At 49.4% G+C, this 71,447-nt stretch overlaps 1 protein-coding gene and 1 long non-coding RNA gene across 3 annotated transcripts in view; one reads left to right on the forward strand and one right to left on the reverse strand.

Moving 5' to 3' along the window:
* The window catches only part of ESRRB (estrogen related receptor beta), a 173,658-nt gene extending 173,145 nt beyond the window's left edge, over positions 1 to 513 (forward strand). For both annotated transcript variants that reach the window (XM_046647062.1, XM_046647061.1), the window contains one exon: positions 1 to 513. This exon is cut by the window's left edge and continues 411 nt beyond it. The gene's annotated coding sequence lies outside the window, so the exon portion shown is untranslated.
* An 11,413-nt stretch (positions 514 to 11,926) lies between these two features.
* LOC124231009 (uncharacterized) lies at positions 11,927 to 28,819 on the reverse strand. The gene is made up of 3 exons (XR_006886347.1): positions 28,703 to 28,819; positions 25,272 to 25,321; positions 11,927 to 13,280 (listed from the first exon to the last, which is right to left on the reverse strand). It is a non-coding gene; the product is annotated as an uncharacterized LOC124231009 (long non-coding RNA).
* Between the last annotated feature and the right edge of the window lie 42,628 nt (positions 28,820 to 71,447).

Below are 71,447 nucleotides of genomic sequence, written 5' to 3' on the forward strand. Positions count from 1 at the left end.
GTGCCATGGGGCGGGGGACCGGGAGGGGAGGGCAGGGCGTGGGCTCACCTGTAACTGGCTTTTTCTTTGGTATGTTTTTCCTTCTCATGGGCAGTGCGGAGGCCCAGCCAGGGCTGACTCCCCGAGACGGGAGACCACTGAGGAAGTGCCCCTTTCCCACCAAACCACCAACAGGCAGCGTGTCTGTTTCCTGACCCCACCCCACCCTGCCCTCCCCCACCGAGGGCCTGGGTGGGCAGTGCTCAGTGCCCAGGATTCTGGCACACTCACGTTGGGTGCCACCTGGAGGTTTTCCTGTCCCAGGGGGCAGGCGCTTTCTTCCCTACCTCCTCTGAGGTTCTTTGGGGCCCCTCAAGAGGCCCTACACGTTCCACAGTCCAGACGGGCTCCCTTCCTCCATCTTTCCGCTCAGCTCAGCACACACTCAGCTCCCAGCCAGGACTCACCATCGGAAGAGTAGCCGCCAGCACTCACACGTTTTCCTGGGCGCCCCGCCCCTCAGCACACCTCCACCTGCTCATCACCACTGCACAGGGCCTGCCGAGTCCCCCAGGAGTCCCCCTTGCTACTTCCTGCCCCTACCTCAGAGCTCACTCAGACAGTGGGTTCAGCCAGCCAAGATGACTTCAGGGCCTGTAGCCCGGAACAGTGCTGGCTCGGAGAAGAGCAAGGTCCTGACAACACTCCCCGGAGCTCCTCCTTCTGCTCGCGTCTCCGTGGATGTGCGGGGGGGGGGGGGGGGGAGGTGGGGCCGGCCCCATCCGAGGGCCCCTGGGCGCTCTGATTCTCCACTGACAGTCCCGGGGGGTCGGGGCAGGATGGGGAGAGGCCCACACCAACCTTTGCTGAGCACAGAAAGGCCCAGAAGCAGAGGTCAGCAGGCAGGGGAACCCTGAGGCCAGCCTGCCTGATCCTGGGTGGCCTCCAGGCGCAGTGGACAGCATGACAGCCTCGCCCCTGCCTTCCCAAGGGCTGGGCGAATGGGGGCCACAGGAGGGGTTGTTCCCGCCACCCTTGGACTAAGGAGTGTGGAGGCACACTGCGAGGGCCCAGCTCTGACCGGACCCCCTCAGGCCTCCTGGCTGCTCTGTAGGGTGACCGACCACCCTGGTTTGCCCAGGACTTTCCTGGTTTTAGTGCTGAAAGTCCCATGTCCCAGGAAACCCCTCTGTCCCGGGCAAATAGGGACAGTTGGCCACCTGACTTGTGTGAGTGGCCACGAAGTCCATGATAACCCACTCGGCGGGCAGCCTCAATACCCCCAATGGTGCACACAGGTTGGCTGAGGGCTGCTTAGGGATCTCGAGAGTGAAGGGGCATTAAATGTGATGGAAAATGCCACCCCCCCCCCCCAGCAGCTACCTTCTAAAGCAGGGATCAGGGCAGCCCCACCTGGGACACTTTTCTGGGGACTCCACACCCATTCTAACCCAGCCTCCTGTGGCCTGGACCAGCACACCAGGAGGCCGGGTGCCCTGTTCCACAGGCTCGAGGCTTTTCCGAGGGAAGCAGCTGCTGCTGGTGCTGCCTCGCTGACTCTCCGCCTCCCCCCCTCCCCCCACCGCTCCTCCTGAACTTCCCCTCCTGGACGGGCGAGGTCCCCCAGGCAGGAGGGTTGGCCACAACCCAGCAGCTCTGTAGGGGTTTTCCGATGTCCTCACACGGAAGATGTCCAGGGTTCCCAGGGCCCTCAAGACGAGTGGGGGGTGCTCCTCTCCCCTCCCTTTTGCCTGTGGGAAATCGGAGGCCACAGTCACTTGACGCTTGACGTCAGCATTGGAATTACGACCTTATCCGGGATGCTTCCTCCCCAGCTCCCCTTGCAGGATCTGAGCGCAGGCACAAGCACCTCCTCAGCATCAGGCACCGAGGCCAAAACCCAAGTCTAACCTAACCTAACATTAGGGCCTGTGCCCCAAGGTCTGAGTTGGAGAGACTTCCCTGGGAGAGAACGTGGGGTCTGCGCTGAGAGCGTCCCCAAGAGTCTCGCTGTGCCCTGTGCTTGAGGGGGTGGGGCAGAGGGCGGCATCGAATCGCCCCGCACCCCATTCTCTGCAGCATCACTTCCTGCTCAGGCAGGAGGGCTCGAGCCGCCAGCCAGGGCAGGGCTTGTGTGCACCTGCATGTGCAGTCCGTCTTCTCTGGGAGGAGCATCTCCGGCCAGCCGTGCGCCTAGGTTGGGCGGGTGTTGTTCTGCACACAGGGTAGCTTTCCCTCGCCGGATCCAGGGCTTCTGCTGCCGTCCTGGCGTCAGAGCCTGTTTCGAGCAGGAGAGGGGGCGGTAGTCGTGATGGCTGGGTGCCAGTGAGGTGGACGCTGGGGCTGCTTTTATGCTTAAACAATTCCAGCGGCACCAGGAAATGTCCCAGGGACAAGGGGAGGTCCGTGCGATGGGAAGGCCAGGCCCCGGTTTGTACTTGATGGGTCCGTCAACGTTCAGAGAAAGAGTTGACCTTCTCAGTTCCTGCTTCTTAGTTGGGGGCCTAGCCAGCTCGGGACTCCCTGGGAAGAGGGCGGCCCTGACTTAGGTGGGCTGGTGGAGTGAGGAGAGTTTAGGGCACCCTGCCCCCCAACAGAGCGGAACTCACGTTTACCCCAAGTCTGCTGTTCCCGGAAAATCTGTAAAGAGGAAATAGCCCTTCTTGCTTGTACTCTCATGATACAGGTCATTGAAATGAACCAAGAAATAAAATGTACAAATCCAACCATGGAGAAGGTGGTATTGGCTGGGTTTTGTCTGGTCCCTGTGTCCCCACTCTTTCCAAAGCTTATGGAGTGGTTCTGTCGCACGTGAACCTGAACGGTGGCTCCTAGTCTTTGCACACAGGAGACTTCGTTTCTGAGGTCACAAATTTAAGAACCAAGCAGGAAGCTCCCAAGAGCAGATCAGGGTGTTGGCTGGGAGGCCATGGCAGGGCCTTAGAGGAGGCAGAATCCGCAGCCTGGCCTGGGTCCCTTCCTCCAGACTCTCCCCTCCCCCTGAGCAGATGGAGAAGATGGCGGGGAGGTGATGGGGAAGAGGTGACAAACTTGTGACAGGAAGACGGGCCCATGCCCACGGAACAGCACCAAAGAAAAGCACTGTGTGGAAAGATTGTTTTATTTTCTAATAATGATAATATGGCTGGAATGGCTTCTTAAGATGTATATATTTTTTAAAGCGGCAGTCCCTCATTGCCTCATCCACCTGTACGTATTTCTGCCTCTGTATGTGTTCCCCCAAATACCTCGGTGTAAATCACCCTAGGATTCTTCCGTCCTGGTCCCGTGTATCTGGAATCTAATAAATAAGGAACAGCCTCCTGGAGAGTCTCTTCACACATTATCTTTCCGGCTGGCTGGCCCCTGGACGGCCCTGCCCTCTGGTCTCAGGCTGAAGCTAGGAGAGGCCATCAGGAGACCTGGCTCAGCCTCAGAGCTCTCAGGGGATTCAAGTGGGCATTAGAAGGTGTGTTCAGCAGCAGAACTCAGGAATAAACCTTGAGCAGTAGGGTACAGGTCCGAGAAGCCCCTCTACTGCTTTTTATACTTTTAAAATTAATGGCGAGGTACTCTAATGTCAGAGAAATGGAACATCAGATGTATGTGAACCAAAACCAATTCATTGCCTTAGGATTTTAAAATGTATCTGTGTACGCGTGCATGCAACACTGACAGCAGAGAGAGCTCACATGTACCAGGACACACTCAGGAACAGTGAGAAGCAGAGGGGAGGCCCGGAAAGAAATCAAAGGGCACTGTATCAGGATGCCTTTTGTTGCAAGTAAAAGAATCCCAGCTTATATTGGCTTGCTGGATTTATTGCCTTGGATATATGTGAAGTCCAGAGGCGGGGCAGGCATCAGGTGGGGTCTGATCCAGAGGTTCACAAAGTCAGTAAGGCTATGTATGGCTCTGCTTCTCTGATTCTCTCAGTTGTGCTCTCTTATGTCTGTTTGCTTTGTCCTCGAACCAGCCTCTTTCTTGGTAGCAAGAAGACTGCTACTTTTTTATCTCACATCATGAGAGGGGAGAGAAAATCTCTTCCTACAACCACGGAAAATGTCTGAGCTTCATTCTGAACCCCAGTGGCTTTTCTAAGTGAAACACTGACCAGCTTGGGGTGGGACCAGTCTCCCTCAACAGCCTGGTTGCTACACAAGAAAGGTTGAGTTGGAAGTCTAGGCGACAACCAGCCAACCACGATGCCCATGGGACCCACATGTTGGGACAGCTCAGGGTCTGGTCAACTTTCAATGAGCTGTTTGTAAGTTTCCTGAACTCTTGGATGATAGGATCCGCATGGCAGTTTTGAACTCAGTATCTAGCAAGTCTCCTGCGTGGAATGTATTAAGTATTTGAGGGAGTGAAAGTACTGTTTGTGGATTATTTTTAGGTAATTTTCCAGTTCCCTTCACTGCATCTGGTTCGTGTGTTCCTGTGTGTACCCACACACACACCCACACACTCACACTGACACACCCACACACTCACACCCACGCACTCACACCCACACCCACACACAGCTGGTATTCATGCTGCTACCTTAAGAAAAAAATTAGGAAAGAGTCCACCATAACATGATAGGACACAATCAAAATAGAAATATTTATTGGACTATCTGTATTTTAGGATTTTTTGTAATACTTCTTCCTTTGGTATAGATAATTATGATCAGACAAGCTAATAGCTCATTTATTCAGTGGCTTAACCTTCATCTATATGTCCGTCTCTCTTTAATTGTTCTCCAAATATTCTCCCCTTTGTGTTAGCAAGAGAACTGAAGCTGCAAAGAAAGGGGAAAATACAACTAAGGGTCATTCATTCATTCAACAAATATTTATTGAGGGTCTGCCCTGTGCCAGCACTGCTTTGGGCACGGCGACTACATCAGCAAACAGAACTAGCACCGTCTCCACCTCCGTGGAGCACACAGTCTGGTGGGAGGAAGAGAGACAATAAGCGCAATCAAAACCAAGTTATATAGTTTGTTAGAATATGATAAATTCTGTGAGGGGAAGAAAAGCAAGGTATGGGGGATCAGAAATGTGGGGTGGGATATAATTTTAAAAGGAGCCATCAGAGCAGCTTCAATGGGAATGTTACATTGAACAGTAAGCCAAAGAAAGTGAAGGTCACGTGGGGTGTCTGGTGGAAAAGCTCTCCAGAGGGACCAACCTATGCAAAGGCCCTGAGGTAGGAGAATGGCTAGTATGTTCAGAGAACATTAAGCAGGCAAGTGTGGCTGAAGTGGAATGGGTGAGACAAGGGGGAGTGGGGCACATCATGTAGGGGACACGTGGCCATACTAAGTGTGACTTTCACTCTAGGTGGGAGATTTTGAATAAAGGAGTGACATGATCATATGTTTCAACAGGAGCCTTTGGCTGCTGTGTTGATAACAGGCTGTAGGAGGTCGAGGGTGGAAGCAGGAAGACCAGCTAGGAGACCACAGGTGAGGTGATCGTGGCTTGGACCAGAGTCGAAGGAGAGCATGTGTTAAGGAGCACTTGGGTCCTGGGTCTAGTTTCGAGCTGCCAGGGTTTGCTGATGTGGAATGTGAGAGAAAGAGAGGAGACACATGATTTCGAAGATTTTGGCCCCAGCAAAAGAAGAGCAGAGCTGTCATCACTGAAGTGGAAAGACTCAGAGAAGGCAAGTCTGGGGGCCAGGTGGGAGAAACAACCACGGCAAGTTCGAGATGCCGTTGAACGTCCAGGGGAGCCGCCGAGAAGACAGCAGACCACAGGGTCCGCTGGCTGGGGAACGGAATGAGCGACCCTCCACAACAGGTGTTAGCACCGACCATCTTTACCAGCTGCGAATTCCTCCTCCCACCCAGCCACCCCCCTCCAGTGCCCGCTCCCTAGCCTCAAAGGCAGTAAAGTAAAATTCATCGTAGAAACACAGATTTTGGGAGCAGAAAGGGCTTAGAGATCACCTTTGATATCATTAGTGGACAGTCGAGAGAAATGAGCGTAAACTATAACCTCACCCTTGACTCTCGAAAAACCTGGGGTGCTGGAGCGTGTGCTGGGCCGGGATGTGCACAGCTTTTCTTGACCTGATTTGGACTAACAGTTCTCTCAGGAGGGTGACTTTGCCCCCAAGGGTACACCTGGCCATGTCTGGAGACATCTTTTGTTGTCACACTGGGGGATGCTACTGGCGTCTAGTGGGTGGAGGCCAGGGAGGCTGCTAAACGTCCAGCAGTGCACAGGACAGTCCACACAACAAGGGACTATTTGACCCAAAATGTCAGCAGTCGTGAGGCTGAGAAATCCTGATTTACACACGTTCCGGGCATTATCAAGGAAAAAACACCCAGGATTCCAGGGAACAGAATTCGGGGGTGTCAACTCATATTACCAAGCTCTTCCCACTCCTTGATGCCACCCCCGCCTTGCCTGGTCTCACTCTGTCCCCGACCCATCTGTCTGGGGCCAGCATTCCATGCTCTCCATGAACGGTTCCTGTGCAGACCCCCTAGCCAGGGGAGAGTGCTCCGCCCCCAGCCTCCCTGCCATGGGGCCATCAGGGCAGGACCCAGTTTCCTTTCATATGGAAACTTTCGGTTTGGGGAAGCAAGGCAGCTCCTGTGGCTTCATGTCTGCAGGAAGTGGGGAACCCTCTGGCGGACCTCTGGGCTCCCCGTGTAAGGGTGCTGAGAACAAAGGTGACTCCTCCTCCTCCTCCCTTGCCCCAAGTGGCCCTCGCCCATGATTGTCCCCACCTTTCTGCTCCATCTGGGGGTTTCCTCTTATTCCTTCCTTCCCTAGCCTGGGACGGCTTAGCCCTTCAAACTCCAGTGGCTGATGGTCAGAAGCCAGCCTTCTCCTGCACAGGAGTCTTTAGAGACTCTTTTTACTACTTTTTTTTTTTTTTTTTTTTCCGGGAAATTGGTCTCACTTCTTCAGACATCCCTCCACTGTCAGCTGAAAAGCCCAGCCCATCTGTGCGAAGATCCCTCTGGATCATAGCTGTTACAAGGCGAAGCCGAGGCTCTGGGGCCCTCGCCTGTGTACTGGAGTCTCTCGCCACCACCCCAGGGGAGAATACGGACAGGCAGAGCCTCCTCCCCCCAGACTGACATGACAAGGCCCCACGATCAAGCTAGGAGCAAGGCTAAGACAGGGCTGCCATGAATGAGGGGTGCCAGCCAGACTCCTCAGCTGGCCCAGGAGGACTCGAGAATGACCCACCAGCCACAGGGACCGCACTTCCACCCTGGGCCCGTTTTCAAGGCCCCTCATTAAATACGTGTCCCAAATAAAACCTCAGTGCCATGTTCAATAGCCAGCCAGTCACTTCCAAACAACAGTCCCGTAACATTCCCTCCTCTGCCACCCGCTAGATGCCAGCTCTCTGCCATCCAGAGCAGCTCAGCCTCGAGCTTCTCACCACTTTTCTGCACAAGCTAAAAAGAGCTAGAAGCTGATTCAGTAGGTGACATCTCTTCTTACGAGGGGTGGAGGCGGAGGCGGAAGGCTGGAAACCTCACCACCTCACACAGTTCATTTTCCTGCCTTGCAAATTCCCTTCGCCCCCAGAGAACAGACACCCCCTGGAACCCCAGAACGCCACCCTTACCTGCCCCGAGGCTTTGACGCATGCGCTGTAGCGCCCCAGGACCAGGACGTGCCCTTCTGGGGACCCAGCTTCAGGCTCAAAGGCGGGCAGTCATTTTCAGTCTTATTTCAGCAAACACCCCGAAAGGCGGGTCTTTTCTGATCCAGGGTGTGCTCCCTTTTCCTCAGTTAGCCCTTCTTTTTCTGACTGACTGTGTCACTTTGCCCAGCTTTGGACTCATTCATTCATCGCCTGGCCCGGGGCTAGATTTGGGGATGCGGTGGGGGCTCCTGGATCAGCAGAGGAGAGAGACCTGGAGCTAGCAGCTTATGAGGGCATCTTATACGGGAGACTTTAGCAACCTGTGTCACAGGGACGCGAACCTGGCCTTTAGACGGGGCAGGGTTGTCCGAGGAAACCATCGCTGGGGAGCAAGGGGAGGCTGAGACCTGGAGGGGTGGAGGTCGCCAGGTGAGGCTGGGGGAGAGCGTTTCGGGAGGAGAGAGAGCTGTTGAAGGAGAGAGAGGAGAGACAGAGGGAGAGAGAGGCTGATGTGCTCCAGGCTTCGCAAGAAACTAGAAGAAGACCATCTGATGGGCTGGTTGGTGGCAGAGGGAAGGAAGAGAAGAGGGGGCTGGAAACCAGGGGCAGATGGCACAGGGCTTGGTCAGCCATGTTAAGGACATTGCTCTCTATCCCAGGACAGAGAGGAAACCCTGGTAGGATTTTAAGCAGGGGAGGGACATAGTCAGCTCTCTCTCTCCCGCCTGGAGACAGTGGGTCAAGCTTTCTGCCTTCCATGGACTGGCTCCTGGGGTGAAGCACGAGCTTTGGATTCAGAATGACCTAGGCTCAGAAGTCCCTGCTCTGCCATTACTGGCAGTGTGGCCACAGCCAGGCCCCTCCCTTTCCATCTGCACAATGGAGATGATCCACTCTGTAAGGATGCTATGAATGAGGCTATGAATGCTGTGATGCTATCAGGTTACATTAGTGGGATGCCAGCTCTACAGGAGTCCCCCCATATCCGCGGAGGATATGTTCCAAGACCCCCAGTGGATGCCTGAGGCCATGGATAATACCAACCCTGTATGTACTGTGTTTTTTCCTATATCTACACACCTATGGTAAAGTTTAATTTGTGAATTAGGCACAGTAAGAGACTAAAACAATAACTACTAATAAAATAGAACAATTGTACACTCTACTAAAAGTTACCATAGATCTTGACAACCTCAGCATATGATTTCTTTTCTTATTCAGTCGAGAACTTTCACCTTTGCACTTAAAAGAAGCGCTTTATGGCTTCTCTTGGGCATATGCGAATGGCCAGCACCACCACTCTGGTGCTTTGGGGTCATTATTAAGTAAAATAAGGGTGACTTGGACACAAGCACTGTGATACCACTACAGCCGATCTGATAACCGGCTACTAAGTGACTGATGGGCAGGTAGTGTGTCCAGCCTGGAGCTGGACAAAGGGATGACTCACGTCCTGGGCGGGATGGAGCAGGACAGTGCAAGATTTCATCATGCTACTCAGAACGGCACAAAATTTAAAACTTATGAACTGTTTATTTCTGGAATTTTCCGTTTAATATTTTCAGACCACAGCTGACCCCAGGTAACTGAAATCGCAGACAGCGAAACCACAGATAAGGGGGGACTACGGTATCCCAGACACTTTACACATGTTATCCCATTCATTCTCCACAATGAGTGTTTGACGTAAATGCTGCTGCCTTCATTCTAGGGGAGACTAAAGCTCAGAAAGGTTAACCAACTTACTTAAGTTCACAGAGCCCAGATCTGAATCCAGATCTGTACGAGTTCAATTACAGTCTCTTCTCGTAACCGCCTTGCTGTATTTCAGACGAGTCACTTAAGGGCCGGGTGCATCGTAGTCACTCAAGTGTCCGTTCTCCTCCCCACCTCCTCCCACCACAAGGAACCACGTGGTCTCACAGGAGCCACCCTGAGCCGCAAATGTCCCCTGCCAGGGACGGCTTGCAGCCCATGCAGGTCAGCTCACTCTTATTTCCAGCTGGACAGGAAGGAAGGGAGAGAGGGGACACGACAAGCGTTGTCAGAGCCTTCCTACGTGCCGTGCCACTGATGTCCACTGTGGCAATGGGGCCTCTGGAGGGGGGTGCTCTGCCAGGTTGGGGGTTAAGTGGCTTTACCCAAAGTCATGTTCCTTATAAGCAACTGAGCTGGGGTGACCGAGCTGCTGGCCTTCAGACCACATTACTGGGGGGAAAATTCCAGGGACTTCATACCTTATTCCTTCCCACTTGTCTTTGGAGAAAAAGAAATTCAGCCTAACCTTATGTGCCAGTAATATGGTGACATTTCTGTCATCATCCTGAAGGTCCCTGGGGGAAGGCTTAGACTGATTAAGCGAAAGCCTCTCGGCTGTATGCCATCAGAGGTCAGAGCTTAGACAGAAGGAATCCTATGTCCCCTGACAAAACATGGGGGACCTTAGGGGACAGCCCCTGGCCTGCACTGTGGGAGATGGAGGTGGACAGGGAGTCTGGGTAGGTATGTGTGTCCCTCAAACCATGTCTCACAGGTGGCTGGCTCTGGCTAAGGCCACTCTCCAAGTCAAAGGTCCTGCGGGTGGGCATGGGGAGGAGGGACCAGTGTCAGGCGCAGAGGAGGGGGCTGGGTGATCCCTGCCTGGTCCTGGCCAGGGACCCACATCTTCTTCATCTTATGGTGAGTGCAACCCCCTGCTCCACACTGGGATCAGGACCATGGGGGTGGGGTTAGCAAGAGGCCTGTAGAGGAGAGGGATTTGGGACAGACGTGGAAAGTGCTGGCCAAAAGGAAAGAGAATTTGACTCCGAGGAAATGTTCCTGGAAGGAGACAAAGCTTCCCCAGCTTCTTCTGGAAATTGCTTTGTTTAAAATGCAAAGTGTGGATGTGTTTAGATGACATCCCAGCATCCATCACTCTATGCAAATGCCGGCCCTGGGGATGAGGAGCCCCTGTAAGTCACTCAGATCCCCTAGCCGAGGGCGTGTGGCGATGGCAGGCCAAGGGAGCAGCACAGGGGCAGGTGACACTCGCCACCCGGGAGAGGGGCTTGCACAGGGCTGTAGGGGAGGGAGCTCAGCCCGGAGCAGGGGCTAGGTTGGTGGGTCCACATCTGAGCCCAGCGGTAGGGGCGAGCTCGGCCACCTGCACCCCAGCCCCAGGGTGGCTGCTGTGGGATGCGGGATGCGGGATGTGGGATGCTGCTTCAGCTGATGGAAGGAGGGAGCTCTAAACAGGAGCTGCCTGGCTCAGGGACAGTGAATTAGACCCTTTCAGGGAAGCGGGGAGGATGCCTTTGCCTAACCCTCTGCCCCGGAGAAACTGGGGAAATGGAATGCCTGGTTTGGGGTGGCTGGGGCTCTTAAAGCCAAGCCTGCCGTGTGACATCTCACTCAGTCACCTACCTTAGCCTTCTGCCTGGTGTGGTACATCTTCAGGGACAAAAATGTATCATCCCGGTAGGATTTCCAGATAAAATCCAAGATGCCCAGTTAAATTTGAATCTCAGATAAACAAGGGATAATGTTTTAGTATAAGCATGTCCCAGATATTGCATGGGAGTATTTGTCGTTTATCTGAAATTCAAATTTAACTGGTGTGCTGTATTTTTATTTGCTAAATCTGGCAACCGTACACCCTGGACAATCCATCCCACTCTTTGCACACGAGGTCATACGTTGGGCCCACCTCTGCCTTCCTTTCATTTCTGCCCCCATCCTGCTCCTCCCTTCTGGACCACATGCAACAATTTTGCTTCCTCCACTTTATGTTTCACAGGTTACCTCCTACTGCCCACCGCCAATAAACTTCTTGCACACCCAAGTGCATCTTAGCCTCTGTCTGCAGTCCTCGACCCAGGGGAAAACTGCTCAGCCTGGCTCTTAGCTCCACTGCAAACACACGTTCTTCAGTGTTCATACCTGTACTCATCAAGTATTTCTTGAGCTCCTGCTATGTGTCTGACACATGGTTAGACACTGAGGATACAGTAGAAAGCAAGATGGGTATTGTCTCTGCTCCCCTGAGGCTTACCCTCTAGTTGAGTTAGGCAGATTTTTTAAAAAAGCAGCAGTAGCTTCTAATAAAGTCATTACAAGTGTGAGTGCTAGAAAGGAAGCAAGGAGCTGAGATGGAGAAGCATGGCCTGGGAAGGGAACCTCCTTTAGATGGGAGTACTGGTGAGGGCCACTCTTGAAGAGATGACATTTAAGCCAAGATCTGAGAGATGAGAAAATGCTAACCATGCAAAGAGTGGGTGGCAGTATGTTCTAAAAAGAAGAAACAGTATATGCAAAGGCCCTGGGGTGAGATTGAATCTCAGCAGGGTCTTAATGTTAGACAGCTCTTTTATTTCTCGGCATTTTTATTTTATATTTTAATTTACATTTTTATTTTATCCTCAGTGGATATTCCAACTTCCAGTATTCGTAAGGTCTCATACCAATTCCATCCTTTAGCAGCTGATCTCATCTCTTGATACACTAAGAAGATGGAGTGAACACAGCTTCCTTCTATCACCAAGTTTCCCCATGGTCACACACCAATTTCTTCCTGTTCTTTGTTCTTGAAACAGGATGTGTCCTGACTTCCCTCCACAGCCGGTCCTTCCCCCTGTCTTACCCTGCCTCGACAGCCCCTTTTGGGCCTTTGCTACATCAATTGTTTCCTCTCCCTTGTACCTTCAACCTTGCCCATTCCACTGGCTCCTCCTCCTCCATCTTCAAACCAGCTCCGATACGATCGCTCCTCTTCCAGCTATCACTTCGCTTCTTTCTTTGCGTTCTCAGCCACTTTTTTTCTGAAGATATTTGGCGTTCTCCTGTCTCCTTCCCCACACTCTTTATCCATGCCTGCTGTCCTCCACCGTTCTCCATCCAGCTGCCTCTGCTCTTTGAAAGGCCATCAGTGTTGCCTTTCCCAGACTTTCTAAACGTGTGCTTCTTCTCCCTCACTCTGCACATGCGTGTGTTTTGCTACCCGGGACTTCACAGTTATTTTCTTGCTGGAACACAAGGTGTTTGAAGTCAGGGACTTGTCTTACTTACATTTAACCAGCCAGAGCCCCAAGCACATTGCTTCCCCCAGAGGAATTGCTCAGCAAATGTTTAGGAGTTGAATCCAGTTGGGGTATCTCTCGAGCTTCTGAGGACCAATGCTGGAAAGTTTCCTCCAGGGTAAGTACGAGAGGACTGCCCTCAGTGGCAGGAGGAGCAGTGGAATGGGGCGGTGGGACTGGAGGTAGGGGTGGGAGAGGGCGAGAAGGAAGGGGGAACAGGCGGAGGGTGCCAGCTTTTACAAGAGGATGATAAATGATAACAGCACTGGGAACAAAACCAAACATCTTTCATGCTGTCAGAGCGATGAAGCCAGCACGTTCCAAGACGCGGGCACCAGGCAGTGCCTTGCTTTCAGAAGAGGCATCGACTCTCAGTCCCCTTCTGCTCGGAATCAACAGCCCAATTCATCTTCCTTGGGGTGATGTCTTCTGAAACTGGGGGGAGATGGGTATCCTGGGGTTGGGGAGAGGGAGGGAGGTCAACTGAGCCAGCTGTCCTCCTCGTTGTCCCCTTCCTGGGGCAGTCGTGGTCTCATGGGACCCTACTGGTCCCTTCCATGCATGGGGTCAACCAGATGGTGTTGGCTTCCATTTGCGTGGCAGAGTTTTTGTCCCAGACTCTTTTGCGGAGCCCTGAAATACCAAAGTAAAGATGCTCTAAGAACAGGCAAACTGAAGTGCAGCTGGGAGGGGTGAGAAGATCCCAGAGACTTAGCTGTAGCAGATTTTTTCCTTTGTCCACAGATGGAATGTGAACTGGAGGAAGCCCTGCCCTGAGAGTCTGGGAACTGGCCTGGAGTTGGGGCTCAGTTTTGCCATAGAAGAGCCAGGGACCCTAAACAAGTTACTTAACCTCTCTGGGTCTTGATTTCCTAATCCCTAACTTGCTGGGTTGAGTAGATGAACTCTAAGTTGCCTTCCGATTTTCTCATTCTGCTATTCGTTGTGCCACTCAGCAGTGGACATCTGTGGTTTCTCTCAAGCGCAGCATCCCTTTTCTGTCTTTATGACAATAGCACCCACTTCTCCGCTCCCTTTCCACATGGTCCTGGTGGGGCTGTCAATCATACTGCCTCCCCAACAAGGGCCAGGAGCTGAGCTTGGCCAATCAGACTCTGGGACGGGGCCACAGGACGGCAGCCCCCTGAGGGACCTGCTGTGGCTCCAGCTACCCAGCTGCTGGCTTCCTGTCCTTCCTGAGTTCAGATTGTTCATCTCCTTCTTAGTTCTGCAAGCTCTCCAGGGTTGCTCTCATAGATTCCTGTTTTCTCCAGGGTCAATGTCTGATGCTTGCAATCAATGACTGATGATATTTTGTTAGAATCCTGGATCCGGTATAAGAAAGCGAGTGTAGATGACAAGGGTCAGCTTGTCAATGCAGCTGCCTCCCTGCTGGGGAGACTTTGAATAGAGAAACAGGGGGTGGCCTTGCTGAGCTTTGCTGCCTGCTTCCTGAGAGAAAAAGGCACGTGTCCAGCAGTCAGGGATCCCTTGGAGAATTTCGAGAAAACTCCAAGGCCCCCTGAAAGCATGGCATATATGTCAATGATTCTTAGCATTTCACACCAAGTGAATTCCTCCATGCCTGTGCCCAGACACGGGTACACCTGTGAGCTGAAGGATGCCCCCCAACCCAGCAGGCAGGGCCAGGTAAGTCAGCCGTTCACACAACCTTAGCAACTGCCCTTGACGCAACACTGTCCCATGGCATTAACAGGTCAGCAAGGAAGTAGACCCCGGGTGCCCTCCATGGCCTTATAGAGGGGGCCTTGCCCACAAGAAGCCCTGAACAAGTGTACTGTTGGGTGTCTGCAACTTTGGGGAGCTGGAAAGAAAAGAACTTGAGCAAGACCTGAGGTCAGGGGCTTCATCTTTGCTAAAAGGGTTTGAGTATAAAAATGGTGAAGGAGACCATCTGGCCATCTAGGGAGCAGACCTGAAAAAGCACACAATTTTGGGCTTGTCTAGTCTCCTCTTTATAGGACAGTATTTCTCAAGGTGAAGTTGTAAAGATTTTTTCTGGTGGCACTTGAACATTTTTTAAATTTTGTTTTGTTTTATTTTGATGTGTGGTAGAGAAAATATCACTAACATATCCAATTATATGATCTACAGACATTTTGCTTAGGAAGAGGCTAAAGTAGGTAGCTAAGGCCAAAAAAGTGAGTTGATTTATATAAAGATATTCAGTAAATAACAATAAGTGGGACACAGATTTGGCGAACTTTGTGAAGGTGGAGCTGCAGTAAGCGAAGCTGGGCCGCGCTTGGGTAAGAGAGCCTGGAGCGCTCCCTTTCTCTTCTCCTCCACAGAGGAGTGGTCGGAGGAGGAACCCATCTGGAGACTGCGAGCTCCTCCGGGCCTGGGCTGGGCTTCGTTCACGTTGAGTCCTGGGTCTAGTGCAGACCCAGCAAATAGGAAGTACTGACAGATTGAAGGATAGTTTTATGTCCTGCCTTGTTCTAGAAAATAATGAAAGCAGACAACACAGAGCAGACTTGCCCAGAAGCAAAGCATGACACAAATTCTAGCCCTTCTTTCACAACAAGCTCACCCCGTCCAACTGGTCAACCAGTTCCATCCACTTGCTAGGTAGGTTCACTGCCCCCTTCTGTCTACTGTCATCCATCCCCATTGCTCGTGCCTGGGTCAGGCCACCAGTGTCTCTCATCTGAATTGCTATGTGCCACCCTCTCCTAACTGTTCTCCTTGTCTCTGGTCTTGCCCCATCTAAGCAACGCTACCATATGGTCTCCAGCTCACTTGAGCAGTGGAGCTGTGCAAATATAAGATGGGGCACAGGCAGGGAGGGAATTGCGGGCTGCTTCCAAAATGCAGTGCCAGCTCCTGATGGCTTCCTGCTGCTCACAGGATGAAGTCAACAGTCTATACAGTGGCAGACAAGGCCTTTTATGACCTGGCCTCTGCCTACCTCACCACCATCATCTTTTACCAGTTGCACTCCATACTCTACATGCCAGCCATATTTTATTCTTCCCTGAAAGCATCTTGCCTCTGGGCCTTTGCACATACCATTCCCTCTGCTTGAAATGCCCTTCCCTTTCTTCTTCTGTCTCACTCCTCAGTCCTCAGAATCCACTCAAGCCATCATCAGCTTAAGAAGCCAGCCCAGGCTTCTCCGTCTGGGTCTTACATTCCCATAGTGCCTGCAATGATTTATCACAGCACTTACAATGATGGGTCCCCATTGTTTGCTTATTTGTCCACCTGCCACATAAGTCCTTAAGGTCTTTGAAGGCAGGGGCCGTGGCTTATTCACCTTTGTATCCCAGAACCCAGCCCAGTGATGGACCAAGAATAGGCCCTCAGCAAATATTTGATAATTGAGTAGCTGACGGCCACAGGCCCGGGAAAGTTCATGACAAGTGGGTTTGGGACCACGGAGCCTCTTAACCTCACTAATGCTGTTCACCAAATATTTCTCCCTTCCCGCCTGCTGAGCACACAGTAGGACTGCACTCCCTGGCCCTCTTGTGGTTGGGTGGGGCTCATGTGATCATTCTGGTCAATGAGTTATGAGTGGAGTTACCAAGTGTTACTTTTAGGCTGAAGCATTTAATTGCCAGAACTCTCTTTCCTTCTGCATTGACAGCCTGCACCAATCCAGGTGGTGCTTTCTCCACCAGTTGGGGTCTGGAGTGACGACAGGCCTGAGTAGAGCCCCCAGCTGATCTGTGAATAACGTGTAGGGTAAATGAGAATAAGCTCTGTTATAGGAAGCTTCTGATCTTTAAATATTTAACCAGCATAACCTAGGCCATCCCAACTGACACACTCATCCAGCCCTTAGGACTAAACTATATTCTGTCCTTCTATCCTCATTCTGATCCAGTTCACTGCTCATGTCTGATCAGACCACCTCTCACCCAGAAACTAGAAGGAAGGAAGGAAGGAAGGAAGGAAGGAAGGAAGGAAAGAAGGAAGGAAGGAAGAAGAGAAGGCAGGCAGGCAGGCCACCATACTAGTAACCAGGAATCCAGCTGGCCAGCCCCTAGGGAGACATGGCCTCAAGAACTGTGAAGTCCGTGGCGAGTTCACCACCATGGAGGTAGACCAGCCCTCCCTCAGGCAGCAAAGGGAAAGGTGAGGAGTTTCCTCTCTGTCTTCCATGTAGCCAGTGTTGGGGGACCCTTAAAACTCACAGGATACTGACCCACTAAATCTGACCCTTGCCCCATTCCTAACTCATACATATTCCGAGACATCCTATATAAGTAGGAATACACACCCCACAGGGGGAAGGAGGGGTCACACCTCACACAGTATCACATCTGTGCCACCTACCAGCTTGCCTTCCACAGTGAGAGTCCGTACCACCCACAGCTTACAGAATGTCCCTCTGCCAGTCCCCACCCGTCCCCTGCTAAAGACTGTTCTTCACCCTGAGTAAACATGGTTCCAATACCAGTCCTACCAGCCACATGGGTCAGGAGTTACGGGTGGACAACAGCTGGCCCAGGTAACATCTCGTTCTAGCCTCTGAGCCCTGGGGTCCTGATGTGGGGTCCTGGTGCTTCCCTGCCTGGGGGTACATACACCGCATAAAGCTGTATACGTCCCAGGCCTTCTCTCACACCCATTACTCTTCATTAAGCCTAATTAGAATACCACTGAATAATCATATTATTCTAATGCGCCATGTAATGATTAAGAATAATGGTGATTTCCACTTCTCTTCCCCTCCGTCCTCCCACCTCCTTTTTCGGCTTCTCCTGAAGAAAAGCTTCTTGTGATCTTTTGCTTGACTTCATTCCTTCCACTGGGGATCAAGGATGTTGGCTGGGTAATGACCATGATGGTCATCCCGTTCTGGCAATTTTGTCGCTGAGTTCTCAGTGCCAGTTCCAGAGCATGGCATCAGATGTTGCTGATGGAAATGGGGCGGGACAGAGAGGAGGAGAGGGACCCTGACGGGGTGTACACACTGGCTGTGCTCTCCTGGACATTCGCTCACTTAGTTTTCATGGCGACTGTACAGGGTAAACGATATTATGACTGTCATGGAAGGACCGTCCAAGCTGGAGAACATTGGATCTGCAAGGTGGGTATGAGAGAGCAAAGCAGAGGAGAGAAAAGGGAGAAGGAAGATGGAACTGGACAGCTTTTCCCAGAACCCTTCCTTTACGGCATCACACAGGACATCACCAGGCGTAGAAAGCTCTTCCTCCCAAGCCCTGACCACTTGTGTACACAGACTCGCCCAGATTTGCTGGGCGTAAGTGGTAAACTCTTGAGATCTGGGGGGTTGAAGCTCTCTGTCCCCAAACAGTAGCTTCCTGTCTTCAAAATGCCCATCCTGAATCCAGCCCTGAATTAGAAGGATTCTGGAAGAGCCACTGTCAACCAAAGATGCGTCTCGTTGAATCAGAAGGATCTGGGCAAGTCTCTTAGCCTTGTTGAGCCTGAGTTTTCCCATATACAAAATGAGAATCATGCTTACCTCACCAGACTGACAGTTCCTATAGAATGCCTAGCACACAGTAGGCACTTCATAAAATATTAATTAGAGGTAAACTCAGTCTTTATTCATATGAAAATGTAGAACTTAACTTTAGATATTAAAGAACAGTTTCACTGAGCATAGATTTTAGCTTGCGCGTCGAAGGTAACATCATGACTAGCTTCCAGTTCCCGTCACTGCTGCTGATAATGAGCCATCATCCAATTGCCAGTTCTTTTGTAAGTGATCCGTTTTCTCTCTGGCTGTTTAAAAAAATCTCTTTTTCTTTGATGTTTTGCAATTTTACTGTGAAGTATTTGGAATGAATTTCTTTTAATTTTTCATACTTAGAGTTTGTCAGACGTCCCGGATGTGAGGATTGATGTCTTTCAACAACTCTGGGAAACCCTCAGGCACTATCTCTTCAAACGTTGGCTCTCCTCCATTCTCCTTCTCTTCTTTTGGGACTCCACTTAGGCCTATCTTTTTTTTCAATTTGAGTTCATAATAGTTTGCATCATTGTGAAATTTCAGTTGTACGTTATTTCTTGTCTGTCACCACATAAGTGCTCCCCTTCACCCCTGTGCCCACCCCCGACCCCGCTTCCCCTGGTAACCACTGAGTTGTTTTCTGTGTCCATGTGTTTGTTCATATTCCACATATGAGTGAAATCACAGGTGTTTGTCTTTCTCAGTCTGGCTTATTTCACTTAGAATAATTCCCTCTAGGTCCATCCATGTTGTTGCAAATGGGATGAATTTGTCTTTTTTATGACAGAGTAGTATTCCATTGTGTATATATACCACATCTTCTTTACCCAGTCATCAGTCGATGGGCACTTGGGTTGCTTCCATGTCTTGACTATTGTGAATAGTGCTGCAATGAACATAGGGGTGCATATGTTACTTTGGATTGTTGATTTCAAGTTTTTTGGGTAGATACCCAGTAGTGGGATAGCTGGGTCGTATGGTATTTCTATTTTTAGCTTTTTGAGGAATCTCCATACTGTTTTCCACAGTGGCTGCACCAGTGTGCATTCCCACCAGCAGTGTATGAGGGTTCCTTTTTCTCCACAACCTCTCCAACATTTGTTATTTTTAGACTTAGTGATTATAGCCATTTTAACAGGCATAAGGTGGTATCTTAGTGTGGTTTTGATTTGCATTTCCCTCATGACTAGTGATGTTGAACATGTTTTCATGTATTTATTGGCAGTAAGGCCTATCTTTGACCTTCTTACTCTAACCTACCCTTTATGAAAGCCTCTTTAACATGGCTTTCATATTTTCCATGTCTTTATCTCTTTGAACTAAACTCTGGAAAATGTTTGAATCTTTCTTTCACATTATTGGTATTTTTCTCTTTAGTTGTGTCTAATCTTCTGTTTAATCCTTCCACTGAGACTTTAAGTTTAATTATCATGTTTCCCATTTCCACAAGTTCCATTTGTTTTATTTCCATCTACTTAAGTTGTTCTCTACACTCTTACATTCTTTGTTCTTATTTTTAAACTTTTTTTCTTTAGATGTATTTGTGGTAGACAGAATAACGGCCTCCCAAAGATGTCCAGGTCCTAACTCCTGGAGCCTGGAACATATTAGGTTACATAAGAAAGGGGAATTAAGGTTGGACTTGTTTGTGGGAGCTCTATTTCTGGGTTTTTAAAATTCTGTTCTATTGATCTATGTGTCTATCTGTCTGCCAGTTCCACACAGTTTTGATTACTGTAGAATTGGTGCTAATTCTTTTCTAGACATTTGGTAGAATTCTCCAGTGAAATTACCTGGGCCAGGAGAGTTCTATTTTCAAAGTTTTAAATTACAAATGGAATTTCCTCAAAAGTGGTAGGACTATTCAAATTACCTATTTAATATTGGGGGAGTTTTAGTAGTTGGTGTTTTTTGAAGACTGCATTCATTTCATCTTGTTTCATTTCTGATATTGATAATTCACATTTTCTCTTTTTTCTTTGTCAGTCCTGCTAGAGGTTTGTCAATTTTATCAATATTTTCAAAGAACTAGATTTTTTTCCCATTTAATTTTTTTTCTGTTTCTAATTTCACTGATTTCTGTTCTTATCTTTCTTATTTCCTTCCTTCTGCTTGCTTTGCATTTATTTTTATCTTAGTTTTCTAAGATCTTGAGGTGGGAGCTTAGATTATTGATTTAGGACTTTCCCTCTTTGCTGATATAAGAATTAATGCTGTAAATGTCTCTCTTAGGATGGCTTTAGCTACAAAACCACGAATTTTAGTATGCTGTACTTTCATTTTCATTCAGCTTGATTTATTTTATTTCCCTTGAGACTTTCCTCTTTGACCTATGGATTATGTAGAAATGTATTGTTTAGTTTCCAAATAGTTGGAGATTTTCCTGTTATATTTCTGTTATTGATTTCTAGTTTGATTCCATTTTGGTCAGATTACATACTCTGAATGATTCCAACTCTTTTCAATTTGTTGAGATTTTTTTATGGCTCAGGACATAATCTGTCTTGTATATATTCCACGTGCCCTTGAAAAGAATGTGTATTCTGCTTTCTGGAGTGGAATATTCTATAAATTTTGATTAGATTTGTTTGGTTTATGGTGTTGTTGAATTCTTTTGTACCCTCACTGGTTTTCTGTTTAGTTCTATCAATTGTTAAGGGAAGGGTATTAAAGTCTCTAACCATAATTATGGATTTCCCTATTACTCCTTTCAGTTTTATCAGCTTTTGCTTTATATATTTTCCTGCTCTGTTGTTTGTTGCATACATATTTAGGATTGCTATGTCTTCTTGGTCGAGTGACCCTTTTATCATTATGTAATGAATCTCTTTGTCTCAGGTAATTTTATTTGCTCTGAAATTTACTTTCTCTGATATCAATATAGACACTTCTTTTTTCTCCAAATTAGTATTTGCAAGGCACGTCTTTTCCATCCTTTTATTTTCAAATTACCTATATTGTTATATATAAACTGAATGTCTTGTAGATAGCATATAGCTCGTGTTGGGGACTTAATGTTTGTATCTCTGCTCACCAAATTCATATGCCAAAACGCTAACCTCAGTGTGAGGGTATTTGGAGGGGGGCATGTGGGCAGTAATTAGGTCAGAGGATGGAGCCCTTATGAATGGCATTAGGGCCCTTATAAGAAGCAGCCAGAGAGCTGGCTAGTTCTCTTTCCACTATGAGAGGATAATGTCTGCAACCCAGAAGAGGGTTTCCATTAAAATTCAACCATGCTGGCACCCTGATCTCAGCCTTCCAGCTTCTAGGACTGTGAGAAATAAACTTCGGTTACTCAAGCCACTCAATTTACAGTGTTTTGTTGTAGGAGCCTGAGCTGACTAAGACAGTCGGGTCGTGTTCTTTCATCCACTCTCTTTCACGTAGTGTCTTTAGGCCATTTACATTTAATGTTCGTATTGATATATTACGGCTTTGTTTTCTGTGTGTTCTATTTTCTCTTTCCCAACTCCCTCTGGGTTACTTGAACATTTTTTAGAATTTCCTTTTTATTCGTCGATGGTTTTTTTGAGTGCATTTCTCTGTATAGCTTTGCTAGTGGTTGCCCTCGGTATTATGTTATATGTACACAACTTATTACAGTCTGCAGGTGTCATCATTTTATCAGTTCAAGTGAAGCACAGAAACTTCACCTGCCTTTATATTCCTTTACCCTCCTCTGTTTGTTATATAATTGTCCTAAATATTTCTTCCACACACATTTAGAGCCACATCAGATAGTGTTATAATTAACTATCAAACATAATTTAGAAAACCCAAGAGGAAAAGGAAAGTCTATTGTATTTACCAAAATTTTTGCTTACTGTATTCCTTCTTTCTTCCTAGTGCTCAAAGTTCCTTCTTTTATTCTTTCTGTTTAGACAACTTCCCTTAGTTTAGGTTTAATGGCAACAAGTTATCTCAATTTTCATTCATCTTAGAATGTCTTGATTTCCCCCTTTATTCCTGAAGGATATTTTTTGCTGGATATAGGATTCTTGGTTGATGGCTCTTTTCTTTGAGCACTTGAAAACTGTTGTGACAGCTCCTTTCGGCCCCACGGTTTCTGATTAGAAAATTGCTGTCATTTAAATAGCTTTTCTCCTACAAGTAAGGTGTCATTTCTCTATTGTTTCTTTCAAGGTTTTTTCTTTGTCTTTAGTTTTCTAAAGTTTGACTATGTTGTGTGCTGAAGCGAATTTCTTTAGATTTATCCCATGTGTGGCTTACTCAACTTTTGAATCCGCAAGTTTTTGTCTTTAGCCAAATTTGTGGAGTTTTTGGCATTATTTCTTTGTGTACTTTCTCAGCCCCACCCTCCTTCTTCTCTCCTTCTAGAACTCTGATCAAACAAAGGTTAGCTCTTTTGTTATAGTTCAAAGATCCTTGACACTCTGTTCTTTTCTAAAGTCTATCGTTGTTCCATTTTCAAGTTTACTGATTCTTCTGTCCCCTCCATTCAGCTACTGAGCTCATCTGTTGAATTTTTAAAAAAATTTCAGTTATTGTCTTTTCATTTCTAAAAATTCCATTTTGTTTTTCTTTATGTCTTCTGTTACTTTTCTGAGACTTTCTTTTTTTCATTTGTTCCAAGCATGCTTGTCGCTTGTTGCAGCATTTTTACGATAGCTGCCTTAAAATCTTTGTCAGCTAATTCTCACATTTCTGTCATCTTGGTGTTGGCATCTATTGGCTGTTTTTTTCTATTTAGTTTGAGATCTTCCTGGATCTTGGTCTGATGACTTTTTATTAAAATCTGGACATTGTGGATGTTATATTATGAAACTCTGGATCTTATTCAAGCCTCCTCTTTTAGCTACTTTTTTCTGACACTACTCTGGCGGTGGTGAGGGGGTGCAGCCTTGCGCTACCAGAGGGCATAGAAGACAGTGCTTCTTGTCACTCTGGGGTGGGAGTAGGAGCCCTGACTCCCCATTAGGTGTCCACAGACACCTCCCTTGCTGGGAGGGGTGGAAGCGCCTCATTTCTGCTCTTTGCGTGGCCTCCACTGACACCACAGAGTGGTGGAGGAGTTAAGGGGCCTCATACAACCTGGCAAGGGTGGAAGTCGAGGCCCCCCCCAACCCCACCTTGGTCTTTGCTGCTGGGGGAGGGGGTGTGGCCTCAGTGTTTTCTATGGCATTCGGCAGGAGTTGAGCAGTGATAGCATAAAAGCTTTCTGCTCTGCTAGGCTTGCCTTTCCTGATCCTTTGGCTGGAGAGAGTAGGCTTTATTTAGGCTTTTAAAAACCTCTGCCTATTGATGTTTCCAGGTTGTCAGCTTCTTCAGCTTCAAGTCTGGGGTATACGAGGCAAAAAGAAAACACGGAGAACTCACCACCGTGTCATCGTTTGGGTCTCAACATCCCTAACTGGTCTTCCTTTCTTCTCTCCACCTTTCAGAGTCTTTTTATGATTGTTTTGTATGTAATAGCCTGGGTTTCTAGTTATAGTTAGTAGAAGTAATAGGGGAAAGTATGTTTATTCCATCTTCCCAGAAGCAGAAGTCTTACTGTATAACTTTTATAATTGGTAAAAAGAGTGAGTGTGGTTGTGTGTGTGTGTTTGGGAGCACTAACATACAGGCCCAGCAAGGCTCACTGTTAGCCTTCTGGTTAGGTGCCGGATATGAATTGGCACCATAGGGACAAAACAAAACAAAACAAGGCGCAAGTCCAGTCTCAAGGAGCCAACCCTGAGAGGTGGAGCAGGCACGTGGTAAATAAGCGCAGTACCTGTTACCCTTGCTGGGATGGAAACAGGCCCAGGCACAGAGATCTGGTCAGATCCATCTGCGGCAGCTTCATGGACGAGGAGAGGCTTGAGCTGAGTCCACTGGAGCTCCTGAGCCATCCCAGAAAGAGCTCTTTCTCAGCAGGTCAGGGCAGGGACATCAGAGTTGTGGGACTGTGCATGTCAATCACCTGGTGTCTTGTTGAAATGAAGATGCTGACTTGGTAGGTTTGGGATAGGACATTAGATTCTGTGTTTCTAACAAGCTCCCAAGTGATACCCATGATGCTACTAGTCCGTGGACCATACTTTGAGTAGCAAGAGCAGAGTACGGACTTTGGAGTCAGACAGTGTTCAAATACCCGCTCTGGCACCAACTAAGTGGGCAAGTCACTTCACCTTCCTTGGTTTCTGCATTTGTAAAATGAAGACACTAATAGTTCTCACCCTATCGGGTTATAGTGAGGACTAAAGAGGCAACGTATGAACAGCGCCTGGCACATGATGGGAGCACAGTGAAGCTGAGGGAACCGGGCTCATTTCTCTGCCCTTCTCCAGCTGCCCCAGGTCCCGATCACCAGCTGCACGTGGCTGCAGGGACTGTCTGGGCCTGGCGATGGCACACACACGGTTAATGCTCCTGCTCTTGCCCAGAGACAAATGTTTTGTGCTGAGGAGTTGCTGCTGGGAAGGAAAAGGAGGGGGGGAAAGAAGGCCCCTTTTTTATTATTCTGAGGTGCATTTTAATTTGCACAAGCGACGTTGTGTCTGTGATGGATGACACAGAGGGAAAAATTACAGCCCAGGAAGCCCAGCAAAGGGGGAAAAAAATAAAAGAGATCTCGCAAGGATTAAAAACAGCCCATCGTGATGCTGCATCCTGATGGGGGGCTGGGGGGCTGCGGAGGGTGCCCAGGAAGGGAGGTGCCAGGCACAGCCAGCCTCGGGCAAACTGAGAATTTGAGGGAAATTTGCTTTCCTTGCCACTGGCTTCCCCTTTCTGCATTTGCCTCTCCCCACATGGCATCACCACTATCTCTGGGTCATCCAACTTGGAGCGTTTTGGGAAACTCTTCCATCTCTTCTCCCACTAACAAAACTCAGGAACCTTGGAGCTCCTACTCTCCTGGGGGCCTTGTAGCAATCCACAGAAGGGCAGGATCAGAGCAGCCAATAGTTAGGGGTCTAAGTGAGGCAGCTCATGTCCTGATTGCTCATCAGCAGATCACTGAAGGCCACCAAGGGAATTACAGACACTCTTCTCTTTGCTACTACTGGTTAGCAGTAGTTCGGAGCATGGCTTCTGGAATCAGATTCACAGATGTGGGTTTGAAACCTGACTTTTCTATTTAATAGCTGTGTGACCTTGGGGAAGTTAATTAACCTCTCTGTGCTTCTATATCTTTAACTCTAGGACAGAGATAAAATAGTACCTACCTCATGCAGGTTATTGTGAAGATCCAATAAAAGAGTGAGATTCTTCTGCCCTGAAAGAAAATTGGCCAAGCAAGATTCAGGAGGGTGAGTAGAGTTAGGCAGGGTGATCCCAGCAATAAAACTGGCAGTCCCCAGTGCAAACAGGCTGCCTCCGTGCTCCCCTTCTCAGGGGAGGAGACCTCAAAACACGCCTGACCCAACAGCTGACCTGAGTCCTGAGCCCCCTTTAGTTTGGCGGAGGTCATCAGACAGAAGATGACGGCCAGCTGCTCCCCCACCTCCAAGAGCCTGTTGAGAGGAAGCTGCCCTGAGCTGGGGACAGGACTCACGGCACAGCAGGACTCTAAGCCAGCCCTGCGTTCCTGTCCCCTGCTTTTGGTAATAGCCTCTTATTTTGCCTTGGGGACCATCTACAGCAGAGGGTGTCGGTGGCCTGTCCACCACCCCTCAGCACTCGCAGTCGCACTGGTGACGTCTGACTGTGAGCCCCTGCCGGAGGGCTCTCTCTGGACACAGCAGCATGCTCAGCCCACACGCACGGAGGATGTGAGATGTCCTGGGGAGTTCATGTCCCCAGGAGCAGTCCTCAGCCAGAGATAAGTTGTGCATTGGTGCATAAAGGCCCCAGTTCCGCAGCCTCGGGTGGAACCAGTGCAAGGCTGCTCCTGCACGGTCTCCCAGTCTCTCTTCTCTGCAATCTCTGTTCAGTCCCGGTGGACTGGAGCCTCGGTTGCTCACAATGTAACCTGCTCGTTAATGTGGCCTCTATTGCTTCTTCCCTTCCCTGTCTCACTTCCCCATGTCCCCCGTGATGCTTTCTGGGACCAAATAAATTCCTTCACTCAAACGTTTGTCTCAGGGTCTGTCTTTAGGGGAACACCACCGAGAGACCACCTTGGCGCCACTCTTAGTTCGTGCACCTTAGGTGGAGCTGACCCCACCCCCAGGCCCTGAGGTGGGCGCCTGACCCAAGCTGTGCCCATGAGGCTCATCCCGGGGACTTTGGCCGAAACCACTGGGCCGCCAAGACCATAAAGGCCTGGAGCTACTGGGTCAGCCTCGCCACCACATGGAGAAAGCCGAAGCCAGGAAGGCTGAGAGAGGGTGGGAGGAAGGGATGCTGACATCCCGAAATCATCCAGGTCCCAGGCCAGTCTGCAGCCACGCTTACCCACGGGCCTTTCAAGGACGGGAGCCAGTAAAGCCCCTGGTTGCTTACGACTTCATGCCTCACTGGAGCTACGTTCCCACCCGGGGAAGCGACGCTCTTTGAAGGATGCCCAAGAGGTTTTTGTGCCGTCTCCCCAGGTTTCCTGCTTCCAAGGAGGCCCAGTGCACAAAATCTGTGATGGGCCCACCAGGCCCCTGAGGGAGCAGCCCACTCTTCCTCGTCACTTCTGGGAGGACCATCTCCAAGCAGGACTAAGGAAGGCGGACCTGCCTGCGCTGTGAGCCTGCGGCCCCGGGCTGGCTGCCTCCGCAGGCGCGCCTCCTCCCTGTGGGTCACCAGCCTGGGGAACACGCTCACCAGCACTCAGGGCACCTCTCCTCTGAGGCAGTGAGGTGACGTGGAGGCACTCTGGACCAGGGCCCCGGGCCTGCCTTGTTCGGTGCTCAGCCATGTGACCGCATTGGCCGCCTCCACCTTAGCCCTACCCTCCGCTCCTCTAGGATATGAAGCTAGGGCACCCCGCACAGTCCCCGGCCCAGGACGAGGCTGCAATAAATGGTAGCTATTACTACTATCATTACTGTTATTACTACTGTTACTACCACTGCTACTACTACCATTATTACTACTGCTGCTCCTGCTCTTACTACTATTACTGCTGCTGCTACTACCATTGCTATTACTACTATTCCTATTGCTGCTGGTACTGCTATTACTGCTATTGCTAGTACTACTATTACTGCTACTATCAGTATTGCTATTACTACTACTACCATTATTACTACTACTACTACTATTGTATTGCGACTGCCACAGCTATTACTATTACTACTGCTACTGCCATTACTATTACTATTATCACTGCTGCTCCTGCTACGACCACCCTTCTTTTCGCTGCCCCTCTTTGGGTCAGGTCCTCGTCACTCTGACTTGGATTTTGGCGTCAGCTTCCTAAACTTTCCTTGTCACCGGCATTCCCTTCCCCACATCCGAAGTCCGTCCCGGGGAGCCGCTGCCCCTCCCCAGCCAGGCCCTCTCTCCTTCCTTCCTGGCACTCGTGTCCTCGTTCGCAGCCCCCGTGTCGCCCGCTCTGCAGCCCTGCCCGCCGGGACTCTCTCGCGTGTCATCCTGTCAAAGTCCCGCCCGTCCTTCCCGGTGACTCCGGGGACCTTCCGCTCCGTCTCAGGCAGGCAGGTCCATGATCAGCAGCCCGCAGCTCTCGGTGGCACTCAGGAGACGGCTCTCTCTCCCTCACCCTGCGGCCTCGTCAGGGAGGCTGGGGGTCTCTGCCCCTGCCCCTCAGGGGACACAGGTCGTGAGGCTCCGCCGTCTAGAGGGGTGGCAGGGGTGGTCTGCGGGTGCCACCAGGTGACAAGTGGAGGCATGGAGACGCTTTCAGCCCCCTTGCCCCTGGCAGGCTTGGGGACAGGAGGGTGGGCTGACATCAGCCGGCGCGGTGGGGAGAGGGGCTTGTGAGGGGCTTATGGGAACGTCACTCCTTCCCCCTCAGCAAGAGCGACACAGAGCCAGTCTGCCAGGAGCAAGGAGGCACACGGCTCCCCAGCATCGTCTGCATTTCCTGAGACTTCTGGAACAAATACCACAAACTCGCTGCCTTCAAGGAACAGAAACTTGTTCTCTGACAGTTCGGAGGCCGGAAGTCCAAAATCCAGGCGTTGGCAGGGTTGTGCTCCCTCCAAAGGTTTGTGGCGAGAATCTTTCCTGCCTCTCCCGGCTCCCAGCGGCTCCGGGCATGCCTCGGTTTGCACCGTGTCACTCCAGTCTCTGCCCTCACAGGGCCTTCTTCTCTGCGCCCGCGTCTCCTCTGCTTCTGTCTAAGGACACGTCATTGGATTTAGGGCCCACTCGGCCAACCCAGGAGGATCTCATCTTGAGACCCTTAACTTGATTACGTCTGAAAAGACCCTTTTTCCAAATAAAGTCATATTCACAGTTTCCGGAGCATGGACATATCTTTTTGGGAGCCATCCTTCACCCGACTAGAACCATTTGCAATGTTGAGGAAAGCCAGCCCGAGGCCAACAGTAACATGTGGGAGAGGGCAGAGCCAACAAGTGCCAAAGAAACTAAGCCAGAGCCCTGATCAATCTGAGCCTGAAGCTAACCCTACTTCTGTAATGCCTACACGTAAGATAAGTTTCTTTGTTGTTCAAGGCCAGTTTTCGGTTACTTGCACCCTTTTCCAGCTTTGACCACCCGTGTGTGTCCCCATCCCTTGGATATCTTGCTAGACACTCACCTGGACTCAGGTTTCTCCCACCAGGTGGACCTTGATTCTTCAGGTCTCAGCGTCTGCTGCACAGCACACACCGTTTCCTGGAGAGAATTCTGTCCTTTTTACGTCTCTCAGGTTTCCTACCCTCCCCTGTTTATATCACCCTGGCTAAATGGTACACGCAGATTTAATTGATCAGCCATTAACCTCACCTTCACGGACGCTGTCAGCATGATCGGGCACCGGCTCCTGCTCGAGTCACCTCTGCCCGCCGTGGCCGGGGCCGCCCCATCGCCCCTCCAGTTTGTGACTCCCATCCATCACACCTTTGTTTATGGCCTCTCAGCCAAGCCCCTTCCCTGAGACAGTCCCTGTCCTTGCCAATTTAAATTAATTCTCCAGTCAGATTTCATGAGGCACTGAGTCCAAGGCTTTTTCTAAGAATCAAAAAGCCCTAAATCTTCAGGGGACCCTCTTCCCACTAATATCACAAATTAGTTAGAATTAAAAAGCGTTATGGTTTCCCGGCATGACTTCTGAGTAAACCTGCCAGCTCAGTTTATGGCTCAGGCCTCTGTTGCCCTCCAGCTGCTTACTGGATTTTCTACCCATAAAATTTATCGTAAATTTTTAATCATAAAATTTGTTCTGTGGCTTGCCTACAAACGGAACTTATGGCTTCCCTGGGGGGAAATTGCTGGAATCGGTTTTCTTCCTGTTTTTCAAGTCCGGGCGCACGTTTTCCTCTCTCCGCCATCTCATGTGGTTCACCCTCACTTTTTGAAAGTAGATGTCAAGACTTCCTTAAGTTCATTAGCTAATTCTGGCCAGACCTTTCCTTTTGCGTGCCACAGGACCCCCTGATTTATGAAGCTCCCCTGCGTTTAATTTTTCTAAGTGACCCTTTACCTGTTTTTTATTATGACTTACTAATTGCACCCATTTCCTAACTTTATTTTTCTTATTAAAGACAGGTTTTAATAGGTTGTTCATTTCTCGGCCACTTAGGGACCCTGATTAATTTCCCTCACCTCCTAGTCATTTGGGAATGGATCGCTTTTCTCGCTCATATTTCTTTGTCCCTGCCCTGACAGGCCTGGAGTCTGCCCTGGAGAGGCAGGTAAATGCCTGGGTGAATTCACGGGCTCAGGTTCAAATCCTGCCTCTGCCACTTCTTAGTTGCACGATGCTACTGCAACGCCCTGTGTCGTAGTTTCCTCGTCTACAGAAGGAGGACAGTGGAACCTCATGGTGGGGCTCAGTGAGACCCGGTAAACAGACCAGGTCCTGGCGCATAGCAAGCGCTTAGAAAACATTAACTATGCCTAGTAAACACTAACTATGCTTTTTGAGAGAGACTTTTTTTTCCCATCTAAATGTTCTCAGATGAGTCATCATTGTCTGAGCAGCTTCAATGTTTGCAGCATTGAGCAGGTTGAAGAGGGGATGGTTACAGCGTTGAACACTATTGCTTGGTCTCTCCCACCCACCGCCATGGAACTCTCGCCCTGGTAGGGGACAGCCAAGCCAACAACCGCCTATAATTCCAGGCAGGATGAAGGAAATGCTAGAACAGATGGAAGCAGAGAGCTGCGGGACTCGGTGGAAAGAACATTCCATTCTTGGGATGAGTTGGAGAACGTGTCGTGGAGAAGACGACTGAGCTGTAAAGGGCACGTGGGGTTTGGGTTGCAGGAGAACTGGAAGAAAGGGCAGTGCGAGAGGCGGGACCGGCCTGGGCAAAGGCTCAGAGGCGGGCGCGTGTGTGTGGTATCCGGGGAATTCTCCAGCCTGGCGTGGCTGGAGAATAGGGTGCTGGGGAGGTGGGGAGTCAGGGGCAGGGCTGGAACAGCTATTGGGGTCGCCGTGCCACTGGCCCTGAAGTGGTAGTTTGCGCCGCACGCTCTGGGCAGTGTTTCTCAAAGTGTGGTCCCTGCACAAGCAGCATCAGCATCGCCTGGGAGCTTCTTAGACTGTAAATGCAGTTTCTCAGGCCCCACGCCAGTCTTACTGAGTCGGAAGCTCTGGGGGTGGATCCAGCAATAGTGTTTTTATAAGCCCTCCAGGTGATTCTGATGCACGCTCAAGTTTGAGGACACTGCTGGTAGTGATGGTGAACCATTAGGACTGACCTAAAGGCAAGCCTTTAAGGATGCAGGATCCCCTTTTTTTATTAGGTATGACATTTGGCTACATGTAACAGAGGCCCAAAGGCAGTTGCTTAACCAATTAGGGCTTATTTTCCTCTTGGAACAAGAGATCCAGAGGTGGGTAGTCCAGAGCTACTGTAGCAACTCAAGGAAGTCATAAACCCAGGCTCTTTCTCACTCCCTGAGCATGTGACTTTCATCCTCATGGTTACAAGATGGCTGCAGTGCCTCCAGATGTCTCTACCATGTTCCAGGCAGAAAGAATGAAGGAAGAGCAAGGGAGAAAGGCTTGTGGCAGCTGACTCCTGCCCTTTAGTTTTGCTGGACATCTTCCTGGGTAGAAATAGTCTCCCTGGAAGCCCTATCCTGTAGTTTATTTCTCAGAACCAGGTCACATGACCACTGTAGCTGCAAAGGAGTCTGGGGAAATGAGTATTTTAATGAGACAAGTCGCAGTCCTAAATGAAATCAGGGTTCTATTAGGCGGGAAGAAATGGAGACTAGATACCAGGTGGACAATGGTTAGTGTCCACCACACCCTATTCCAAGCATGCTGCGGGAGGCGCCTCTGGGTGAAATGAAAGGCTGGTCGAAGGAGTTTTAGTAGAGTGGGTAAAAATTAAGCTCCAAAGCCAGACAGTCTGAACTTGAATCTCTGCTCTACCCAGCTTTGAAATCCTGGGGAGGTCACTCCATCTCTCTGTGCCTCAGTTTCCTCATTTATGAAATGGACACAACAACAGTACCTCCCTCATAAGGGTTTTCTAAGGATTAAGTGAGTCAATATGTGTAAAGCTAATAAAACAGAACCAGGCTGTGGGGAACTCATAAAGATCTAACAGGGAGTGAACTCGCGGAAGCTATCGAACAAACCATTCAAGAAAACCTGAGAGCCTGGACTTGGACGTCGGAAATGGGAATGGAAGGAAGAGGGCAAGAGGGTGTGTGAGCAAGGGTCACTGAATAGTTCCCTCCCACTTCCAAGCCCTTGGAAACTGTCAGTGGCCTGTTTCTGCCCCCAGGTCCCACTGCCCTGAGTGTGAGCGGCACCGTGTGAAGGGCTCAGCCTCCTGAATCCCCGTGGCTGTGGCACACCCTGAGCCAACAGGACCCCTGTGGCTTTCCTGCCCCGTTTTTGTTTGGTCTCCCATCTCTGAGGGAGAACTCTCAACTCTCCCCCAGATCACCCAAGACCCGGCACCTCCCTCCTTGACCAGCCAGCGCTGACACCCGCCAGTTTCGGAATAATTTTCACCAACTCCGATGAAGCGTAATGACTCACTTGGCAATTAGGATCCACACACTATGATAAGTTTTGCAAGGAGTTTTGGGAAACGCCAAGGACCTAGCCCAATGTGGAAGAGTCAGGAAAACTTCCCGGTGGAGGTGAAGTTTGAGCAGACTCTTTAAAATGGGCGGGAATAGACTGGAAGAAGGGGAAGGAAGTAGGGAACAAGGAGGGGAGGCGTGGCGTCTGGGTGTGACCTCTGAACAAAGCCATAGACAGGAAAGAGCATGGCGGGGGCTGAGAAGTTTGGGGGCTGGAGCGTGACTTCCAAGGCTGATGAGGGGAGGGGGCGCCTGGAGCCAGAAGCCCAGGTGAGGGCCAGCGGGCAGCAGGATGGTCTGTTGTGTGGCAGTCGACCATCTGAGCTGTGGGCTCCTGACCTTGGCCCTGCCCAAGGACAATCTTGGTCCCAGAGCCCAAGGCACAGCTAAGTGGCCCCAGCCCTGGTGGGGCAGCTGAGGATGCTGTTGGATATGGAACACTTTAGGCGTGAGAGGCTGAACCCCTTCACAGAGGCAGCAGTTGTGTTAAAGAAGAGGAAAAGAGGGCTGGCCCTGTGGCACAGCGGTTAAGTGCTCACGTTCTGCTTTGGCAGCCCGGAGTTCGCTGGTTTGGATCCCGGGTGCGGACATGGCACTGCTTGGCAAGCCATGCTGTGGCAGGCGTCCCACGTATAAAGTGGAGAAAGATGGGCATGGATGTTAGCTCAGGGCCAGTCTTCCTCAGCAAAAAAAAAGGGGGAGGATTGGCAGCAGTTAGCTCAGGACTAATCTTCCTCGAAGAAAAAAAAAGAGAAGAGGGAAAAGTTGGATCCTCAGTCTAACACCAGCTGGGAGGTGAAGCCCCGGACTCCCAGGGAAAGGAGAGAGGGGGCAGGTAAGAGCAGGGCTGAGCCAGGCTCAAGGTCAGCCTGTGAAGAAAGTGTCTCTTCACCCAGAACTAACCTAACGAGAGTGGTCGGCAAACTGAACGGAGCTTACACATTGCATTCCTGTGCTGTGAGTGCTCACAAGGGCATGGGGCCTCGGCCCGCCTCCCCACTCCACTGGACTAAGGTCTTGTCTCATCCCCACCGCCAGGCTGTAGCCTGGTGGAGAACCCTAGTTTGGTAGTTATGGGGTCCCCTTCCCGGTCATCATGTCTTCCTGGTGCTGACCACCCTCTTCCTGAGTCTCAGGATGCAGACAGACCCGGGCTCCCTTCCCCTGGGATCCCCGTCCCCAGTGGGGACATCCCAGTGGTCCCTCTTTGCTGGATCTTCCTCTTTCTGCGAGGCCGTACACTTTTATACACTGCTTGTTTCTTGGCTTTGTCCTAATCCCGGACCACACCAGTGAGTGAGTTTAGCTTCCAGGGGACCCCTTCTCATCTAAACTCTTCTACCACCACAGGACAGGAGCAAGGCTGCCTTCATTACCATTCGATTAGTTTTCTCCATTTCCCTGACTTTGTGGGTCAGAGTGGAACCCCCTAAATTCATGATTCCCTTTGGCCAGTTTTCTTTTTTTCTGAGGAGTATTAGCTCTGAGCTAAAATCTGCTGCCCAGCTTCCTTTTTTTTTTTTTTTTTTTTTGCTGAGGAAGACTGGCCCTGAGCTAACATCCATGCCCATCTTCCTCTACTTTATATGCAGGACGCCTAACACAGCATGGCTTGACAAGTGGTACGTAGGTGCACATCCAGGATCCGAACCAGAGAACCCCGGGCTGTGGAAGCGGAACATGTAAACTTAACTGCTGTGCCACCGGGCTGGCCCCCATTTTCCATTTTTTAAAAACTATGTCTTCAGTCTAAGATACTGCCCACCACCAGTCACTGTCCTTGATGCTTCATCAGCAGCAGTGGAAGCGGGTGTTCAGTCCCATTTTACAGGTCAGAAACTGAGGCTGGGAGAGGCCGCACAGCTCATCAGCAGCGGATGTAGGGTTTGAATGACTCTCCATGACTTTCCAAGTCCGGTTTCTTTTCCTGATAGCACACTACCTCCAGCTCCCGGTGCCTTAATTCTCAGACTTCAAACTGAGAAGAATTCCAGGGCAAAGTGACAATTTTGAGCTCTCGAGCCCATGGGAGCCCACCCACCCCGTCATTCAGGGGCACCGAGCCAGAGTGAAGTCTAGAGTCCTCTCACTCTAAGTCAGGGCTTCTCAACCTTGGCTGCACTCTGGAATCTTCTGGGGACCTGAACAAAATCGTGATGCCAAGGCCATGTCCCAGGGCCATTCACGCAGAATCTCTGTGGGAGACCCAGGCATGGGGGACGGCGCAGAGGGAGGGTCGCGAAGCTTCCCAGGTGATGTCAGTGTGCGGCCACAGATGAAAGCTACAGACTTAAACCAGTCGTTCTCCAGCTTCGGCCTGCATCGGAATCACCTGCGGGGTTGGTTAAACCTCAAATTGCTGGGCTCATTTTGGGTTTCTAATTCAGTAGTTCTGAGATGGAGAATTACCTTATTTGGTAATTATTAGATCATTACTTAGTAGATAATGTTTCCAGGTGTGGCTGCTGGACCACACTTTGAGAGCCGCCACTCTAGACAGCCTCACTCAAGTCTCACCCAGCCATGCGGACGCTCCTCGGCACCCACAGACTCGGTGTCTCTGCCTGCTGAGTCCCTTCTCCCTTGCTGGAGCTCTGTACGGATCCCATACATGCGGCAAGAGAGGACTTTAATCAAAGAGGAGGCATTAGGAAATTCAGCCTGGGATCAACCAGGTTGATGATGGAGTGAAAGGGCAGGGGGCAAAATAGTCAATTAACCTGAATGTCTGTGTCACTTACTTAAAATATCCCTTCAGCAGTAAGAGGTGATTGTCATCCTGTGGCCGGCAGCTTTGGTCTTAAAGATGGAGCCGCCAAGGGATACAGGCTACTTTGGAAAAATCTGCTCTCAATCAGATCTGCCACTTCTTCCTTTTTTTTTTCTTGAGGAAGATTAGCCTTGAGCTAACATCTGCTGCCAATCCTCCTCTTTTTGCTGAGGAAGACTGGCCCTGAGCTAACATCCGTGCCCATCTTCCTCTACTTTATACGTGGGACGCCTACCACAGCATGGCTCACCAAGTGGTGCCATGTCCGCACCCGAGATCCGAACTGGTGAACCCCGGGCCGCCGAAGCGGAACACGTGCGCTTAACCACTGCACCACCGTGCTGGCCCCAGATCTGCCACTTCTGACTGTAGGATGGTGGTCACATTGCTTGATGTCTCAGTTTCTCACTCTGAAAAGGCAGGGTCATAATAATCCTTGCATCGTGGAAGAGCTGTAAGGATTAGATCAAGTAACATTTGAAAGTGCCTGCTCAATAAATGGTAGCCATTATTGTTATTATTACTTCTATATTATTATTCTTGGCTCTGCTGCTGTCAGTGCCCCTGTGTAAAGATGCTCAGCAGTGAATTATACTTACAGTTTAGTGCAGAGAAAGCTTCTCTCATCTGATTAGCAGGACTGCTTTTTATTGGTTAATAGCAGCTAATATATCTACCAGGGAAGCTCAGGGCTAAATTCTCTGAGGTTTTGACAACCATCTTTTGCTTAAGTTTCCTGGTATAAGTCTCTCTCCCCTTGATTATATATGAGACACTCCTTTCTTTACTTACCTCGGTCTCATTTCTTACCACTAGCTAATTTTGTCTCTCCACTGGTTTCTAAGATCCCCAAAAAGAAGCTTTGCAATTCTCTGCTGTGTCTGACTCTATACCTACTCAGTCATGTTTGATGTGTGGGTGAGAGCTCTAAATGAACGTGAGTCATCTAAGATCCTTTTTGGCCATGAGTGATTTTCAAAGGATAAATTATTAGATGCATAGAAAACATGATGTAGTGGTTTAGATGGGCATGCTTTGCTTCGGCAGCCCGGGTTTGTAGATTCAGATCTTGGGCGTGGACCCACACCACTCGTCAGCCACACTGTGGCAGCGACCCACATATAAAGTGGAGGAAGATTGGCACAGATGTTAGCTCAGGGCCAGTCTTCCTCAGGAAAAAAAAAAAAAAGAAAACATGACAACTCTGGGTCTCATTGGCTTCATTGGTGAGGTGGAATCAATTCTATTTTAACTAAACTCAGCAAGAAAAAGAAAAGTCAATATTGAAGCCAAAAGAACATTGGTAGTCCTGAGTTCAAATTCCAGATCTACCAGTTCCTTCCTTTCTTTTTTTTTTTCCCCTGAGGAAGATTCACCCTGAGCTAACATCTGTGCCAATCTTCCTCTATTTTTTACTATGTGGGCTGCCACACAGCATGGCTGCTAACAGAGCTGTGTAGGTCTGCACCCAAGAACTGAACCTGGGCTGCCGAAGCAGAGCGTGCCAAACTTAACCACTAGGGCACTGGGGCTGGCCCTTGCTTTCTTTCCTCTTATGGGCAGCTTCCTTAACTCGCTAAGCCTTGACATCCTCAGGTGTAAAATGACATTAACGATGGCTCCACTGTGGTCCTGTGAGACTAGAGGAAGTGACGTGGATACTCCTGGCATAGTGCCCTTCCCTTTGGGTGTTCAGCTAACTCTTGGTTCTTTCTCTCGACTTCACCTACCTCGCAAGCATTTAGATCCAGCCACGCTAAGGCTTCTGCAGAGCCAGGCCTGGGGAGGCATGAAGGCCAGCCAGGGCCAGCATTTAAGGAGGCCCTCATCTGCAGGATTATGCAAGAGCAGGGTCTGCCCCTGAGAGTAAGTGCTTCCTTAAATGTTGCTCCCTCAGTACTTTGCTTGCAGCACCCTAATCCCCAGCCTGGGCTTCTGGGTGACTTTTTATATCTCCAGACCCCATGCACAATTGTATTTAAATGACCATCATGAAACTGGCTTGGAATCCACTTCTGGGGTTCTCAAACCTACAGCAATCTGTAGTTTTCAAATCCAGTCAAAACAGATGACCAGTGGTGATGCAAGGCCAGCATGCAAAAGCCCACGAGCGGGCGGGACTAGATCCTTGTCCCCGTGCAGTTGCTGAAGGAGGCAAACCACACCTCCTCGTCCCACCTGGACAGAGCGGAGCACCTTTCAAAATGCATCTCTGTACTTAGCTTGTCAAAATTGAACCTTCTCTGACCTCCTTGAGGTGGGAAGGGCAGCTAGGTTGTCCCAGTTTACGCCATTAGGAGATGGAGACATAAGCGATTTTCCCAAGGGCACAAAGCAAACGAGGTTTGACGTACAGCCTAGACCAGCATTTCTCATGTAGGGTCAGAGACCCCAAGGGGTACTTGTCTAGCCCCAGACTTCTGGGCCTGGGCTGTACTCCACACCTCCTGATCCAGTCTCCAGAGACGGGGCTGGAACGGGCAGCGAAGTTCACAGAGGTCCAGACTTCTCTGACTTCCGTGTCTTGGTCCCACGTCAGCGGTCGCATCACATCTCTGAGCCTCCAGGAGAGGGAGACGCTTTAACCGAAGTGTGGAACGCACGCGACCGGTGCTGCCTGGCATAAAGCTGAGTTCACTGGTGTAGGAGCTAAGCATTTACTTTTCTAGGTATTGGCAAAAATATAACCATCACTTCAAAGACGTGAGTTGATGAATTTTTGCTTAGGACAAAGTCAAGTTTCGAAAGGTAAACGAATTTAAAGTTGACTTAAAGAAAATATGGGACCTGTGGTACTGAAATGTGGCTAAAATGGTGAAAGTGGCAGAGTCTAACTAAACGTTCGGGACACACAGCTTTGACGATTCCGTGTCAGGAGCAGAAGCTGGCCCGGCAGGCAGGGCTTCTTCGAGCCTGGTAGAGACTCCCTCCCTCCGTGCATCAAATGCTGCCAGCAGCCAATAAATATCATGGTAAATATTGACAGTGACCATTGTCATCCAGCCAGGTGCCAGGGGGATGTGAAGCTCTCCTCTTAGGGACAATCCATAGCCCTTTCCAACAGGTTGTCAGAACCCTCGACCCAAACGCCACCCAAGTCTGCAGACCACGAAGCAGCTGGGCTGGAGGCCTGTGGGGGCAGGTTCCTCAGGGATCAGACATACACCTTCTCACACCTTCCCCAGGCCTTCTGGGGCCACTACTTCCGAAGGCGGCTTTTCCCTCTGCTTCCCGAGGGACCCCTGCAGATGGCCAGGCTGGCCCGGGCCTGGGGAGGGGGAGGGGTTTTGTGCAAGTAAGAGATGACATGGAGAGAGACAGGACAGTGCCAGCAACTGGAAGGCTGGGGGAGGCTAGAGACTGGAGGATAGGGAAGAAAGAAAAGTGGGAAAAGAGGCGTTTGTAAAATTAAAAGGCAAGGCCCCATCAGCTGGTGTTGGGCAGGGAAAGCATGCTCCAGGCAGGAGTAATTGGTAATCGGAGCTGATGTGAAGAAGGGATGATTTATGGGAGCATGCAGACAGGGGTGGAATAATTTTTGGAGCAGAACGGGGAACTTACTGAACGCCTGAAACTCAGCTACTTATCCACTCGCTCTGGTGATGAATTAGCTCTTGTTTAAAGTAACCGCAGCTCCATTTTTCATTCTGATTACTACACTTGATATCTTTCTCTCCCTCTGTTTCCTTCTGACCACTGCCCCCTTACCAGGTTCTGGGTGCAGAGGCACTGGGTTTGTAGAAACTCGTCACCCCTCCTCCTCACCGCCCCCCACCCCAACCCTCACAGCAACATTAAATAGCCAAGTCTCAAAGGCAGCCGCTTGAAATATGGCAAAGATTAGCCAAGACTTTAGCGGCAAGACTGGCCTGCTGGTGCATCCTGAATGATTGCAATGCCTTTGCTGAGCTGAGGTGGGAAGTCACTCTCCAGGCCTGTCTACCCATCCCTAAAGGTGTGAAGTAGAGAATTCACTTCCCTATGCGGGTGTAGCACCCTCATGGAGATGGAAAAGCTCCGAGGATGCTGGCAAGCCCTAATGAGAGGTAAATTCAAGATAAACCAAGTTCTATCCCACGTACCCCTCCTTACCAACATTTTTAAATATCAGCTTTAAATTGATCTTGTATAGAAAGGGAGCAGTTCTATGCACAAACGTAGCTGCATCCATATCGTGTTCTTTTATTATTTAATTTTTCTTTTTCTTGATTAAAAATACAACCCTCCAAAGTTTAAGCTCCCGGGTGGTCCAGTCTCAACACAAATTTCCATTAAAAAAAACAACTCTGACAAGAAACGTGATTAAAACAAGTTAAATATTTTAAATATTTATAATAGCTACTTGTGAAAATAACAAAGGGAAAATATTTACCTCATGCTCCAAAAAAACTTCTAAGATGCTCTTGGCATCTTTTTTGTTCCCCGACTATAAACTCCAAACCAAGAAGCCAGCCAAGCGTACCCCAGTGACTCTCGGTCAGTGCCGCGTACGCCCAAGCAGGTCATGCAACGCAGCGGCCCCAGCTCCTCACTTCTTGTCATTGCCACCCATCCCTCCAATTTGCTGGTTCTATTTTTCCTCCTGTTAGTAATCAGGTCACTCACCTCCTTCTTGCCCCTGGGCCTTGCCACTCCTTGCATCTTTGCCTGTGCTGTTGCTGGCACCTTTCTTGTATTCCTGTGGTGGTTCCATCTCAGGCCTCTTGGGATCTTTCCTGCCTCAGTAGACCCCTGGTTCTGCCCACTTCTGTTTCAAATCCAGACCCCAGCTCTCCTGGCTCTGGGTTCCCTCTCTGCCTTTGTGGCCTTCCTCGGCCTTGGAGGCACGGGAAGCAGGAAGGAGTGTTCCTAGGGGACAGCGTGGTGCAGGAAGGAAAAGCTTTGGATTTAGAATCGGGACACTTAGAATCCAGTCCCGGCTCTGCCACTGATTCCAGGTGATGAGTTTTCCTCCCTGGGGAACAAAGAAAGAAAGTTTCCCCTTGTAGAAATAGAGATGGAGTGGCTAGTCATGAAGATCCTTCCCCGTGTAGGGTGAAGAACTCACGTCTCCAGTCAGGCTTAGGGTCAAATCCCATTTCTGCCCTTCACTGCTGACCTCTCTGAGCCTCTGGAAAAGCAACTTCCTGGGTTTTTATGAGGATGAAATGAGAGACTGGAGACTAAATGCTTGTCACAGTGCCTGGCACAGCGCGAATTCTCAGTGTTAGCTGTTAATGTTATTATTATTGTTATTTATCGTCACTCTATCATTGAGCTAATCTCAGAAGGCTTTCCCTTTCATTTGGGCTTACACAGTCAACTTTTTGGAGCAGCATCTCAGCCTTTGTTCTGCCTCATCACACTTGTCGAATGAGACCCCCTCCCAGCAGTAAACAGCGGTGACTCTCAGTCCAGCCAGCAGGGCGGGTCGGAATTGCACAGGGAAGAAGACAGAACAGCACAGCAGTGGCTGAGAATCACCATTTTAGATTCGTGCTTCTCCTAATAGGAAAACGCCCATCAAGAAGGCACTGGTTCAGCCCGACAACTGAATCATCAGCATAGCCAATCAGGTGCAGCCCTCTGGGAGATGCCCATGTTCATCTATCGCCAAGGTCCCAGTGTCCTTCCTGGGCTCTGAGAAGCACGGTTGGGCGCAGGGCGGGGTTGGGCTGGTCCTGTTTGGCAGAGAATGGAATCGGAAGACTGGAAAGACAGCACGCAGGGCTGAAACCAAAACTGAGGGGCAGTCCGATGGTCCCCCCAAAGTTCAAGAGGGCTGGCTAGAGAGGTGGAGACTAGAGAGGTGGTGGCCAGGCTTGTGGAGCATGATGGCAGCCATACATCCCAACCTGGGCCTCCACCAGCACCCACCTGCCCTGCATGCTGAGTGGGAAGCTGGTCCCAGAGGGAGTGTTTGCCCTGGGGTGACCCTCCCCTCCTCCTCCTGCTGGTTGTGGGGTTCCACGGACGGCTGGTCATTAGGCAGAAATTCCAGAAAGAGGACGGTCACTCTGGCTCTGTCCGCAATAGTGGGGACTTCAGTGCCCAGCTTACATCCAGTGACAATGGACACTTTCCTTTTTGCTGGAGGTCATCTTACCCGCCTGGGGCTTGGAGATGAGCAGTCCCCCGGGGCTGAGCTGGCAGCCTTTGTTTCCTAGAAAGCAAAGCCCAGTGGGACTCAGCAAGCTTACACCTGTCCACCGGCAACTCAACGTTCGCCACTTCAGTCATCCATTCGCTCATGACAAAGATCGTTATTGAGCACTGATCATGTGCCAAGCCCTTGATGGGAGTTGGAGCTGACTCAGGCCCAGGGCTGGAAGGCCAGTGGGCTGACCTACCCTTGGGGACAAAAACCTTCCAGAGCACTTGCTTCTCCCCTCTGGGGACAGGCAGCCAATTCCTCTAGATGTGAGCAGCTGGACAGCAGAAACGGGGCTGTTATGTTCATTATCTAGTCAGCACTTAGCCTGGAAAACAGAAGGTACTGGGTGAACATTTCTGGAAGGAATGCTTCTTCCAAAAGGAGTTGTAGGTAGATGACCCTGGAGTAGCCCAAACCAAACAGCCGATACTGGGCTGTTATTCTCCATGGCATTGCACCAGTGCACACCACGGCATCGCATCCATGCACACGTGTCAGTCCATACCCTCACACACACGCCGCCACGAGGCTCTGCACTGATGCCCAGCCAGCCCCGATGTGACCCTTTATAACAGCGACCCCAAGAGGTTGGCATTATTATTATTATTCTACTACAGTTGAGGAAATCGAGACTCAGAAAGTTTCAATGACTTGCCTACAATCAAGTCCAAATTCCAGGCTGTCTTTTCCCTGAACTGTCAGCACAGAGGACACCATCAAGGAGTTTGGGGTGAGGGCGTGGAGGCTGGAAAAGGAGAAGAAAGGGCAGGAGGAGACGGTATTACCAGTTTTGGACCTCAGCAGCAGGACGCAGTGGCTTCCAGCCCAGACTCAAGTTGCACCTCCCGAGTGTGTGTTGTTGAGAGGGGGCTACATGGTAAAGACCTCAAGCCCTCCGTCCCTTTGCAGAACAAACATTCAGCACCTCTGATTGCGGAATGGGTGGCGAGGGCATGGGGCTGTGGCAAGTTGGAGCTGGGGCACTAGCTATAGCATTTCCTCCCGCGTGACCATGGGCAGGATGGGGATGGGCGGAGAGTCAGTTCAGGCTTACCAGGTGGGACCAAGGTGAGGTCAGGAACCCAGGCTGTGATTGTTCAATAACCAAATTTCCCTCTTCCCCAGGAGCCCCTGCCCTCTTTAAGGTGAATTGCAACCTTTATTTAATAATTAACTTGTCACAAACCCATCAAAAGGGAATGACAGAAGGAGAGGGAGGGGAGGTGGGGGAGGGGACGGGAGCCGAGCCCAAGACCCAAGCCGGCCAGCCGGGCACAGCCCTGTGCTCACCTGGCCATAATAAATAGGATGAAAGGCACTCCTGATAAATGCCCGTGTCAGGGAGAGATTTTACCTTCACTCAGAAACAATGTAATATCTCGGCTATTACCCCAAATAATTTATCAATGTGTAATAGCTCTGTGCAGACCTCAGATAGGAGGGGAGCCGCGCGATCAGAGATGGATGCAGCCTACCTTCAGCTTTTAATTTTTAATGTTCGCAGCCAGCTTTGCATTAAAGGCCAGGTGTCATATAAAGACTTAATGGAAGAGGGGAGTTCATGAATTCTAATCAGGGGAGGAGCGCTCCCGGGCTGGCTGCTGTCACCTCCCCCCTGTTCTTATTGATCTTTTGTTTTCTCCCCTCCTGTTCTTCTTGCTCTTCTGTCTCCTCTCCAACCCCCTCCACCTCACTCCACCCCATCCGAGCCCCCCTCCCTGCCCAGCCCCACCCTTCCCCAAAACACATCCTTCCTTTCTTCCCTCCAGAAGAGGGAGCGTCTCTGGCTGGCCGGCCAGGGCAGCAAAGATTCTACAACATCTGGACTAGACGGCGGATCTCAAGACTGCAGGATGGCAGGACTCTTTCCTTTTCATTCATTCATTCCACTTTTGTTTATTTATTCATTTCTTTCTCATTCATTCATCCAGAAAGTAGTTTTGAACACCCATGAGGGGCCCGACTCTGTGCTGGAGCAATGTTAGAGACAAGCAAGATAGTTTTAGCCCCTAGAGGAGTTTATAATCTTGCTGGCAAAATTCTCACTCATGCCAACCCCCACGTGTAAACGTGACCTGAGACAGTTACATGAGATTTCGAAGACACTCTCAAATGCCATATTCTCAGTGAGGCCAACCTTTTAAAATTTCTGCACTTGAGCAGGCAGATATACACACACCTATCCGGCCTGCACTGTCCCCTTCTATGCTATATTGTCCCCCAGTGTGCTAATCACCTCCTGCTACCTTGTGTAAATTGCCTGTGGATTTTGCTTATGATCTGTCTCCTCCTACAAGAATGGGAGCTCCACGGGGCAAAATCTTGGTCTATTTTGTTACTGATATGGCCCTGTGCGTAGGTCAGTGCTCAACCCATAGTAGATGCTCAACAAATATTGATTGACTGAGTTAGGCAACCAAGAGTTGTGCTCAAAGGACAAGAACAGGGGTAGGGAGGGGAGGAACCTCTGTGGTTTCCAGCGGCAGGCCACTCCCATCCCCCGCCCCTGTGTGTTCTCTGACCTGGGGGCCTCTCAAAAACGCCAATGTAGTTCCCTGGGCAATCCACCGCTCTCCCCACCTGGCCCCAGCCCGCCTCTGTCTCTAGTCTCCTCGCAGCTTCCCTTGCAGGGGCCGGACTCAGATCAAAGGCTGCACAGAGTGGGGAGGGGGACAGGGGAGATGCACCTGGCTGTGAGCTCCTCCTGGGTGGGGCTGGGCCTTCTGCGTCTCTGGAACCCAGGGCACGGGTAGGCGCATGCAGCAGGTGCTCAATTCCGGGCAGGCCAGTTTTTACATGAGGAACGCATTCCCAAAAACCTCTGCTAATTTCAGACTAACAAAATCCAAGACTAGTTTTCCCACAGGAATAGACGCAAAGCAGGATCTGCATTATTTCAAATTTTGGACAGGCGAGACTTCCTTCTTCTCGTTTGTGTTGTCCGGTTTCAGATTTGCTTGAAAACACAGCTGCATCAAATGCGGACTCAAGAGGGGACAAGTTCCCTCGCTTCCTTTTTGGTCCTGCCTCCTCTTCTCTCTGGCAAGGCACCTCCTTCTACCGTTTCTGCAGTCAGGAATGCAGGCAGGGTTTCCTCCCTCCAGTTCCCTTCTCCTCCTTTAAGACCCACTTCAAAAGTCAGCCTCCTCCATGAAGCCCTCAGGCACAGCAGGTCCCTCCTTCCCCTGTACTCGCAAAGAATTTTGTTCCCGCCTTTGTCACAGGCGGCTGAATTGTTGAGTTGCTAATGAATCTGGCTTCCTTATTAGATTTTAAGTCCTTGAAGGCAGACCCTGTGTCTGAGCATCTCTTTCCTTCTGGCACCATGGATACGAATGAATGAAGGAATGAATGAATGAGTGCCCAGGTAACTCCCACAGATATCCCCCAAAGCTGATGTGAACTTGTAAGCTGGTTTCACCAGAAACACATTTGGAGCTTAAAACAAACAACAAAACCACCCAGATTCCTGGACCCCACCCCAAACCCTGCTTAGAAAGCCCCTCGGGGGATTCTGATGGTCAGGCATGGGGGGCCAGGCGCTGCTCTAAGCCAGGTTTCCTTAGACTCACCTGGGGCACTTGTTAAAGGCGCAGACTCCTGGGCCCCACCCTGAACCTACAGAGCCGGCTCTCCAGGGAGAGTGAGGTTTAACAAGCGCCCAGTGACTGGCGACGTCAGAGCAGTTTGGAAACACCCCCTGTGTTCTGGCCGTCCTCCTCAAGGGCTCCCAGTGTGGGGTGGGGACCCCTCCTCCAGCCCTATCCAGACAATGAGTCCTTCCAGAAGTCCCCAATAATTTTAGGACGGGGAGGGACATTAGCGATCATTCTGTTCCAGGGTTTCTCTGTCGTGGGGCTGTCCTGTGGATGTAGGATGCTCAGCAGCATCCTTGGTCTCTACCCACCAGATGCCTGCAGCAACCTCTGCCTCCTCCACTTGTGACAACTCGAAATGTCTCCAGACATTGCCAAATGTCCACAGGGGGACAAAAACACCCTTGCTTAGGAACCATTCCAATCCTGCCTGGGGCTCAGAAAGGCTAATTTGCCCAAGGGAAGCAACACAGCTAGGGTTTCAGGAAATCATTGCAGGGGAGGCAAACTTTGCCTCTACCCTCTAGGGTTCTTTTGGCTGGGCCTGAGAATTAAATTGACATAAGACAGTTCAACAGGAGAAAAGCATACACATTTTTTTAATACATGTTTTATGTGACATGGGAGACTTCATAAGAAATGAGGACCCAAAGAAATGGCAAAACCTACTTGCTTTTATATTAGTTTGAACAAAGAGGCGTTTGTGGAAAAGTGACTCAGCTGTGTGGGGAGGCTAAAGGAAGATGAGAATTATTTTAACAAGGTCTGTGTGTATAGAATTCTCTTGGTTTCAACTTTTTGTCCTTGATAAGAAGACACTTTCCTTTTGGCATAGGGAAGACATCTTTCACATGGGGATTTCATCTCCAGCTTTAAAGAAAAAGAAGGAAGCCCGGAGTGTTTTTCTTGTATTGGCTATTTTTCAAGTGTCTTTAACTCAAAATAGTCAATATGTCAGAGTGACATATTTTGGAGTGGTATGTTCTGAACTGCTTCATAATCAAAAGTCAAGATGAAGATTATATACAAAGGGATTCATCACAATATTGTTTACAATGGCAAAAAACTGGAAGCAGCCAACATGATTAAAAATATGAGAATGATTTTTCAAAACTTATGGCACTTTGTAAGGTGGAATATTAGGCAGCCATGAAAACAGCAATATTGTGGATTAACTAATGACATAGAAAAATGATTAAAGGTTAAATGAGAAAAATGAGTTTATACAGTGGGATAAAGAGCACGGTCTCAACATTATTTTTAAAAGTGAAAACAGGGCTGGCCCAGTGGCACAGTGGTTAAGTTCACGTGCTCCACTTCTGCAGCCTGGGGTTCACAGGTTCCGATCCCAGGCGCAGACATACACACGGCTCATCAAGCCATGCTATGGCAGCATCCCACAGAAAATAGAGGAAGACTGGTACAGATGTTACCTCAGCGACAATCTTCCTCAAGCACAAAGAGGAAGATTGGCAACAGATGTTAGCTCAGGGCCAATCTTCCTCACACACACACAAAAAAGGAAAAGTGAAAACAAAAGGACATAACTTTTTGTGCTATTTCACAATGGAAATGTATTTAATTTTTTTCCTGACAAAGCATTATTGTCGTAATAAATTAAAACAATACAGAGAAAGTGAAATCTCTCCCTAGGCATTCTACTTCCCAATCACTAGGCTAGACAAAGGCGTAAAGGCTCCCCAGGCAGAGTAAGAATTAACACAGGCTACGGTGATATTCTTCAGTACACATTCAACATTGATTTAGTCGGAGCGGGGAACAACTGATCCTCATTGAACAAAATAACCATATGCCTCTATTTCAAAATAAATCATTTCTTGAAATGAAGAAAGAATTTTTGTTTTCACTTACAAAATATTGGAAACATAAGAAAATTATAGAAAACGATACAAAAAAATTCCTATATACCTTATGTTAACTTACTTACTTTAGAACTTTCGGTTTTTAAGAAATGCTGTAATGTTACAGATATAGAATAAGACTCGCTCTTTTTTCTTTTTCTCTCTTACTTTTACTCAAAGAAGTCTCTATCTTGAAGGTAATGTAAACCATCCCCATGCATGTTTTTCTTTTTGAGGAAGATTAGCCCTGAGCTAACATCCGTGCATATCTTCCTCTACCTTTTTCTTTATAAGTGGGACGCCGCCTCAGCACGGCCTGGCGAGCAGAGCTAGGTCTGCGCCCAGGAGCCGAACTGGCGAACCCCAGGCTGCTCAAGTGGCACAAACTTCACCACTATACCAACAGCTGGCCCCCCATGCGTGTTTTTAAGACATTTACTACATATATGTCTCCCTAAATAATTTTGCCTTGTAACTAAAAATTATGTAAATAGTATCAAATTGCTTTGCTAGAGAGTGTTTTGCAACTTGCTTCTTAAACCTTGTGAATTTTTTTTTTTTTTTGCTCAGAAAGGTTTGCCCTGAGCTAACATCTATAGTCAATCTTCCTCTCTCTCTCTCTCTTTTTTCCTCCCCAAAGCCCCAGTACATAGTTCTTTATTCTGGGTGTAAGTCCTTCTGGTTCTTCTATGTGAGCAGCCACCACGGCATGGCTACTGACAGACGAGTGGTGTGGTTCCACACCCGGGAATCGAACCCCAGCCACTGCAGCAGAACACGCCAAACTTAACTAGACATCAGGGCTGACTCAAACCTTGAGGTTTTTTTTAACTTGTCCGTGTTTATATATACGGATTTAATTCACTCATTTCAACTGCTATTAATATGACATTATATCACTGAACTACAGTTTTTTAATCCATTCTCCCACTAAAAGATAGTTGGCTTCTTTCCAATTTTTCCACTACTTCAAACAACACTGCACGAACTTTCTTATACAGATTTCCTTATGCATTTGTGGGAGGGTTTGCCTTCTAGGGCAGCACTTCTCCAACTTTTTGGTCTCAGGACTCCTTTGCATTCTTAATAATTATGAGGACCCCAAAGGACTTTTGTTTATGGGGTTGTATCTATCAATGGGTATCATAGTTATGAGTTTAGAAATCAAAACCTAGAATTTTTTAAACAATTATTTATTAATTAATTAAAAACTAACATATCCATACGTTACTATAAATAACATATTTTTATGGAAAAGAACTGTTTTCCAAAATAAATATAGTAAGTCAAGTAACTTTCTTTTTCAGTTTTACAAACTTCTTTAGTGTCTTTTATGCTGTGTTGTTTTGGTTGAAGTCTATGAAGAAAACTTGGCCTTAAGAGATACACAGTTGGAAAAGGGGGGAATAATTTTCAGATAATTGTGGATATTGTTTGGTAATACATCAAAACTCAACAGGTGGTAGCTTCTCAAAGATCAGTTGCAATATGAAATCTGAAACCATATCAGTGAACATTTTGTATTCTTACATTAAAATGCATTGGTCTAGCTTGTACTTTGAAGGGATCTTCTACTCAGGACTTTTGTAACATCATACATTGATCACTTGGGAAATATTGGTTCACTAACTCCTTTAGATCTTCCAGATGTTAGCACACTTCATGATACAATAACAAAAATTTGCATGCGTTAATATCACCTCTGATTTTTATCAGAAAAGTCCTTAGGTATTAGGAAGCTGTCACATTCACGGAGGCAGATATGTTTCCTAAAATTTGAAAGTTCAGATTTTATCATTGGCACCAAATATTATCAGTTTTTTTCCTTGATGGGACAGGAGTACTTCATTTTTGAGAAAATATCTGCCAAATATCCAAACCCAAATAACCATAGTCTGCCTGTTGTTCTCTCAAGGAAAACAACGTTTCATGAAAAAACTGGCTGGTTCATCTTTCAAGTAAGTCTCATATGTGCTTTCTCTGGAGATAATTGCACAGGGTATTCAGCAGAATGAGTTTATGTGCAATTCCCATTTTGTTACACAGAACAGTAAAAAGACAGGGACTCTGGGGTCAAGATTTTTAAAAATTAAAAATTTTACTGCTCCCTCAACAATATTCTTCGGTAAAACTGTTTTTCTCCCTACAAAGTGCATGGCAGGGCAGAATAAAATGACAACTGGTACCATTTGGGGCCACCACCTTGATTTGTGCCAAGGTACCAGTAGTCCCATCCACCATTGCTTTTACACCATCACTGCAAATGTCAACATAGTGGAAAAGGCAAATAACATCTTAGTATCATTCTGAAAACAGTTTTGACCTTGCAGGACCCCTGGAAGTGCCTCAAAAATCCCTAGGGGTCTGGGATCCCACTTTGAGAATCCCTGCTCTACAGTATCTAAGCAAAAGCAGCATTGCCGCGTGGTTGGGTGAGCACATCTCCCCTTTGCTAGTCACTGCCAAATCGCTCTTCAAAGTGGGTTTATCAACTTTACTCCCACCAGCAATGTTTACGCATCCTCAGCTCCCCATATCCTGGTCATCGCTTGGTGTAATCCAACTTATATTTTGGCAATCCAATGGGTATGAAATAGTGTCACATTGCTGTGTTAATCACAGCATAGCATTTCAGACATATTTGGAATGGTCCTTCAAATCGGTATTTTAATCACTCATAGTTAGATGGTGTTTATTACACTCACTAATATTTGAGATAATTTACAAGGATATAGAAATAAAACATAAATCTCTTTCAACATATGTTTAAGAGGTTTTTTCCTAGCTTTCATGTTGGCAAAATATTTCCCACTTCTCTTCAATTTCCTTTTGCAATTTTCCAAATGAGAGAGCTTCTGGGGAATGCTATTCTAGGGTTCTTAATCATTTATTCCCTGTAAACACTGCCAGCCCATATGTGATTTGGTTTCAGAATTGGAGTTGGTTACACTGCTGATTTGAGCCTACTGGTCTCGGGGCTGGTGCTGCCTACAGTAGCTGCGTGCACCTTGCATGGATACGTTGTCGAAATGCTCAGCATGAATTTATAGAGGCTGGTAAAACTGGCTGTGCTGGACTTAGCGAGAAATTGCGTATCAGTCTCCAACACAGCAACTTTCAAGAGATTTTCCAGGGTAAGTCTGACTGTGTGTGACTTTTGCTTTACATGTTGACTTCACAGGCTATCCCCCATGTGAGAAGGAAGACCTTTCCAGATAGCTGCATGTGGGAACCAGAATTGATAGGCACGGAGTTTCTTTCTTTTTTTTTTTTTTCTCGCTTTTACTCCCCAAACCCCCCAAGCGCATAGTTGTATATTTTAGTTGTAGGTCCTTCTAGTTGTGGCATGTGGGACACCACCTCAACATGGCCTGATGAGCGGTGCCATGTCCGTGCCCAGGATCCGAACCGGCGAAACCCTGGGCTGCTGAAGCGGAGCGCGCGAACTTAACTACTTGGCCACGGGGCGGCCCCTGATTAGCTCTTCTTATTGGTCTGGGTTCTCAGCCTCTGTTCATCCAGGGGGCAGGAGGAGAGAGAGGAGCCCAGGGAGGAGACCTGAGTGATTAGGAAAGGAGGAGGCGAGCCAGGAGGGGCAACGTCGTGGAGACCTACGGGGACAAGTGTTGCAAAGAATGGGCAGGGGGTGGCCAATAGGCGTGAGCGCTGCTGAGAAACTGGGTACAGCTTTTGGATATGGTGACTGTGTTCTCTCTGATGCCTTAGAATCTGGTTCAACAGAGCAGGAGAGAGGAAGCCAGACCAGAAGCAGGGAATGGAGGTATCAGGTGAAACCTGCTCCTTAAAGAAGTTAACTGGTGTAACGAAAGAGGGAGAGGAGAAAGTAAAACCTGAAGACGATGGGGGTGAGGGATGTTTTCATTCTCTTTTGGGGCTGGAACAGACCCCTTCCTTCTGCTCTGCGAGATGCTCAGAGGACAGCCATACCTCCTCCGGGTCAGTGATGCCTCCTGGGCGGCACAGCCAGTCTGCTGTCTGGCCTCTACAGCAGCTGCCGTCTTCCCGAGGGAATGAGGGAGCAGTGTCGATGGCATGGGCAATGCCTCCTTGTATTTTGTTACCAATATGGGACACTTTAAACTGCCAGAGCTCTGGATTCTGCACAGAGATGATGCTTCTCCATGAAGACATAGATGAGAGAAGAAAGCCACAGGCATGTCCTCTGAAAGCAGAAAAACAGTGACAAACTCATATCATACATAGGTGGTGACAAGAAACAAATTCAGTTTTCCCATCTCCTCACCCAGGACTCTGTTGGTGAAGGATGTCTTTTCCTTGGTCTAGAATTCTATGTTCCTTTAAAAATTTCACTCCATAATTGTGATAACAATGATAACAGTGATAGCTAAATATTTGCTGGGGCTGTGTGCCTGGGTAGTATACGACAAGGCCAGCCTGGCTCTGTCTGCAGGTCCCTGGATCTACCGAGGTGGACATAAAAGACTTCTGTAATGTGTGAAGGAGCACACTGTAGAGGTGGAGAACATAGGTTCTGGAGTCTCACAAACCTGGGTTCAAGTTTTCCTACTTATTAGTCACGTGACTGCGGGCACCATGCATGCATAATGTCTACAAGCCTCGGTTTCTCCATCTGTGAAATGGGAATGATAACAATAGAACCTACTTTACAGGCTTGTTGAAGATGAGATAATGTGCCAAAAAAATATTAGCGATGTGCCCAGCCCACTGTGAATGTTTTTTGGTTGTTAGCAATTATTTTACATAATGAGAGATTATAATTGTTCCCAAGGCCCAATAGTCGGGGGAGAAGATTCAAGGAAGATTCTTGAATATAAGGCACTGGACTTTGTCTTCCTTTCAAAGCCAGAAGGTGTAGACAGAGGAAACAGAAACTCCCGGCATCTTTCTTTCCTGCCTGGCCAGCCTGGTCCCCAGCCCTTCCGTGCAGCCTCCGCTGCAGAGATGGGTGCACGGGGTGGTCAGAGCGCAGAACGGTGTTCTAGGACCGGACCCAACCTCTCTCCTAGCTCTCCCTGACTTGGGGCCCCCAGCAACCACAGCCCCTACTTGAATACTTGAACGCAACATTTCTGAGGGTCTTTTACCAACATCACCCAGGTCTTCTCATTTCCCAGCTCAGACGTGGAGAGGTCTCCCTTGTCATAGATCATGGCTTCTGGCTGTGATACTGTATCAGCCAGCATTCAACTAGAGAGGCAGAAAGAGAGAGGAGGGGAGGGGAGAGGGAGAGAAAGAGGCACAGGGAGAAGCCATCAGGAAGGGCCGGTGGGGACTCCTGGGCGTGGGCTAGAGCTCCTGTCCGCAGGCAGAATTTCCTCTTCCTTAGAGGACCCTCAGCTCTCGTTTTGTGACCTTTTGACTGATGGAATTGGCTCACCTGGATCTTCAGGCTAATCTTCCTCAAAGTCAACTGATGGCCTTTAATCACGCCTACAGAATATCTTCACAGAAACACCTAGGTTAATGTGTGATTGAGTAACTGGGGACTACAGCCTGGCCAAGTTGACACATCAAAAACCCACCACAAATACCAAACCCCGGGCTTCCCATGGAGCCTGAAGTCATTTACTTCCGACTGCACGGCCACGGGAGCCTGTGCACACAGCAGGGAGGGTCATCCTGCACTTGGTACCTGCAGCTCGGACAGGCTGGACAGACAACTTGGCTCATAGACAAACGCATGGTGAGTCGGCATTAAAGAAGCCTTGGAGGCCATCAGGGCCTTGCAGAGGGCGTACGTCCTGCTCTGCTGAGCCAAGCCCTTGGGGTCTCTGAGGGTGGGCTCTGCTTTGGATTACCGGTGTTTTCCAAACTGTGGATCACAACCCCCACGTGGACCATGAAATCAATTGAGGGTGGTTGATCCACACCTTTTTTAATGAAAGGGAATAGAATGGAAAATGGCAGAGTGCATCGCAAGTAAAGACAAGTGTCTCAGGGGTGTGTGTGTGTGTGGCACTTCCCACAGCCCTCTGCAGATTTTCTTTAGCTCTGGAGGTGTGAACATCCTTGGTCAAAAAGTAGGGGACAGTAGGGATGGTGGAGGGTTGGAAGGACTTGGGGGGAGGGAGGTGAAAGTTTGGGAAGATAGAGGGTTGGGGAAGTACAATGGAGAAGGAGAGTTGAGGGGACAGCGTTGAACAGGGAAAGGGCACAGAGGACTGGAGGGGGCGTAGCGTCTGCTGGACTCTCATCTTGTCTCTTGTACTCTTGGTTTCTGGATCACTCCGTCTGTGAGACTGCTTGGATAAGCCTTGAAAACATTATGCTAAGGCAAAGAAGCCAGACATCAAAGGTCACATATTGTATGATTCCATTTACATGAAATATCCAGAATAGGCAAATCCACAGAATCGGAAAGTAGATTAGCGGTTGCCAGGGGCTGGAGGAAGGGGAGGCTGAGGAAAGACTACTTAAAGGGTACGAGGTGTTCTTCTGGGCTGATGAAAAAGGTTTGAAACTGGAGAGAGACGGGGGTTGCACAACATCACGAATGCACTACGTGCCACCAGATTGTATACCTTAAAATGGTCAATTGTACGTTATGTGAATTTCACCTCAATTAAAAATAGAGAAAGAATCTTAGCGAATGCATGTAGGGAGTTTAGGGGCTCTGTCCTTCCCTGGTGCTGGAGGGCTTCACCTAGCTGACGGGGAAAGACCACCTGTGGAAGAGAGCTGGACCCACTCGAGCCAAAACGAGCCAACAGGAGGTCCTGTTTGCAGGAAGAGAGAACCAGGACTCAGCAGCCTCCCCCAGCTCCTGGCACCCTGGGCCTCTGGTCTGGCTGTGTGCCCCCCAGGGTCCTCCTCCCCGGGGGCGGGTGTGCAGCCCTAGAGAGTGGTTGATGGGCTGCACGGTCCTGAGCTTAGCGAAGGTCCCCGATGTTCCTCTGATCCCCTTCCCAGGTCAGGCCCACAGGGGAGGCAGGTCCCTGCTGGTGCCCAGTGGTTCCAGCTCCTCTAATCAGGGCCTCTGGCTGTCGAGTCCCTTGCTAACCCGGTGACTCTAACTGCCGTGTACTACAAATTAATTCATTCCTTTAGGCCTCGCTATTCAGTAACTGGCTGTCACAGCGATCGCCCCGGGAGCTAATTGAGAGTTGCGATCCGTGGCAGTATTTCCATTAGCTGCATAATGACAGCAGCCAGCACACACACACAAATACACACAGAAGCAAAAACGCGTGAGTACAGGAACACACATACACACACACACGCACACAGAATCTAAACACACACACACCTGCATGCCAGCCTCAGGCGCACAATCACACACACTCTCGGCTGATTAGCCCCGGTTGGTTAGCACAGAAACAACTGGAAGATCATGCTGCCAGGGCTGCTCAGATCCTGGGAGGCCCTGGAAGAGGATGAGGCCCCTGTGGACGTGGGTCCCTGGGGAGGGGCCCGCAGGCCACTGGCAAGAACACGAGAGCCCTGCTCCTCCGGCCCCACCCCGTGCTACTTGCCTGGTGCCCAGGCGTTCCACTGGGCTGTGGGGACCTGGATTCCTCAGTTGACTTCCTCGACCAGGGGAGGTACGGGGTGGTGACCACGGCAGAGTCTCTGAGTGTGCGTCCACAGGTTGGGTGGATAAGTGACAGGATCAAGGGTTCTCATTCCGACCGAAGTTCACCACCCAGCTGCCTCTTTGAGCAGAGAGCGCCAATGCCTGAAGTCACTAACTCTTTCAAACAGTCCGTATCTGGCTATGAGCCAGGCACCATTCTGGGCCCTCAGGCTGGACTCCCACCCCCTGCCCCCACAAGCAGAGCGTGAGATGGAATGTGAGTGAGGCGGTTTGGAGGGGCAGGAGGCCAGGAAGCCCCAGCAACAGAGTGCTGGAGTCAAGCTGGGAAGGGAAGGTGGGCAATGCAGGAGGGCGAGGAGCAAGTCACCACCGCGGGGCCCGGGGCTCTGTCATGCTGGGGCTCGGAGAGAGTGTGGACACCCGGTCTCAGAGCTGTCCTGCCCCGACTGGAGGCAGAGGAGCCGGGGTATTCACCCTCAGCGCCCAGCGATCATCAGTGAGGGTTGAGGGCTGCTTGCAGGGGCCTGAGCTCCTTGGTACTTGTGGCCTAATCCTTGTGCAGACCGAGCGTGCTTCCCCAGACCATCAAGTCCTCAGAGTCACGGGTGCTGCAGTGGGGACCTGCAGGGTGAGTGCGGAGGGGGTGCAGAGGGGAGGAGTGAGGGCAGAGAGCGTGCGAGAGCAGAGGGGAGGTGAGTACAGAGGGAGTGTGCCGCACCAGCAGCCTTTTCCTCAGTGGTGCACAGACACACCCAGTCCCCTTCTGCAAGAAGCTTGTTTCAGATGAACAAGACCAGAGAGTCAAGTTCACAAGTCAGGGCAGCGTTGGCTCAGGGCCAGGCTCTGGCGTCCGGTGGAGCAGGGTAGGGGACGGCTCTGCTGAGAGCTCCTCCTCCTGCTGTGCTCCCAGACCACTGACGCTCCTCATGCCTCCATCCAGGGCCATCTATTTCTCACTCTGTACCGCCTCCTTCAGCCACTCGCCTGCACCCACAGCCTCAGCCGCCACTGCAGGCAAGTGGCCTCCACTCAGATAACTCTAGCCCAGCCTCTCCTGCAAAGCCCCAGTGTTGTGGGTCCAGCTCCCTACCCGGAATGCCCACTTGGACATTGTGAAGGCACAAGACTCTACACACGGTTAAAACCAAACTCACCATCTCCCCTCCTCCCCACAAACCTGGTCATCTTCAATGCTTCCCATCCCGGGCCATGGCAGCCATTCCATTTCTCAAGCTCGAAGCCTAGGATTTGACCTGACATCTCCTTTCTCACATCATTGACGGCCGTCAACACCAAGTTCCATTGGCTTTTGAATCTCCCAGATATTCACCCCCCATTGCTGTCTGTTCTACCTCCACTGCCACCCCCTAATCTAAGCACCCGGACAGGCACTCAACAGACACCTGCCGACGAAGGCAGGATGCAGCTGGGCTGCACTTCTAAGGCAGGTGGGACTGTCTACTCTGCCGGGGTGCTGCAGTGAAGCTGCCAGGGGCATGCCATCCACCTCTTAATCAGGACTGTAGCAAGGATAAATGGAAAGAAACATATTCCTACTAGATAAATTATAAGATCCAGATGATGAGTCTGGTGGATCCATTCTAAGTGAATTGTGATTAATATCCTTTTTCTTTTTCATACTAGTGATAGAAAATGCGACTCAAACTGGCTCAAGCAAAGTAAGGGGAGAAGTGGTGGTGGATTTAAAGGCTCAGGTAACTAAAAAGGCCAGTAGTAGAGCTTCAGGCACAGTTTGATCTAGGAGCTATTGATACCATCAGAACCCAATTTCTCTCTGTTCATCTCTTGATTCCACTTTTTCTATAGTAGTTCCATTCTTGAAGAAGTTCTGACCTCACAATGGCAGAATTGGTGGCAGAGGTTCAGTCCATAGCTTTGCAGGTTCAAAACCAGTAGAAAGAATTCTCCCTTCCTCTACCATTTCTGTGAATCACTCTGATTGCATTAATTTGGAACACATGGCCATTCTGAACCAACCTTTTGGACCCAGGGACATTGAATGCTGATTGACCAGGCTCTGAAGTCTTGGATGGGGCCCTACATAGCCTAAGAGTATGGGAGATGGGTCCCCAAAAGGGAACCTGAGTGCCATTTACTCAAAGAAGGGGAACGGAAGCCAAGGGCTGAGGCCACAGACAGCAAATCCCCACTATTAATACACACCCAGGACAAGCAGATGCTTTGCCTGGGACCAGCAGGACCCTTGGAGGGAAGGCCACGGAACTTAGTTACAGCAGCCATTTGAACAGAGCGCTGGGTCTGCCTCGCTTGCTCCAGCGCCCACTGCACAGATGCAAAGCCACATCCTGCATGTGTGGGATGTAGGGGTGGGGGCTGGGGGAAGGAGAGCACTGGGTCCTTCCGCTCCCCAGGATTCTGTTTATGGATCCTAGTGCCTCTCACTTGGTGTACTGGATTGAATAGTGTCTCCCAAAAATGCACGTCCACCTGGCACCTCAGAATGTGACTTCATTTGGAAATAGGGTCTTTCCGGATGTAATTAGTTAAGACGAGGTCATACTGGATTAGGGGGTATCCAATATCGCTGTTGTCCTTATAAGGAGAGGAGAGGACGCACAGAGACACTGACACACAGGGAAGAGGACCCTACAACAACGGAAGCAGAGGCTGGAGTGATGCATCTACTAGCCAAGGGTTGCCGGCAGTCACCAGAAGCTGGGAAGAGGCAAGGAAAGGCTTTTCCCTGGAGCCTGCAGAAAGAGCATGGCCCCGCTGACACCTTGATCTTGGACCTCCACCCTCCAGAACTGTGAGAGAATACATTTCTGTGGTTTAAGCCACCAGCTTGTGGCATTTTGTTACGGCAGCCCTAAGAACCTGATACGCGGGCTGACCTTGTTCCAGATGACTCAATCTGGTTACCATCCGCCCTGGCACGAAACAGCCAACAACCATCAGGGACACAGGCATTGGTGTGTGTAGCAAACATTATTGAAAGTTTGGAGGAATTGTGTTGGTCACAGTAGCAACTCGCAGCCTTGAGACACCCTGAAGCCCTCTTCTCCGGTCTGTCTTTCCTCTGCATTCTCCCAGAAACTCTGCTTCCTCGCTTTATAGTGTAGAACAATCCAGGCCCTGCATTGCCCTCTGCTCTGGGCTCCCCGCCCCCTCGAAAGTGCCCTGCCCCGCTCTGCAGAGACCATCGCCAGAGGATTCGTCCTTCAGCAACAGAAAACACAGCAGGTGTTTAGACCTCTCTGTCTTTCTCTCTCCCTCTCTGTCAGGTCTTAGCTAGAGGAAGAAAGGTCCAAAGAGATTTACTTCTTACTGGTTTGAATTATTATTTCCTCCTTAGGGAGCAGAAGTAGGCATGGTCTCTTTTGGTTTTAAGCAGCCATTTTTTATCATCAAGTCTGGAAAGGCCATGTTTTCTGCCCACGGTGTATGGGCCACCATTGACCTTTAATTTGGTAACTCTTTATCCAGGTGGACCCACCGCCTTGGCTCAAAATCCCACCTGGTTGTGGCTGCCCCAGAGAGGTAGGCCATCTTCCCGGCCCCTGCTGGAGGCTCTCGCGCCCCCACCCATGGCCATTTTGATGGTCAGAGCTGATGGACATATTGAAGGACCTCCGATTCCGTCTAGTGAGGAAACAGAGGTCCAAAGAGGAGAGGGGCCTGCCTGGGGTCACCCAGCAGGTGGAGAGGCAGCTGAGACTGGAACGGGCTCTCTTGCCTCTTCCAGCCCAGCCTGCAGGGGTGAGACTCAGGAGCAGGCGAGGCAGGCTGTGCGGACAGCGTATGAAGCGCCGCCCCACTGTTCAAAGCCCCTTCCTCCTGTTCAAAGCCCCTTCCTCGCCCGTTTGCTAGGCTTTCTCAAAATTCCCCTTTAACTTGGATCTCAGATCGTCTCCACAGGGCTCTGGTTAAAACGGACATACACTGCCTCAAAGGTAGCGTATTATCAGCATTTGGCGATATAATAATAATAATGCTCTACAAGAATGGGATCTTACACATTTAGGCTTGCAGAGTGCTTTCCCAGTACATACGTACATATGTGCTATCCCGTACGCATGTACGTCTGCACAGGGCCTTATGGTCTTTGGAGCCCCTTCAATAACCACAGGGATGACTTTGTCCCCCAGAGGACATTTGGCAATGTCCAAAAACATTTTTAGTTGTCACAGGTGGGAGTTGCTACTGGTCTCTAGTGGGTAGTGGCCAGACAGGCTGCTAACATGCTACAAAGGACAGAACAATACACACAAGAAAGAATCCTCCAGCCTAAAACGTCAGCAGTGTGGCGGTTGAGAAACACCGCCCAGATCATGTCATTCAGTCCTCCCGACAACCTTCCAAGGCAGAACTCTCCAACGCGGGTGCCAGGGGCACGAATGGGTTCACCAGTGGATGCTCCTCTTCACCCCTGAGGCAGCCGGGCAGGGCCTGGGAGCGCCCCGGGGCCCACTTGCCTCTGGGGCCTACAGCCTCCCCCTGGGCTCTTGCAAAAGTGTCCAGAGCTGAGCATAAAAGCACCGAGCACGCATTCCTTTAGACTCCCAAATGGGCACTGTTACCCCCATTACGAATGTAAGTCAACTGAGATTCAGGAAGCCTGTCAGTTTCAAAGTCACACAATTAGGTGCTGGTTCCAGGAGTAGGGAAAATTTAAAGCAGATTTTTTGATGCTCATTATGTAATGTAGGGAAATAATGGCAATTAGTATTTCATGAATGAAGAAATTATCCTAGAGATTCATTTTCCCAGAGTCATATAGCTAGTAAGCAGAAGAACTGGATTCAACCTCAGGCCAAAGGTATATCGTATAATATACCCCTTCTGTGAGTCTCTCCTCTAGGTGAGTGGTGGATCTTACTCCTCTTGGTGCTGAGCTCAGCACAACACGTGGTACACCATAGGCACTCAATAAATGCTTGCAAATTGAAGAGAACTGTCACTGCTTCCATCCTTGGCTTAGGTATCTGGCTCTAGGACTATTAGAAACTCCTGAGGGAATGGACATCTGCCGACTGCTCCTCTTGCTAGAGCTCCGCCCCCACCAAGCCTTGCCCTCCCTCTCCTTCAGGCTCCACTCACCTCTCACCTCTTTCAAGATGGTGCCTCAGGTGAACTCCAGTTACTCATCTGCTAGTCTACCTTGAGCACTTAAGCAATTGGGGGTGGTAAGTAGGATAGAAAGGGCATGAGGCTGTATGCAGGAGACCTCTTTGGCCCTCTGTTTCTTTTTCTATAATGTTACAAATCTAGAAAAGATTATTTATAAGATCCCTCCTGTGGCTGAATAATGGCACTCCAAAGACGATCATGTCCTAATCACCAGGAGATGACGAAATCCTCGGACAGCTAGTCATTGAGCACCCTCCACGGCTGGCACTGATCTGGAACAAGAGGAGCAGCAGTGAGCAAAGGAGGATAAACTCACGCCCTCCGGGAGCTTGTGCCCCAGTGTGTGGGTGGTGTTGGTCCTGCCAACAACAATGCAAACATATGTACGTCTGCACAGGGCCTTATGGTCTTTGGGGCACCTTCAATAACCAGATAGCAGGCTGCTCCACTCCATGGGGAGGACACTGAGGCCCAGGCAGAGGGGCTACCAATGCCCTCACTGGACCCCATGGGTCAGGTCCCCCTCTGGAAGGACACATCTTCCATCCAATTGATACAGGATTTCCACACATAAAGCCTCACTGAAGATGAGCTCACAATCCAAAATTACAAAATGCATGAGGAAATAATCCACCATGAGCGAAAGCTGGACAAATAAGAGACAATAAGATCAGATCCTAAGAAATTCAGATAAAAAGATTATAGGCACAACTCTGTGAATATACTAAAATCCACTGAAGTGTACTCTTTAAAAGGGTGAATTTTATGGCATGTGAATTATATGGCAATAAAACTGTTACTAAAGATAAAGACCACAGGATGGAGATCATAATATATGTATGTTTAAAATGATTTAAAAAGTCACATTATCTTCCTGTGGGATTACTTGAGAATTAGAGAAAATGTATAATTGGTGTAAAACAAGCACTCAATAAGTAGTATTAGTTATGATTATTCAGTGATTATTAATTTATCCTCATTTCCACATTTCCTAAGCTCCTTATCATTTATCAATATGTACCTGTGCTGTATCCCATTCTATTAGAGGCTTAATACCATATTCCCTCAATTCTAAGATGCCATCAATTGTAACACACATCATCAATTCAATAAAAGTTTTTTTTAATAAAGCAATCTATGAAATGTATTTATCTATTGTAAGTTGTACTTTGATTTTGGAAATAGTAAAGTCAGAAAAACATATTTAAATTTATAGTACCTGATAAAGTTCATTCATTGTTATTCCACAAATATCTACGGAGCACCTACTATGTGCCAGACAATGTTCTAAATGGTAAGATACTGAATGGGAAAAAACAGAACATAGAGCTTTACATTCTAAACGAAAAAATAGATGATTGAATTAACTAATTAGGGGTGGAAGCTTGTGGTTTAGTGCAACATCGTAACAAAGATGCAACAAAACCAAATTTCTCCTTATCTTGCAAACCCCAACTCCAATACTTGCTCACTGAAGAAGGGGGCAGGAAGGGATGGGAGCAGCAGCGTGACCTTGAGCATGTTCCTTAACCTCTCCGGCCTTCGGGTTCTTTTCAGGGAGGACTTACTCCAACGTTACGTGATCATCCTGAGGATTACGTTGGAAAAGGACCAAACCACCTACCTGGTCTAAATGCCTGGCACATCGTAGGCATTTGATATATGGCGGCTGCTATTATTTTATTATTACTGACCAAAGTGTGAAAGTGCAGCTGCCTGGGCCTGGGTTCCCCCCAGCTTGCCGCGCCCGCCACCCCCACCTGGAGTTCTCCATCCCCCACACTCTGGCCTCGTGGAGCCACAAGGCTACCCTGATGAGCTGTGCAGCTTACTGTGAAATGCGTTGTATTTTCTCCCCAGCTGCCTCCTGATTGCAGTATTTACTTTTAATCTCCTGTGCCTCAACGCCCGATAAAAACTTTGTCACATTAGATGGTGACAGATGGGGGAGAGGCGGGGGTAGCCCTGCGAGGGAGCGTCCGGGCCGCTCAACAATCCTTCACTGCGCCAATTACGTCCTTCGGTGCTCCCTGGCGTGGGCACCCATGTCAGCGCGGAGGGAAATGGAAAAGCATAAATAAAGACAAAACCAGGCTCGGCGAGGCTTTAATCTGCAGAATAACATTTCTCATTTGTGTGAAATATCACTGGATTCTCTCCCTATGCTTCGGGGGCTCGCGTGAGTGCACACACACACCCCGGGGGGAGACAGGGGTTCCCAGCCGCCCGCGGGAAAGTTAACTGTGCGCGGCACGCCTCGGAGGTGGGTTAACCCATCCCGGGTCCCTAACTGGGCTGTCAGGGACCACTGCTTCTGCGTGTTTGCGAGGTACAAAGGGGAAGAAAGGAGCCCGGAACTGACAGAAAGAGCAATGTAAATAGTTAAGAAATTATCAGATGTGAGTGCAAGGAAAAAGAGAGGCAAGGTGATCAGAATTGGAATGATTGTTTCATAATAATATATGTGATGGGTGCTTAACACTTAACAAACGACTTTTTTTCACAGGGAAACTTCCTGATCCTCAACAACTCTGTGAAGCAATTAAAAACACATCCTCACGTGTGTGGAGAGCTTTTCCGTTTCAAAATATGTCTATTACCTCTCTTTGCGGAAGTGTATTGTGGAGGAGGGTATTAGCGTCCCCGGGCTTCCGAGGCCCAGGGGGAGGGTCCTTCCGGCCTCTCCCAGCTTCCAGGAGCCCCAGGCGGTCCTTGGCTTGCCGTGGTCTAACTCCAATCTCTGCCTCCCTCTTCTCATGGCCGTCTCTCTGCGTCTGTGTCCACATTTCCCTCTTCTATAAGGACATCAGTCATATTGGACTTAGGTCCCACCCTAATGACCTCATCTTAACTTGTTTACATCTGTAAAAAAAAAAAAAGTCACATTTTCAGGTTCAGGGGTTAGGACTTCAATGTATCTTTTTAGGGGACACGATTCAACTCACCACAGAGAGGTACAGTGATGGAAAAGCATGTGTTTTGAAATCAGACAAGCTTGTATTTCACATCAGCCCTAGGGACAGACGCTGCATCTCTGGAGTCAGGAGAGGAGAGTCCTCCAGACCACACCACACTCTCCTGCCCCAGGCAGCAAGGTCACCAAACCCTCCCACACAGCTGCGCGCGAAGGCTTGCAGAGGAGCTCGTGCGCATGCTCAGGAGCCCCCACCCGCCTGCCCATCTAGGCACACTTGTGCAGCACACATCTGCACTGTCGGAAGGCAAGAGGAGGGGCCGGAGTGCAGGAAAAGGAGTTCACAGAGTCCAGAGACAAAGGCGGAGGCTGTGTCTGAGAGACCCGGGGCTGGGAGCCGCGGAGGCAGGGCGGTGGGCTCTTTTAGGAGAGTTCAGAGTACTTAGAGTGGGAAATGAGCCACGGTACGAGAACCCAGTGATGCAGCGGCCACGGCCCACACTTGAAGTAGAATTCGATGATAGAGAGCCAGACAGGGAAATCAAGAACAAATACAATGCCAGCCATTCCTAGCTGCGGATGTCACCAAAACCCCAGATGCGCAGAATTGGTGGCTAACCCCTGAGCCCCCTGGCTTCGTATGCAACTGTGCTGGATGGGGACCAGCTCAAGGAGAAGGAGAAGGCCGCTGAAGGAACTAGAGAGAACCTGGAGGAGAAAGCCCTAATGAGGGAAAACCCAGGAAGCAGAATTCCAGCAATACCTTAAGGCCAGGTGAGAAGCAGAGGGCAAGTCAAGTGCGGTGCGGATGGGGATAACCCCAAATTGCAAAGCCAGCCCTCGAGTGTAAAAGTCCTCACCGATGAAGGATGGGTGCAGAGAGCCTGCCAAATGGCACTGTGATGAGATTAATGTATCATGCAATGTAATCTTTTTACAAAATTCAGGTGAAATTCACATAACATAACATAAAACTATTTGAAAGTATACAATTCGGTGGCATTTAGTACATTCACAATGTTGTGCAGCCATCCCATCTATCTAGTTCCAAATATATTCGTCACTCCCAAAGGAGACCCCATACCATTAAGAAGTCACTTGTCATTGCTCCCCACCCCCACTCCCCTGCCTGCCACTAATCTGCTTTCTGTCTCTGTGGATTTGCCTATTCTGGGTGTTTCATGTAAATGGAATCATACAGTAGGTGACCTTTTGTGTCTGGCTTCTTTCACTTAATATTTTGTGGTTCATCCACGTTGTAACATATATCAGCACTTCACTCCTTTTTAGGGCTAAATAATATTCCATCGTGTGGATGTACCATATTTTGTTTATCCATCATTCATTGATGGACATTTGAGTTGTTTCTACCTTTTAGTTACTGTGCGTGCAATGTAATTTTGATAGGAAGTTTGTTAAAGTAGCTGTTTATTCTAGCCAAGTGGAAGTTGAAAGGACAGTTACTATGGTTACTGTGCTTGTATTCCAAGTGGACATTTACAATGGTTATTGTGTGGAATAAATTACATGGAATAAAAGACTTCCCCAAATCTTACTCCCTCTCTTCCAAAGGTAGGAAAAGGGACGATGAGAAAGAGACCTGTCTCTCTCTCGCTCTTTCCCCTCTTTTCCGTCTCCTCTTCTCCTTTTCCTCCCTCTCTCTGTGTTCTCGTCCGTTCATTTATTCAACAACTATTTCTGAGGACCAACTGTGTGGGCCCTGGGCAGCCCTGCTAACTCCCAGCTAGGGGTCCCAGGAGATCACAGGGGGGCCCCAAACCACAGACAGTGCTTGAGCTTCTGGCGGCAACTTCCCATTTGCCCTTCAGAGCAGGAGAGAGAATGGCTGACACCTGGACTGGGCCTCCATCCAAAGGGCAGAGAGGGCCCACTTCAAAAAGCATGGAACCCTGGGGAACTTCCAAAGGCCTAATTGCTCCCCAGTGACCACAAGGTGCCTGTCCCCTGGAGGGGCTGCCAAGAGCAGCTTGGCCCTGATCATCCATGGGAACAATGAGACCATCAGTAGTTTTGAGGCTGGAGGCCGGGGGAGCAAGAGAGGGCTCTTTGGACTGTGCCCCGCTTTGTTCTCCGTAACTGGGGTGTCTGCATGAGAAGCGAAGAGAAAGGTATGGAGAGAGACAGAGATGGAGAGAGAGAGCCTGACTAGCAAGTTGACAAGACCTCAAGTGAGAGAATAAACTGGAAAAACTTGGGGTGACTCCATATTATTTTTAATTTAACTATATATTTTTATATTTAACAAAACTACCCACTGTTTATTCTGAGGTAGGTTCAGATCTTCTCAAATAATCATAAGATCTTGACTTAAAAGCCACCTTCAGGACTGGTTTTGAGTCCACATGTTAGGGGTTCGGATTGAGATTCCAGATAAACGACACCCACACCGACCAGTGGCACATGCAATGCAGTAAGCTGGGGCACTTGTTCAAAATTCAGATTCCTGGGTCTCCCATGAGAAGAGTGCCTCCTTCCCAGGGGTCGTCCACCACCAAAATCCAAGAATGGGGTCTCATTGGTTCCTGTTTTCCTGGCTTGAGTCATGTGCCATCCTGAACCATCGCTGTGGCCAGAGGTGGGGACAGGGATGGAACGCTTTGTCAGTCTAGAGGATTGGAGAGCTAGGGAGGGTATTTCCCAAGGAGAAGCTGAGAGTCATGGGAGACAGATTTTTGAACCCCCAGAGGAAGCCTTTTCCAACGATGATAGCTGACCAGTATCCGACTGGCTACGTCCTCGGGAGGGAGCTCCTGGTGACCAGAAACCCTAGGGCAGAGGCTGGATGACCGGAGAGGAAGTTCGCTGCAGATAGGCTTCTGTGGCAGATAAGAAGCTGGAACAGATGAGGGACCTGCATGCGTTCTCTATGGCAGCTGAAAAAAACGACTACACATTTAGTGGCTTAAAACAACACACATGCATTATTTGACAGTTCTGGAGGTTAGAAATCCTACAGGAATCTCACTGGACTAAAATCCAGGTGTCAGCAGGGCTGGGTTCCTTCTGGAGGCTCAGGGAAGAAACAGTTCCTCTGCCTTTTCCGCTTCTAGAGGCCGCCCCTTTCCTTGGCACGTGGTCTCCCTCCTCCGTCTTCAAAGCCAGCACTAGTGGGTTGAGTCCTTCTCCCATCGCATCGGTCCGACCTCCTCATCTGCTGCCCTCTTTCACCTTTAAGGACGCTTGTGATTATATGGGGCCCATCCAGATAATCTAGGAGAATCTCCCTATAGTAAGGTCAGCTGATCAGCAACTTGCATTTCCACCTGCAACTTTAATTCCCTTTGCCGTGTAATGTGACATACTCCCAGGTCAGCGGATTAGGAACATCTTTGGGGGCCGTTGTCTGCTTACCACGGACCCCGACGTCCCTCCCCAGTCAGAGATTCGGTGGCCCTGCAGTTGGTTGGCTCGTTAGGTCTTCTCGAGCAGCGCAGACGCGGGCACAGTTGGGCGCAACAGTGACACTCTTCACATCCCCCCAAGAGCACAGCACGTGTGACTGTTTGCTCTGAAACCAGAAGGCAGGTCACACAGTAATTACCTCTGTATCTATTAGCAGCAATTACGCTCAAGCCAGTAGGAGGTAGAGTGACTGTGGACTCAACCTCTTTCTCAGAAAATTCTATTAAGTGTCTGTGTACCTAAGAAGTGATCCCAGAGCACTTGAAATGACAGTGTTACCTGCCTTGGAAAATCCCTGCCATCTCCCAGAGTGGGGAGGAAGGATGGAGCAGCCGGTGGATGGGAGGGGGAGGGAAGTCTCCTCCCCTTGAGCCCTCAGGGCCTCATGAAAGTCAGAGGTTCTGGGCCTTGGCACGACCCACAGGTGGTGATAAATAATAATAGTGGCTACTCATTGCTACTTCCTGGGTGACAGGCGGAGCCAGGTTCCTGAGTGATGCTCACTCCTTCAGGGCCTTCCCAGGCAGAGGGGAGCGTGCCAAATCCCTGTGTCAAGGACAGACGGGCTGAGGCCTCCAGAGATAGGACTAAGAGATCCCAGTGTGAGCTGGGAACAGCATTCGGGCCTCAACGTGCCAGAACCATCCCAAGCCAGCCTCGTGTCCTTGCCAAGGACGTGGGGTGAGACACAGCATTAAACAAGGGAACTGCAAGAGAGAAGCTTGGTTTCCTACCGTGTGAGGTTTGGAGAAGAAGGGTGGGGCCGGCTGGGTGCGCCGAAGCCTGGCCGCAGGGGCCCTGCCTTCCAAGTGAAAGATTTTACTCTGTCCCCAACGGGAACCATTGAAGGGGTGGGTAGGGACATGGTTGTGCCCTTTAGACGGATCTTTCTGTTGACTGTATAGGCCAGTGGTTGGCAAGCTTTTTCTGTAAAGGATCAGATAAAAAATATTTTGGGCTTTGCAGGCCATCCGCTCTCTGTCCCAACAGTTCAACTCTACCGTTGTAGCACAAAAATAGCCCGAGACGGTGTGTGACTGAACAAGCGTGGCTGTTTCGATAAAATTTTATTTACAAGAGCAGACTGTGGGCCAGGTTTTCCCACAGCCCGTAGTTTGTCAGCCCCTGGTCTAGATGATGGATTTGAAGAGGAGTGTGTTCTGTGCTCCCATCACTGCTCTTTTATTCATTGGCATATTTAAGTGGATCATGGGACTGACTCAAATACCAATAAACATGATAGCAATTTATCATATTAGTATAACTTTTTATAGTTTACACAGCTCGTTCGTATGATCCTTACATAATTTGAATACATAAAGATTCAGAGAGGTTAAGCGACTTGCTCAGAGTTGCACAGCTAGTAAGCATTTTTGGTTCTGTTTGAGACCAGTTTTGCCAAAGGTCTCCTTCCTTCCTCAGCTCCATGCTTTCCCGTTATTGGGAAGAAAATGTGAAGGCTGATTGGGCAGTTCCTTCTCTGAGGATGTATTAGCACGTGAGGGGTAGGATGGCAGGAGTGCCTACCCAGGTTCCAACTTCCAGAGAGCTGACTGGAGAGCAGCAGTGGGGGCAGGACCTGGGCTCAGGCAGGGATTAGGCTGCATGGTGGGGACGGTCTTTGGGATTGTGGACAGGCCTCATCTCTCTCTCTCATCTAAGAGGATGGGTCCTCCCTCAGGAGTGCAGCTGTATCCAGGAATTCAGCTCGGGCTCCTGGCTTCAGAAGGCTCGTTCACAAGGATGATGCTGACATGGACCAGGCTAAAGGAATACAGAGCTGAGGAAGGACATGCTGGGAGAGGGGATGCAAGCCATTTCCTGGAGTGGTAGGGACAAGGGGAGCCTGGCCTTATAGGTCCAAATTCAAGACAATCAGTATTAAATGAATCGCCCCTCCCCCCAGGGTTAGGAGCCCAGTTCATGGTAATGGCTCATAGTGTGTGAGGGGACGGGGCTGCCTATGCCAACGACTGGGCTTCCCCTTTGGCAGTTAGTGGGCACGTCGGGAAGACAGGCTTCCAAAAGCACACAGGATAATCCTGCACAACAAAGATCGTATCCTGTCCCGCGTGAATTTCGGACAGTCCACTGGACATTCACGGCCGTGTGAAACCCGATTTGCGTGATCTGAGTCTGCACCTAATGCTTTTTTACATATGGACACAAAGCAACTTTCTGCAAAGTTTTAATATCACCACATTTTCCAGCAATTCAAGTCTCGTAAATCAAGGCAAAACTGGACTGTCTCAGGTTCAGGACCTTGCCAAGAATTGTTCACGGTTTCAGGAAATGAAATCTGCAAACGGGGACATCACATAGTCTTTGGCTCATCTGGCGGCGTGTGTCCGTCTGTTTGTAGCTGTTGAATTCACAGTGAATCTACAAATAGGTGCAAGCTTCCAGCTCCCTTTTAAAACTTTTAACTCCTGTTTTGAAACAATTACAGACTCACAAGAAGCCACAGAGGTACAAGGTACAGAGAGGTGCCATGCACCCTCACCCAGCTGCCCCCATTGCAGACATCTTCCCTAACTGTGGTTCATTATCAAAATCAGAAAATCAATGGGCACAATACAATTCCGCAGACTGCAGACCTTACTCCGATTTCACCAACTCACTCTTCCTTTACGTCATCTGGTGTCGTTGCACCTGATCATTAATAGATTAAATACAAATGGTTTTGTTAGACATAACTTGTATTTTACTTTTTGTATGTATTACACTTGCAGTCGCTTTTTTTTTTTGAGGAATATTAGCCCTGAGCTAACATCTGCTGCCAATCCTCCTCTTTTTTTGCTGAGGAAGACTGGCCCTGAGCCAACATCTGTGCCCATCTTCCTCTACTTCCTATGTGGGACGCCTGCCCCAGCAGGGCTTGATGAGCAGTGCCATGTCCACACCTGGGATCTGAACAGGTGAACCTCTGGCCACTGAAGCAGAATGTGCGAACTTAACCGATGCACCACCAGGCCGGTCCAAAAGTCACATTGTTTTTTAAAGAAATTACTTTTATTTGATTTCTTCCTTATAATAACTTATTATTTTTAAATTAGGCACTTGGGTAGGTTATACGATTTGTGGATTTCATTTTTAGAGGGGTAAAGGAAGCAGGAAAATACTTGGTAGAGGAGAGGCGTGGGGTTGCAGGACTGAGAGGGTTAATGCCAACCACAGCCCCCTAACCACCCCTGTCCTCTCGCCACCTCTGCCGGGTGCCCCGTCGAGGTCCCTGCCTGGTTGTTAGCCGTCTTTGCACAGGAGCATTTCAGCCTTTGCCTCTCCCTTTCTGTCTTAGTCTGCTCAGGCGGCGAGAACAAATACCAGAGACTGGGAGCCTAAGTGTCAGATGTTTATTTCTCATGGTTCTGGAGGCTGGAAGTCCAAGGTCAGAGTGCTAGGCTGGGTTTTGATGAGGGCCCTCTTCCTGGCTCGTAGACAGCTGCCTTCTTGCTGTATCCTCACACGGCAGAGAGCAACAGCTCTGGTCTCCTCCTCTTCTTACAAGGGTCTTAATCCAGCCAGGGGGACTCCACGCTCATGACCTCGTCTAAACCGAATTACCTCCCAAAGGCCCCGCCTCCTAATACCGTAAATTTGGAGGGGACACAGACATTCAGTCCATAGCACTTACGTACACTGGTTTAGATTAATTTATTCAACAAAAAGAGAAGCCACATAAACTGTAAGACAGTGTGGTCCTTCCTGGGGGGAGCACAGAAATGATTAAGCATGACTCCTGTCCTCCAGGAAGTCACAGCCAGCTGGGGTGTTCAGAGACCCTCTCCCTCCCATCCCCAGGATCTGGAGATGAAAATACAGTAGCATAAACAGCAAGGAACAGTCCTTCTCTGGCTCTCTTCTCCACCAATTATTGGCCAAAGTCCATCCTGGTGGTTTCTGGGAGTTCCCAACCCATGTGTCCTGTGGTCTCATTTAACAAGCCCTGAAGCCAGCAGGTGGCAACCCCTTTCTGCCTCCTCGGCTGGGGTCAGCCCAGGTACCTCTGGGAGGACTCACCCTTATCACCATTGCCCCTGTGGCTGCTGGGAGGATGCTACATAGGGACAGCCACCAACGTTCTGCCTTTGCCAGATCCCACCTTTACAGAGGCTGGCTTGGGTGCGGGCACCACTCAGGCCTCCCAGAGCACCCCGCACCCTTCCTGCCCCAGGAGCTTCCATCACTGCTGTTGCCAACACATCCTACACCAGAGGCCCCCTCCTGCTGTGGGCACTGCTGACACAGTCTGCCCTGGACACCCGCGTGCTGGAGCCACCTCTGCTGCACGGAGAAAAAGGCAGAATTCCTCTCGGACCCTTTCCTCCCAAAATATGCTAGCTGTGCTCCCAAATATTCAAGGAGCTTCGGAGTAAAAACAGCTTTGCCGGCAGGAGTGGCTTAAAGTCAGAAGGCCTGCTTTCACATCCCAGATCTGCATTCATGCCATGACCCTGGGCTTTCGAGAAACTTCAATTTCTGAGCCTCAGTTTCTACTTCACTAACTCAGGTGAGACAGCAGTAACTATTTCAGAGGTTTCTTATGAAGGTGAATGATAATTATACGACTTAAATAGCATTTCATTTGAATAAGATGTATTCTACGAGATTTAATCCTCACAACTGTTATCATGGCCTTTTTACAGATGGGGGACCGAGGCACACAGGAACTGACTTGAATTGTCAGAGGTCACACAGCGAATAAATGGCATACCCGGCATTTGAACCCAGGCCCTCTCGTTCCAGAGGACATGTGCCCAATCTCTGTGCCACGTTGTCCCTCGCAGGGAGCCCTGTTCTAAGTGCTTTGCTTGAAAGAGCTCAATTCATCCTCACACGATCCTAAGACAGAAGAACTGTTATCATACCCATTTTACAGAGGGGCAACCGAGGCAAAGAGAGAAGAGGCAAATAGATCCATGAGATCATGCACATAAAGTGGGGAACACTAATGCCTGTTAGCTCACAGTTCCCAGGACTCAGCTGCGTCCGCGGGGCTGGGTTGGGGCGCTGTCCGAGGCCTGGGGCCTCCACTGTGTCACCAACAGCTGAAACAAGGGCAAGCACGGCTAGGCCCTCGGGAGTGACCTGGAGCGCCGTCAAGTTTTTATTTATTGACAAATAATAACAGGTTTCCTCAGGGTCCCCTGGAGCCAACATGCCCTCGTTCGAATCCTAATCCTGTCATTTAGTCTCAGTCAGCCGGGGAAATTCCATTTCCACATCAGTTATGTAGGTCGAATGATGCCCTGCTACTCAAAGTGTGGTCCATGGCCCAGCAGCATCAGCATCCCCGGGAGCTGGATGGAGACGAAGAAGCTCAGACCCCTCCTCAGAGCTGCTGAGTCAGAAACTCACTTGAGCAAGATCCCTGGGGATTGGTGTACACGACACACCCACCCCATGGGGAGCAGTGTTAGGAGGACGATGATAACGATGAGTCCCAACTATTGAGATGGGTAATAGATGCCTCGCAGATGATATAATCACTGACTCTGTCTGAGTGCTCGCCGTGTGCTAAACCCTCAACAGGCATTACTCTGCTCAATTTGCCTAACGTCCTATGAGGTGCTTCTTGTCATCTCTATTTTGCAAATGAGGAAACCAAGGCACAGGAAGGGTGGGTGGTTTGCCTGCAATCCCACAGCAAGGAAGGGGTAGAGGCAGGTGCCTCCCGAGTCTGCACTATCAACCACAAGGCTGGATGTTCCCAAAGCACTGTCACTAGGTCTCCTGATAATGCTGCCTTTAATACAATAAGAATCACTTCTACTCACTGAATCCCTAATAGGTGTCAGAGAGCAGGCTCTGTGCATTACATGGGTTATCTAACTCTCAACAGTCCTATGAAGAAATGGTTTATATCCTCATCCTAAAACCAAGACATGGAGACCAGAGAGGTTCAGTAACTTGCCCACAGTTGCACAGCCAGAAAGTGGCAGT

The sequence above is a fragment of the Equus quagga genome, chromosome 20 (assembly GCF_021613505.1).
Source record: "Equus quagga isolate Etosha38 chromosome 20, UCLA_HA_Equagga_1.0, whole genome shotgun sequence".
Classification (NCBI taxonomy): domain Eukaryota; kingdom Metazoa; phylum Chordata; class Mammalia; order Perissodactyla; family Equidae; genus Equus; species Equus quagga.